The 72,089-nt window shown below is 38.0% G+C and overlaps 1 protein-coding gene and 3 pseudogenes across 1 annotated transcript; 1 reads left to right on the top strand and 3 right to left on the bottom strand.

Annotated features, from left to right (window-relative positions):
• Nucleotides 1-16,399: 16,399 nt before the first annotated feature.
• Nucleotides 16,400-20,890, bottom strand: LOC112174434 (annotated as a pseudogene).
• Nucleotides 20,891-29,164: 8,274 nt separating this feature from the next.
• LOC112171147 lies at nt 29,165-31,997 on the bottom strand (annotated as a pseudogene).
• A 1,383-nt stretch (nt 31,998-33,380) lies between these two features.
• LOC112174413 (glutamate receptor 2.8) lies at nt 33,381-37,622 on the top strand. Its single transcript, XM_040509444.1, has 5 exons — nt 33,381-33,734; nt 34,058-35,304; nt 35,889-36,201; nt 36,320-36,726; nt 36,835-37,622. The coding sequence occupies exons 1-5, from the start codon at nt 33,461-33,463 to the stop codon at nt 37,384-37,386; spliced, it is 2,793 nt and encodes a 930-aa protein (XP_040365378.1). The 5' UTR covers nt 33,381-33,460; the 3' UTR covers nt 37,387-37,622.
• Nucleotides 37,623-43,409: 5,787 nt separating this feature from the next.
• On the bottom strand, nt 43,410-48,430 carry LOC112173670 (annotated as a pseudogene).
• Between the last annotated feature and the right edge of the window lie 23,659 nt (nt 48,431-72,089).

The raw sequence follows: 72,089 nt of genomic DNA, 5'->3' as shown, positions 1-72,089 counted from the left end.
AGCCCAGTCGCGAAGCCCCACATCCGGCACACACAGCCTCCCGCCTTACTGTCCATCCTCGCGCCTCAACCCAGCGTCGCGCCCCCTCGCACACAACCCAGCCCGCCTAGCAAGTTGCCAGCCTCCGCGTGGCTTCTAGCACGCTGCCAGCCACTGCCCAACTCACCTGCGCGACCGCCCCCCCCCCCCTGCGCACTATACCCAAAAAGAAGACGCGAAGAAGAAGAGAGAAAAGAAAGAAAGAAAAAAATGTAAAACAAAAAGTGGGGACCCGGCCCAAAGCAAAAAAGAAAGCCCTACGGCCTAGACACAAAAAAACAAAAACCAAAAAGGAAAAAAAAAAAAAAAAAGGTGTGACCCGGCCCAAAAGAAAAAAAAAACAGGCCTTGTGACCCAAAAAGAAAAAAAGAACAAAGCCCACTGCTGAAAAGAAAGAGGAAGCGGCCCAACTTTTCTCAAGCCCAAAAATATCGCTACGCACGCCTGCATCACCACATATGTGCGCTAGGGTCGTTTTATTATCTTGAAACCAAGTATGTTTTTTTTTCTTTATATTTTTGGCTGTCTTATTTATGTTTCATTTTTCATATATCTTATTATATTCATGGAACCTAAAGCATGTGAATTTTATGTTTACTGTTTTTAATCATGCTTTATATTTTATTGTTTATGTTTTTATCATGAACTTTTGCGCATGCTTAGTTAGATAATATTGATCATTTTAAGCATGCCTTGTTATTTATGTTTTATATGATTATCTTTAAGCATGATTTATATTTTAATTTTTGAGCATGTCATATATATTTTGTTATTTATGAAATTTTGAGCATGTTTTATTTCATTTACGCTTATATAATTTTTCTATGCATGCCTTTAAATGCTATGTTTTATTTATTAATACACGTGCTATAGTTATTTTTAGAATGCAACATATACATTCTGTTTTGCCATCATAATGAAAATTCATGCGCATTATACATACACACTTATCGTGATAAAACATTTTCGCATAGCATCGAAAAACGTGACCATTACGAATCTTGGTCTTGAAATCTAATTCACATTTTTGGAAAATAATTTACGTGAATGTCTTTATAACTGCATAATTTATATATTCTCTCTTGTTTATGTAGATGGTTGATCCAACTCGACCTAAATTTGACATTTTAGACTCAGAAGGACTTGAGTACCATTATTGGGTTTCCGATGTAAAAACTGCCGTTGTGGCAAAAGACTACACTGCCACTATTACCGACCCTAAAGACAATGTACCATCTAATAAGGTGAAGCAAATGCCTTAATGTTTCTGAGACGACATATTGATCCTAGTCTACGCTGGGAGTACCTTCAGTTGAAGACACCCAAAGAACTATGGGATGTCCTTAAGGGACGTTTTGGGAATATTCATGACACTTTGCTCCCAGAACTGACCGATCAGTGGAATGAAATCAGCTTACTTGACTACAAAAAGGTCAATGACTTCAACAAGGACATGTTGCGCTTAAAGGCACGACTCAATTTCTGTGGAAGGGAAATCACAGAAAATGATATGATCAAAAAAACTCTTTCCACCTTTCCTACTTCAGAGCGTATACTAGTGAAACAATAAAGACTGGAGTATGACAACAAAAGAATCACAACCTTCAATAAGCTGATTAACCTACTACATGTGTTTGAGAGGAATAATGAGGTTCTCTTGAACAACAATACCAAGCCCGTTGGGACAAAGAAAATTCCTGAGGCAAATTATGGAAAAATGAAAGGTGGAAAGAACCCCTAATGCAAAGGGGGTTGGACGTGCTGATCTCTAGCCACGGTGCAACAATACACCAATTTGAAAGGGACATGGGGGTCGTGGAGGTCATCCCAATATATGGCGTAGAGATGGTGGTGCTGGCCCTGGTGGTCATGGAAACAAGGTGCACAGGGCACCTAAGAACCCTTCAATCAAATAGGAAAGAGCTGGCAATGAACCATGATATTGGTGTGGAGTCATTGGGCATTGGTACAAGAACTGCCAAGCAAACAACATAGTTGTAGCCACTTACAAGAGGTATAGGGAGTCCAAAGAACAAGAGGCTCACTATATGGAAGAAGGAGGCCATGACCCAGATGTCAATCTCATAATTGCATACTTCAATGGCAATAAGGAACTTGCTTAGTCAATAGATGAATTAGATTTTGACTGATCTGCTTTATTTATTTTATTTTTCAAAAACAGTTGTGAAGGCATGATGCCTCTTCTTTATTTAGACTATTACTTGGTCTTAAAGTTTATTTCAATAATAGTTTGATGAATTAGATTTCTGAACAAGACCTTGATTTGATTATCGTTGGCTTATTAAATAAATTTCAGATTTATTTACCACACATATTTACATGGTTCGAAATAGCACTATAAAAATGTAAAGCAATACATCTAGAAAAAAAAAATGGGGCAGTGACCACTTACCCAATTTTAGCCCAAAAATTGCCCACTTACTGCACCAAGAGTTTTGTTAACCCCATTTACCCAATCTAACAGTGTTTGACAGTATTGCTCTCATTTTAGTTAACAAATTACACTTATATCTCTCTCTCCTCCCCCACATCGATTTCTCTCTCTCTCTCACTCACTTTCTCTCTCTTTCTCTAATCTCGTCTCAGGCTCTCTCTCAAGCTCTCTCTCTCTCTCTCTCTCTCTCTCTCTCTCTCTCTCTCTCTCTCTCTCTCTCTCTCTCTCTCTCTCTCTCTCTCTCTCTCTCTCTCTCTCTCTCTCTCTCTCTCTCTCTCTCTCTCTCTCTCTAAGCCACCACGCCCACCACTCCACCGTCAATGTCGGCCTCCACTGCCGCCGCTCTGTCCCACCGTCGGACCACCAGAGGATGACGCCATCCAACTCCACAATCCCAACCCCTTTGGGCTTCACCGGTTTTGTTCGTCAGCTGTCCGGGAAGCTCTCCCTCCGGAATAGGGTCTGGGCTTCGCCGGTTTTGTTCGTCAGATGTCTGGGAAGCTCCGAAGCTCCACGCCTGAATTTGATCTGGGCTTCGCCGGTTTTGTTTGTTAGATGTCCGGGAAGCTCCGAAGCTCCACACCGAAATCTGGTCTGGGCTTCGCTTGCATGTCTAGGACGATGTCAAAACTGTGGTCTATTGTGGTTAATTAATCCCTGAAATTAGAGTTTTGATAAGTCTTGTGTTGTTTTGAGTTTATTAAACTACAATAATCTGTCAATGATAGAAACTGGTGATTTTTGGGGTGGTCTATTGGGAGGCAATAGACAGATTATTGCCCCGCAATAATGTCTTAACTGTTGTTCATTTATTACAGGTCATTTCAACAAAATGCTGCTAGATTCATTAACCAAAATAATTAGGTTTATTGGGGGGTCATAAAAAGTTTATTGCCCCCCAATAATTTTTTTATAGATGGTCAGAAGTAACTCAGTTTGGTTTTAAATTAGTTTACAAAAGTACAGGTATTCAAATTCAATACTTGGTGAACTTAAGTCCACAACGAATTGGCTTGTTTTTCACACTCTCCACTTCACTTGAACAGCTTCACCCTAGGCCTCCCGGGTGGCCTCTTAACAAGAATAAATGCACCTAACAACAAAAGGATCACCCATATTCCTGCAAAAAATAACAAAACAAATATATTATTACTCCACAATAAACAGATTATTGCCTCCCAATAATATATCAGAAATACCAAAACACATTAGAAGCAGTCTTTAAACACAAAGGAAAATATCACTGAACACAATTATAAAGACTTTATAACAATTAAGACACATTATTGCCCCCCAATAGGAAGATTATTGCTCCCCAATAATCTCAACTCCGGTTGACGATTTTGCCCACAATTCCAGTCATTTTACAACAATTCTGGTTGACCGTTTGCCTTCACACTGATTTGACTCCGATTGTAACGACTCCGGTTGCAGCCTAGGACCGGAGATACAATCAAGTTGCGATTTCCGTGATAATCAGTCGCTGGCGAGAGAGACAGAAGCAAATCGAAGATATACCCGATTCTACTGGCGGTCGTCGATTCCTTCAGAAGGTCCAACCCGGCCTCGCCGAGCTTCTCAGCGACGAGGACCGTCGGCTTGCCGTCGAGCCTGGCCGTGCAGAGCACGACAACGAGTTTCAGCGCGGCAATGGCGAGAGCCAGCGTCGTGGGTGGCCTGCTGGAGGGATGGAGGGAGAGAGAGAGAGAGAGACATCGGTGAGGGGGGAGGAGAGAGAGAGAGACTGAGAGGAGAGGAGAGAGATTGATGACTTCTCTCTCTAAGTGAGAAAGAAGGAGAGGGCAAAAAAGTCTCAAAAATAAATAAAATGAATTAATTGGGTAGTAGGGAAATAATCCCTTAGAGTGTTTTGGGTAAATGGGGTTAAAAAACTGTTAGCGGTGCAAGTGGGCAATTTATAAGCTGAAATTGGGTAAATGATCATTTTCCCAAAAAAAAATTATTAGAATGAAAAGATTATCATTCTACCTAAAATAGAAATACTTTAAAGAATATGAGATATATTTTCATATTAATTAACAATACCTCCCATTTATTTGTAGGAATGAATCGAGGAGAACTTGAGTGCTTAGTTGATAGTAGGACTATCCACACCATATTAAAGAATAGGCAATTATTCATTCAATTAATAGACTATAATTCCTCTGTGACTACGATGATTGGATCATCACAAGTAATAAAAGGGATAGGAACTGCCAAATTTTTGCTGCCTAGTGGCACAACATTTAAAGTCACAGTCGCTCTGTATGCACCAAGAGCTAATCGAACCTCTTGTTAAGTTTTAAAGATATTCGTGCCAACGGTTATCACGTAGAAACACACTGTGAGAATGGAACTGAATACCTTTATATTACCTCTAATGAATGTGGAAGGAAACACATTTTAGAGAAACTTATGAGTCAATCTAGTGGACTATACCTCACTACGATTTGAATCATTGAATCCTATGCTGTCACCAACAATGAAATGTGGGACACTGACTCATACAAGCTTTGGCATGATCGCCTAGGGCACCTCGGTCGTGACATGATGATCCGTATTTTAAAGAACTCACATAGACATCCCTTCTTTCGAGTGAAAAATAAAATGGGACAAAAATTTGTCACACTGCAAGGTGTCAGTCCTAGTACTGCTCAAATGCAGCCATTGCCTTCTGAAGTACCAAAAGAACTACCTCCCTCCCATTATGCCTCATTGACTATTTTAAAGACACATCACTCATTTTGCAAAGGCTGCTCTTTAGCAAAAATAGGATCGAGACCTTCCTATGCTAAAGATACAAAACAAAACATTCTATTCTTATAAAGGATACAAGGAGATATCTGTGGACCTATCCATCCAAAATGCGGACCATTCAAGTACTTTATGGTTCTAGTGGATGCTTCGACACTCTGGTCACATGTCGCTTTATTGTCCACAAAAAATGCTATTAAGTCTATAAGGCTTGATAACGCTGGAGAGTTTACATCAAAAGCATTTGATGATTATTGCATGTCTATTAGGATCAATGTAGAGCATCCTATACCCCATGTGCATACACAAAATGGTCTCGCAGAAGCCACCATCAAAAGGCTGTAGATGGTGGCTAGGGCACTGGTTATGCGCACCAACCTGCCTATATCTGCCTGGGGTTATGCAATATTGCACACAGCTTTACTTATTCGTTTTAGACCCACTGCTAGCCAACCATTTTCTGCGTACCAGTTGGTAACTGGATATGAGCTTGACATTTCACACTTACGCACATTTGGTTGCGCAGTATATGTGCCTATTATGCCCCCACAGCGCACCAAAATGTGTCCCCAGAGACTATTTATGTTGGATACGAATCTCCAACAATTATCCACTATTTGGAACCCTTGATAGGCGATCTCTTTACCGCTAGATTTGGGGATTGTCACATTGATGAGACAGTCTTCCCGTCGTTAGGGGGAGATAGGAAAAAGGATTTTCCAAGGAAATGATAGGAATTGTTGTGGTTTGTCCTCACTCTGTCTCATTTTGATCTCCGCACTTCACAAAGTGAAAGTGAAGTGAAAAGAATAATCCATCTTCAGAACATAGCAGATTCGATGACTGATGCGTTTACTGATATCGAAAAAGTGACGATATCACATATACTAGCTGCCAATGTGCCTGCAAGGTTAGAAGTCCCCAACAAGGGGCACTGTGCCGCAGATAGAGGCACTGCAACCACACTTAGTCGAGGTGTCGTTGAGGCCGTGGCTCCCCAAAGGAAGAGGGGGAGGCCACTTGGTTCGATTGACACTCACCCAAGGAAGAAGAGGGGGAGTAAGGCACAAACCGATCCATTAATCATCAATGTAGAGAACCCCACTCATGAAATTGTCTCTGATTATAGTTATGTCCATGAATCAATATTGGAGGATGCTCCGATGTTTGAAATGATTCCAGAGAACAAAGAAATCTCAATGGATTATGAGAGTACATAAGAGTTGATAGAAAGATCTTCCATACACATTGATGATGTATTTGCATACATTGTTGCTCAAGAAATCATAGAGCATGATGATATCGAACCACGCTCTGTTGCAGAATGTCAACAAAGAGTAGATTGGCCTAAATGGAAAGAAGCAATCTAGGCAGAATTAGATTCTCTGGCAAAGAGATAGGTATTTGGTCCCGTAGTGCTAACCCCACCAAGTGTAAAGCCTGTAGGACATAAATAGGTCTTTGTCAGAAAGTGTAATGAGAAGAATGAAGTCCTGAGGTACAAGGCTCGTCACAACACCCTAGAATTGACAACGAGAAGACATACTCTTTCGTAATGAAAGTTATAACGTTCCGCTACTTAGTTAGCTTGGTAGTTTCCCAATGACTAGAAATACAGCTCATGGATGTGGTTACTGCATATCTCTATGGGGATCTTGATTCAGAGATATATATGAAAGTGTCTGATGGCCTTAAATTACCCAAATCAAGTTACTCTAAATCACGGATTAGGTTGAAACGCTCACTTTACTGATTGAAACAATTGGGGCGGATGTGGTATACCCGTCTAAATGACTACTTGATTGGGAAGGGATATAAGAACGATGAATTATGCCCCTGCGTATTCATAAAGAAAACAAGTTTTGAATTTGTAATTGTAGCTATACATGTCGATGATATGAACATAATAGGTATTCTTGATGAAATAAGAGAAATCACAAGCTACTTGAAATCTGAATTTCAGATGAAGGATCTTAGGAAAACTCGATTCCGTCTAGGCCTTGAACTAGAACATCGAGTTTGTGGAATACTAATCCACCAGTCTGCGTATGCCCAAAAGATGCTCAGGCGATTTAACATGGACAAAGTGCATCCTGCTAGCACTCCCATGATCGGTTAAAGTTTGGAAGCAAAGAAAGATCCATTTCGTCGAAAGGAAGATGACGAAGAGGTGTTGGGAGCTGAAATTCCCTATCTAAGTGTAATAGCCGCATTATTGTACTTAGCCCAATGTACTCGACCATACATTGCATTCTCAGTGAACTTGTTAGCTAGATTTAGCTCAGCTCCAACGCAGCGTCACTGGAATAGTATCAAGAACATTTCCGATACCTAAAAGGAACCATTAACTTAGGACTGTTCTTTCCCTATAGAGAGACAAGAGGGACCGCAGATGGAACTGCAATCCCTAAAAGAAATGTTGATGGCGAAAGCGCCACTCACTACACTGAAACACCAAATGACGTTTTGGTTAGTTTTGCTGATGCTGGATACCTCTCTGACCCACATAAAGGTCGTTCCCAAATTGGTTATGTATTTACCATTAGGAACACGATGATGTCTTGGAGATCAACCAAGCAAACTCTTATGGCTACCTCCTCGAACCACTCAGAAATCATTGCTCTACATGAGGCGGTTCGTGAGTGTATATGGTTAAGGCCTATCATTGCACATATTCGAGGAACTAGTGGTTTGAGTTCTACCACTTAAGAGCCTACTTGCATTTATGAAGATAATGCAGCTTGCATCGAACAAATGAAGCTAGGACATCTCAAGGGTGATAATACAAAACACATATTGCCAAAGTTTTTTTACAATCAGCAACAACAGCCTCTCCTTAAGATTCAAGTGAATCAAGTAAGGTCTAAGGAGAATGTGGCAGATTTGTTCACCAAATCATTGCCTAAGACACATTTGAGAAACATGTGAAAAACATAGGAATGCAAAGACTTTCCAAACTCCCTTGATTAATGTAAGTATCAGGGGGAGGTGTAGACGTCAAGGGGAGTCTAACACACACATGTCATACTCAAATGTAAAAGGTGCGTTGTGCTCTTTTCCTTCGACCAAGGTGTATTTTTTGTCCCACAGGGTTTTTATTGTACTGGACAAGGTTTTTAGTGAGGCAACAACTCATGCACCATTTCATCTTTGACTTGGGACAAGGGGGAGTGTTAAACGAAAAGCACATTATGTGCCTTCGTCAAAGTGACGGACGAATAGGTAATCAAGGAATTAGTGATTACCATCAATCAGCAAGGATTACGGATCAATCAACATTTAATGTCATCATTGCAATTGATATTTCTGTTGTAGTTCTCTTCCTATAAAAAGGGACTCTGAAATGAAATGAGTAGACCAATTCCAATTCTCAATTTACTTTTACACATTTTTTTATTTTGACAAAGTGGTGTTAGTTCAGTAGTTAGAGCACTCACTGCCTAGAAACCAAGTCCTAGGTTCGAGTCACCATGGGGGTAGGAGTGAAATCTTTGATCCTCTTTTAGTAAAGAAAAAAAGATTCATTTTTGTATTTTAATATCTCTTTTTCAAATTTTTATATGTAATTTGACCAAAATGACCCTCTCCATACTAATTTTTAATGATACAATAGATGTCGTTAGACGAGAGTAAGTTATGTGAAAGACGGATATAAAAGTGAGTGAGTTAAGTGATATTTTTTATTTGAAATGAGTTAAATAAATTTTTTTTTTTTAAGAAGTTAAGTGATATTTTTAAAAAGTCAGTAAGTTAAGTGTCGAATAGTCACTTGGAAACATGTTCGCAAGAGACATAATCAATTCGCTCACGCTCTTGCGAGGCGTGCATTGAAGATGGTACAAACTATGTATTGTTTAGATGTTGGGCCTCCTTGGCTTCATAAACTTATTGCTGTAAGCCATTAGTGCTAGTACTGGGGGTTCTCTCTAGAGAACAGATGTTCCCCAATTGATGTCACTACTAAAAACAATTGCAATTGCTTCGCCTTTTTACTTCGGCAACAGTTGCCGTCGCAATTGACACCCTATTGCTACGGAAAATGTTCCGTCGCGATTAACCCTTATCATTTGCGACGGAAAATCTTTGCCGTAGTAATTTTGTGCTCAATTGCGACGGTTTTACCTCTTGCCGTCGCAAAACTTATATGTATATGTACTTTACCAAAACAAAAAAAATACTACGGAAAGAAGCCGTGGCAACACATAAATGTCACTGTATTACTCTTTTGTAATATTGGTATGGTGTGTGTGGACATAAAATAAAATTTTCAATTTTATATACAAAGACGTTGGTCTATACCAATTTGCCTCCTAAAGTTGTATGACTTATACATTGCATTTAAATTGTTGATGTTCATTCTAAAGCAACCATGAAGTAGAAAATGAATTTGGAGAAACCAACCGCTCGATGGAGAGATTGTAATGTTTTATGGTGGTTTTAAAAAATCCAGCCAATTTGGTTCACGTTTCGAACTCGATCAACTAGACTTAGTTATTTTTATAAACCTATATTTATATATCATACACTCCAAAGGGCAACTTCTATCAATTCAAAGAAAATGGGAAAACCGACCATTGGATGAGATTATTACAACAAATTATGAGTGTGGTAAAAAATTTAGCCAATTTTACCATATTTTCGAATCGGATCGAATTGGTCAACCGTCGTCACATGTATGTCTTTTTGGTTGACCGATGACGTGATGACCGCGAAACGTGCTTATTTTTTCACATCACGTTTGTAAATATTTCATCGATGGATGTGCATGGACATAAGATAAAAATTTCAATTTTAATTACAAATATGTTAGCTTATACCAATTTGTCTCCTAAAGTTGTATGACTTATACATTGCATTTAAATTGTTGATGTTCATTCTAAAGCAACCATGAAGTGGAAAATGAATTTGGAGAAACCAACCGCTCGATGGAGAGATTGTAATGTTTTATGGTGGTTTTAAAAAATCCAGCCAATTTGGTTCACGTTTCGAACTCGATCAACTAGGTCAAACTTAGTTATTTTTATAAACCTATATTTACATATCATACACTCCAAAGGGCAACTTCTATCAATTCAAAGAAAATGGGAAAACCGACCATTGGATGAGATTATTACAACAAAATATGAGTGTGGTAAAAAATTTAGCCAATTTTACCATATTTTCGAATCGGATCGAATTGGTCAACCGTCGTCACATGTATGTCTTTTTGGTTGACCGATAACGTGATGACCGCGAAACATGCTTATTTTTTCACATCACGTTTGTAAATATTTCATTGATGGATGTGCATGGACATAAGATAAAAATTTCAATTTTAATTACAAATATGTTAGCTTATACCAATTTGTCTCCTAAAGTTGTATGACTTATACATTGCATTTAAATTGTTGAGGTTCATTCTAAAGCAACCATGAAGTGAAAAATGAATTTGGAGAAACCAACCGCTCGATGGAGAAATTGTAATGTTTTATGGTGGTTGTAAAAAATCCAGCCAATTTGGTTCTCGTCTCGAATTCGATCAACTATGTCAAACTTAGTTACTTTTATAAATCTATATTTATATATCATACACTCCAAAGGGTAACCTCTATCAATTCAAAGAAAATGGGAAAACTGACCGTTGGATGAGATTATTACAATAAATTATGAGTGTGGTAAAAAATTTAGCCAATTTCACGATATTTTTGAATCCGATCGAATTGATAAACCATAATCTTCGCATTAGCCCAACAAAATTTCCCTCTTTTTGTTTTTGGTTTTCTTTTGTCCAAATTTCCTACAAACAAAACAACCCTAATTTTTTCCCTCTTTTTCCCAAAGTCCCAAACATCACCGCGCGCTCTCTCTCTGTCTCTCTCGCCCAGAACCTCACCGCTCTCTCTCTCTGTCTCTCTAGTCAAAACCTATCTCAGTCCCAGGCTCCCAGCTCCTTGCTTGTATTCTTTATCCAAATCCTCTCTCTCTTCAGCGAAATCGAAATCCTCTTTATCCAAAGTGCCCCTCCTAAAATACCAAACACCCAGATCTCAGCTCTCACTCTTGCCCCTCGGCGTCAGCAAATCCAATCTCCTCTCCAGAACCCTCAACGTCGACGTAGCTGGCCAATCGGTCATCAAGGCCCAGATTTAGGACACTTTTGGCCAAGAAAGGTACTACTGCTTCTTCTCTTCTCATCGATTATTTTATGTTTTGGTGGATTTCTGGTTTTGGAGTGGATTTTCGTGTGGAAATGAGTTTGATTTGTGGGATTTGGTGAGTTTTAGGGGCAGATTTGGTGGTTTGTGGTGTTGAATTGCAGGTCAGCTTTCTGAATATTAATGGTTTCGGTTTGAAGAGCAGTAAGAAACCCAAATCAAAGACTCCGGCAAAGAAGCCCAAAGACAGTGTTCTTGAGCAGAGTCAGTCTCTCTATTATTCTCTCTATAAAAAGACTGTGTCTTTATGTATTAATTGGGTCTATCTTTGATTTTTTTTTTGTATTGGGTTTCATATTGATTTGGTTTTTATCTTCAATTTTTGCTGCAGAATCTCCAGCTGAGTTCTTTGCTGAGAACAAGAACATTGCTGGATTTGGTAATGTATGCCTTTTTTCTTTGATTATTTATTTCCAGGATCAAATTTGAAGCTTTCTGTAAAATGTAGAGGGATTTGGAGTGTCTGACTTTGGATGTTTTAGCCAGGGAAATGTCTTTATACTACTGTGAGGGAACTTGTGGAGAACTCATTTGATTCGACGGAGTCCATATCGGAGCTTCCTCTGATAGAAATCACAATGTGAGTGCTAGTTATTGGATATGATAAATCACAATGTGGTTTGTGGTCTTTTTGATTTGGGTGCCCCTAATTTTTCAGTTTCGTTGCATATATCTTATCAAGAAGGGGTCCTCTATCTTGTTAGAAGAAAAGTATGCAGCATATGAATTTAACTAATCGAATTTATGTAATGGCAGACACAGCAAGCCGCACGTCTCTCTTCGATCTGTTATCTCTTCGTGTCTCTGACTCTCTGTGCTTTGCTTCTTGGCGGCGTCTCTCTCTGTGCGTTGCTTCTTCACGACGAGGATAGGTATGTTCTGATTGAAAGCAAAAAGGTTGAAGCGGTGTGGGTCTGTGGGAGCTTGAAGGTTGAAGCGGTGTGGGAACTGGGAACTTGAAGATTGAAGCGGTGTGGGAAGTTTAAGGTCGTTCTGTGCCTTGTGGGCTATTAATCTATTCGTAAAGGTATGTCCAGATTGAATGAATCATCTTATATCAATTATAGTGAGTGGGTTGGAATCAAATGCATGTCCAGATTGAGATTGAAAGAATAATTTATTCATCTTATATCAATTATAGTGAGTGGGGTTGGAATCAATTACGGCTTGCCAACAATTATAAATTGTTCTTATATGTCCAAATTGATACCTATGGCAGCAACCATCTATTTTAATTTTAAATTGTTATATAAATTGATTATTGTTTTTACTGTTATTCTATTTTGTTTAGGAAGATGAGTGATGCAAATGCAACAACAACAAATTCATCTACTAATAATGAGGGTGAATCCAATGAAGGTGTGGGAGAAAATATATATATATATATATCGCACCCTGCACCCGTGTCCGTGCATCATAGCTGATTGTTTGTTGTTATATTTGGTTGATTGAGTTCACCAAAAGTTTGAGAGTTTTGATCAACTAATCCCCTCCTTTGTTTTTGTCTTCCCTTATCAGCAAATGGAGAAGCATATCAAGACACTCATTGTCCTATCTCACTACTTGGAGATGCAGTCTTTTTCCTCTCCATTGTCTACCATACTAAGCAAGCTCAAGAGTCAAGACTCCACAACTCCCAAAAGGTATGAAACTCTTGACTTTGCTTTCAATTTTAGGCCTCATTTTGCACTACTTTGATTCTTGTTTTAATTTAGAAATTTGTTTAACTTCTTAAATCTGCACCTAACCTAGAAGATGTATAAGTTGATGCTTATTTTGCTTGATATATATTCACTGTCCTGAACTTGATTTAGGGAAATTATGACTTTGCTCCAAGCTAAAGACTAGGCCGATTTTGCATGATTTAGGACTCTAGTTACTATTACCTTTATATAAGCTAAGTTTTGATCATTGTTTTAATATAGGAAAATCTGTAATCTGCACCTCCTACCTACTTTTTCCTACCTAATATGCATGCATGGCATATCTCTATTACTATTGTAGAAAAGCTGCAAATGTATTTGACACAAACCTTAGTAACTGAATTGCATATGGTTTTAGTTTTGGCTGATAGGTTATAACACAAACCTTATAGCAGATACATTGTATCAATAATCTAAATTTCTGTCTATTGGCTTGTTTGTTTAGGTTCTTATTTTGGCAAGGACAAATCATTGGAGTTCATGCAGCTCTGCATCTATTTAAGGTTGATAGAACATACCTAATGACAAGTATGGTAGTTACGGTACATTTTTAATTTCATTTTGTAGTTGATTCTCCTTTGATCGGATATTAGTTTGTTTACATATTGTAATAGTGTACTTTGGTGACTAATATATTCCTTTCCGCGCTTTTAAGAATGCTTGCGATATATTTTTTTATAAATGAAATATTCTTTATGATATTTGCTGCAAATGGTATTAGCTTTGGTGTGCAATTCACACCATTTTTTTTTTATAAATGAAATATTCTTTTGCGACGGCAAAGTATCCGTCGCAACCAATTCACCCCATTTTTTTTTAAAATGAAATATCTTTTTGCGACGGCAAAGTATCCGTCGCAAATAGTTTAAGACACTGCGACGGCAACAGTTTTCCGTCGCAAATACTTTTTGCCACGGCATTTTACCGTCGCAAATGGATTTTGTGACGCCACCTATTGCAACGCCAACATTTCCGTCGCAAAAGGCTCAATTTTCCGTCGCGAAAAGTTTTTTCCGTCGCAAAAGCCCAATTGGCCGTCGCAAAATAGGCGTCGCAAAAGCAATTCTTTTTAGTAGTGTGTATTCTTATTTGAATTAATAAAGTTCAGTTTCAATCAAAAAAAAAAAGTGTTGAATAGATCATAAGTCAGTGATCATTTGTGATCTTTTCCTTTTTATATATATATTCTTTATAAATAAAATAATAAGGAGTTATCACACATCTCTTCGCTTCTCCAGTCTTTCCAACTTTTTTTTGTCTGTTATTTGTTTTTCTCTAAATACCTAGCAGACAATTGCACATTATCTAAAACTTCTTGCTTTCGCTAAGTGATATTGTGACCACTTACCAAACTTCTTATGTTTTCAGAATCAACTTATCTTCTTTTTTTATCTGTGTTTTTTTATTGCTTATTCCCTAAATAATCATTAATCAGCACGCAATAGCTCACCGGTTAAAACTTCTTCCTTTCGCTAAGTGACATTGTCACCACTCACCAATCTTCCTATGTCCCAAACTCTAAATACATGTACCCATTTGCTTGAGCCTTAGAAACAAAGATAATTAAATTAGTGGGTCGACCTCATAAAAAGTAAGTACTATGTTACTAGATCAATGATACGGAATTATTTATGTACTTTTAATTTTTGATTCTTTGTTATTGAAGGTGAAAGTTTGCTTGCTATATGAATATTATGCCTCTATCTTGTGGCGTGGCTTTATACTTTTTTTCTCTTTTATTTAACATAGCTCTTTGACCTGGCTATGGGATATCATAACTAACAAAAAAAAGAAGGGGAAACCAGGCTTTTATATAGGATTCAATTAGCCATATATATTTGGTTGAATATATACAGAGAATGGACCAACAAACTAAGCTTATATACAATACTATTTTTCTTTGATGTCAATTTATTTAAATGTAGGTAACATCATCTCACCCTCGTTGGCTACATCAATATTAAATCATGTTTAGACAACCCTATTAAAGCAACTTAAACTAACGTGACCATAAATAACCAGTATTCTGACAATACTAGGATTAAAACGAAACCCTAATTAATTCGTAACCAAAACCAAAATCTTGGGTCCCAAGTCATCTGAGCCCATCTCTGTGTAATGCTCCTGATCCCAAATACGAATCCAATAATGTCTTGGCCGATGGACGACAACCCACATAATCGCATCAAGAACATATGTACACTCCCACACACCCATGAGAAATTTCTCAGGGCCCCCAAGCCTCGGTCCCGGCCTCCAAATCGGCTACAGCCGGCACCAGCAATGCTACCTACCCTGAAATGAACAAGATGAGTGCTCCAATCCACAACGTGTAGTGGGGATCAGCCCGAAATCAGGATATGACCCATAACCTGACACCTAAAACTACAAGATCTCTGACCCAAAGCCCCGCTGGGGAACAACGCCACCAATTCTGATGCCGCATAACCAGGAAAACTCGCTCTGAAGCCGTCACCTGCGTCCAACCCCAAAGCCTAGCCTTCGCCTTGACACGCATCCAAGAACTAGTCAGAGCGCCGCTGAGATGGACCACCTGCACGCGCTGCCATGAGGAAAGAAGGTCGGATCTGGGATCCCAAATCGCAGTCTCCCAATCCAGCAAGCCACTGCCGGTCATCCGCACAGAGTACCTCACGAACTCGGTCCAATTTAATACCAAGAAGATGAGGAATGGTTGCAAGTTTGCAACCACAATTTTCGAGTGCTGAGGACTCGACTGCCAGGTGGGACAGACACCAGAAACGCGGACCAATGATATCGTCGTGACAAATCTTAGGGTTTGCGGCCCTAGGACAAAAGGGCGAGAGACATCTCTCACAAAACGTGATTTTATACGATACTATTCTTATCCCCAACAAGAGGGATGAATTAAGTGCTATTATGATTGTCTTACAAGTTACAATTCAACGTACATTGGGAAAATGAGAGACAAGCTAATGTACTGGTGGGTATGAGATACCCTCATTTACAACTATTTAAACAAAAATTTACAAGTATTTGAACCAAAATTACAACATTGAGAACAAAAGTTACCATATTCATTTACACTATTTAAATATAGTTAAACAAAAATTACAACATTGACAACGAATTTGTTCAAACGCTTGTAAAAATGTCGTAAGAGGTGTAATTACCATTATTAGAACTAAGATTACAACATTGACAACGAATTTGTTCAAAAACTTGTAAAATGTCGTAAGAGGTGTAATTACCATTATTAGAAATAAGGTTACACAAAGTAGGACTCAAATTACAACTTTAACAACAAAATTTGTTCTCACTTTTGTAAATGTGGGTATGAGATACCCACCACTACACTAGAATTTCCCGTGAAGATGATATATATTAATTGTTCTCTCGAATACTTTGAGGAGCTGTTGGCATTTCTGAGTTTGGAAGATCAAGCACACTAGCTGGAAATTCAACTTCACCAGCATGCAATATTGCTTATTCCCCCATCTCTGTAATATCTGTACGGTTTGAATGGCTAAAATTCGAGGGGCTCATTGAGTAGATGCTACAGCTTGGTGACGTCCGCTCAAACTGATCACCCAAATTCTTCCTCTTAAAAGTATGGGAGCTCAGGTCTTTACAGTCAAACACTTTGAGCATACCCCTAATTCCTTTGTGCTGATAACTCCATATAAATGAGGCTACAAATATGATGAGGGCTAATAACGAAGTGACGCCAGCAATCAGAAACAGACCCCAAAACCTATCAAGGCTAAGACTGTTAGAATCAGACACCATGGGGTTGCTACCTGAACAAGATGTTTCGTTCCCGAACCATTTGCGTTCAAGTTCCTTCATCGAGTCTCCCTCGGTGAATTGCAGAATCGACCTTGATACATCTGGTACAAGAGGCGAACCTTTAGGAAAAACCTGTATACGTGGAAAAGATATATTAGCAACGTGTTTAATAAAGTGCTTGCGAGAGTGTATTGTGGGAAGAGAGAAGTCTTACAAAGGCAAATCCATCAGTTTTAATTATGGGACCAATCATGGTATAATTGGAGCAATAATTTGCAAGAAAAAGCTTCATGTTTGGAGTTTCGTCAATGGCTCCCCGTTTTGACTCCCGTTTATCAAAAGTTGGTTACATTCTTGTGCAGATTTATACTTCCTAATATTGGAAGCATGGAAACGTTGTTGTAAAAGGTCGCAGACAAAAGAGCCATCCAGGCAGCCCACATACTCCTTAGTATTGCTTATCAGATGGCTTATATTTGTATAAGTTGGCTCAAGCTTTTGCACAGTTAGCAGTGAAGTCAGACTCGCTGTGTAACTTTGAGTCAGTATGAGCACCACAAATACCCATACTATCACCACAAACCTAGACAAGTTGCTAACGACTCTCTCCCCTGTAAAATAATCGATCAAGGAAAAAATTAATGAAGAAAATAGTACGATTAATTATGTGTTGCATCATGTATGTACGTATATAACTTACGCTGTGCAAAAACCATTGTTGAGAAAGAGAACCAGAGGCCAGTGCCAACTTGATGTGTGGGAGGCCCACGAAAATCTTCATTTACTCGGTGTTCAAGAAGCCAAACCACAAAACCAATGAAGACGAAGGAAAAGAAACTCGCAAGCCACAAGTCCCATGTCAAAGGCTTCAAGAAAATCCATGCATTTTTAATCCAGTTTTTATCTTTCATTGGCACTACCATTACTACACCAGATTCAGTATATGGCAATGTAAAGTCCACATACAGTGACCTGTTTGCTCTAATTGTTGAATCTGCTGCCACTGCATCATAATCCTGTAGATTACAAAGATATGCGCCATCACCAATCTATAAGGGAAAGAAAATAACAGAAAAAGAAGTTAATTTAATTTCTGTGTAGATACCCCAAGGAAAACCTGATAGACCAAATCATCATAAGTTCCCGCAGAACTGCCATTTGAAAATGCAAAGGGAATGAAGTCATAAGTAACGGCATATGGTAACCCTTCCATTGCAGCATTAAAGACGTCAATACAGAATCCAGTAATAACATCTGGTGTTGTATTAGTGCTGTTATCACGTACCACCTTAACAAACTCTGTAAAACCATCCTTCACTGGAACTCCAACTCTTAACTTTTTTCCATTTGTTGGGATCTCCCATCCCTTAGGAATGGAGCCATGCTCTCCGGGCCATATGACAAAGCCTAAATTTGGTGCAGACGTGTTTGTCGAATTAATGATCAGATTTCTCACCAGTCCATTTTCAGGTGTCCAAAACCCAATTGCTCTTGCTCCAGCACCAATCACATTCAATATTTCAAAGATGGAAGATTGTAACTGTCCATTATCAAAACTGAAATTTCCAGCAAGACCTCTAAATTTCGTCCTTGCCAAGGATCGGCTAAGCTGATAACCATTTTGCGATACCCCCAAAGTCTCTAGATCTGATGATGAGTTTGTGGAAGAAATGGTGGTTTGGAAGACAAAGCTTGTAGTCCCAAGTTCTTCAACGGCCATGGCTAATGCATAAGCAGCATCATATGCCCAAAGTGCAAACACATCTAGTTCAACATCAATGATGGTTGGATTTTGTTGGTGGAACTGCTTTTTTCATCGCTCTCTAAAAGTGACAAGTTCTTTTGTTTTCGGCACATAGGTCCTCACCCCCAGTGCGCCCTGCATTGAACTGATGACTGAAGCATTTGTTGAACTTAAAATATTGCTCAATCCATCTGTCATGATCCATACATAGCCTTCATTCATCATCCCTAGCTTTTGTGCTTTGGCAAAAAGCCGAGAGCCTAGAGGGCCGGGCATGTGCACAATGAAGACTCTAGTTTGCATTGTCATCAACTTGAAAAGCTCCTTTTCAATTTGATCATCCGTTGCTGACCCAGAAATGGCACTTCGATAAGGGACACGAGCTTCAACTATCTGCAAGGCGTCGATCAAGTATGGTAATACTCCGTTGCCGAACTCATTGTCAATATAGATTGGCACAGCTTCTCTCCATCCAAAAGCTTTGATAATTGCCCCTACGGCTTTGACTTGAGAGGAATCAATCTGTGCAGCTCGGAAAAAATATGTACTTGGAAGGGAAGTGAGGGAAGGACTTGTTGCTGAAAATGAGATTATAGGAACTCGTGCTTTTCCTCCAAGATCAATTACAAAGTTGGTTTGCATTGATGATTTCGGTCCCAAGATTGCTTGCACTTGAACATTCTTTATTAGGTCCAAAGCTGTATATTTGAATAATAGGTAAAAAATAAAGAAGCACCAAATATCAAAATTATTACTTTCAAAATTCAAACTTGTAGTATTGGATTATAACGTTAGACTTTTGACTCTGTCAATATCACATTCATTTATTTCCAACCTTTTTTTTCTTCTACCATTTTCCCTTTGACATAAGGTTTCTTCTATCAGTGTACGTTCCACATTTAACTTCGATGCATGATTAAATTCCCAACTACTTTCGAATTATACCCAACTACATCGCCGAACTTTACGAGAGATTTTTACGTAGGGCAAACGAACTACGTAGCTAGTAGGGCAGCCCAATCCGTTAACATGTAAGAGAATGTTTTGGGTATTTTATTTTAATAAGTAATGATAGGTTTGGAACACACTTAACCCAGGCCAACATCTGCCTAGAGATCAACTCATCCCAATCAGTAACTGCTGGTCAAGAAACCTTCGTCAGTCTAAATCCAATGGTAAAAAGCAAATCCATTCACAAATAAATTCTTTCTTTCCGCCCTTGGAGAATATAGTTCATTTTAACGGAGAAAACAGTTAATTAACCAAGGAGGGACAACCAAAGGTCCCAAAGGATATTTCTTTTAGGATCTTTAACTGCAATTTCATAATTTTAGTCCTATATATATATATATATATATATATATATATATATATATATATCCAAAAATCAGGATCATCATATAGTTTATAATTTTTTCATGTCAATTTTTGCAAAAATTCTATAGTGCTCTAGACTTCGGACTTCAGAGTATTGTGCCACATACAATGAGCTAATCTAACAGCTCCCGACTCCGAAATTTTAATACTACGAAGAACTATCGAAGACCCTAAATTTTTGCTCTAAGATTTTTAAAATGTAAACAGCATTAGTACTGTTAGCTCTCTAAAATTACAGAACCCAATCTAAATTCATATAAATGATCGTCACGACCATCGCAAATATTATAACCTTACTTACACAACCTATATAGAAAATCAAATAATCATAGATCCTACTAAACCTAGAAAAACGGTACCTGCTAAACCCACTAATTTGAAATTATTTCAAAGCTTTCAAGCTTTAGACAATCTGAATTATAGGTTAGCTTTACAGGAAAGAAGAGTTGTACGTTGTATAGTGTGGTTAATTATGAACAAATATATCTTGCATCCACACGGGCTACAATCCACAAAATCACAAAATTATTGCAAATGAATGTACGTAAATGAAAGGAAAGGGAACTAGAGAGATACCTGCAGCAGCGGCATCGACAACATCACCTCTGGAGTCCCTAATGCTCAGAACCAGCCTCGTTTGAGTGTTTCCACGAGAGCTATAAAAGTCTGAGATGGCCGATTCGATGCAGCTCAGCCTAACTTTTGAACTTACAGACTCAAGGTCATCAAGAATCACACCAACATTCACCGAGACACTCGTCTTCTTTCCCATCACCAACAAAATACTTGACGATAGAGAGAAGACGATTAAGGAAGAAAAGACGAGGGTTGATGTACTCATCTTCTTCTTCATCGTGTTTGTACCTTTGATTCCCAAGCTTTCAGAAGACTTTCATTTAACTTTATTATTGGTAATACCAGCTGGCTCAGATATATGATTGTACGTGAATTGTTATTAATTGAAAGAGTGATTTCTTCTAATTAGTTAGTGCTCCACACTAGTCATAATGTGTTGGAGTGTCTCAAACTCAAAGATATATTAATTCAAAAAAACTAATTGAAGGGTTAATCCGTTGAACTTGACCAAATCAAAGTACTATGTATTACGACTTAGAAATACTTTTAGGAAATAAGTACTCACCGATCACTATTTTTTTGAACTTCTTTATAGGGAAATATTCAACGGTGAAACCTCAATATGATTTTTATATATATATATATATATATATATATATATTATAGAACATGTCACTGTTTACAATCAAAACATTGCAAAGATGTTTAACAACAGTTCCTAGAAGAATACTCTCTTTCAGATGGATGCAAATTATTTCCAACCCTCAGAATGAATAAATTCCTACAAATGTCACATGATCAATAACAAAAACACGTTTCAACAGCTCATGGAATGAGACAAGCCTGCTGCTAAAGATAGTTACCCAGCCGTTAATTGGATGGTTATAGATGTACTCAATGGCCAGATTTGTACAATCAATCTTATCAGCTTCCTTGTCAGGAATCTCAAGCTTGTTTTGATTGTATGATTGAACGCTAGGTCCAGTCATTGACTTTTGTTTATCATATGATTATTCATTTGCTTCTTTCTACTTTTGTGAAGAATTTTTTTTTTGGACACTGATAGAAAACGGAGTATAGAATGTAAATTTTAACTTAATTTAAGACATAAGAATCTCATACATATCTAGATTTTTGTAGAGTTTCAATTTTAAACAAACGAATTCAAGAATGGAGCAAAATTTAATTTTAGAAAAATAACCTCTGATTAAGAACTTATCGTTTCACAACACTCAAGTCTGAATGAATTTGGACCAAGTCATCTAAATTTTATCAGTGCTATTAATGGCATTGTCTTTTGCCATATATATTGCAAAGCGAATAGTGTGACTCATAGGGTTTAGCGTTAATTTTTTGTCTTGTTAGTTCATCTTTTAAACTTTAATAAGGCTCATGTTATTATTTATGATGTGCTAATTTTCTTCCCACCAAAACATCAATAATATATGACGGTCTGGTGATCAATGACGCTAAAATTATGCCTCTTATGGTGACCATTTTTTTCTCTTACTCATATCGTGCCTAACTCGCGCACAATGATTTAGTGGCCAGCATACATCAACAATATTTAAGATGTCGGTTATGAAGAAAACCAGAGAGAATTGAAAAGAGATAGTGTTCATTCCATTCTTTTTAATCTGTTACAACTGATCGTGTGTGTGTGTGTGTATACACAAATATCTGTAACTTAATTCCTAAAGATTCGATTCGGAGAGAATCATTTACATAATTCTAGAAGGAATAACAGAATTGCTATGGTTTTCTAGAAGAAGCTATAACAGAGTGACTGGAGTTGTGGATCACGTTTTCTTTGCCTTCATGAGGTGTGATCTAGTGTGACTGCAGCTTATGATCAATATCCCCCCTCAAGCTGAAGGGAGTAGCACGTACTGGAAGCTTGCCACATAAGAGACAGAATCGATCCTTTGTGAGAGATTTGGTGAAGATGTCAGCTGGTTGATGAAATGTGGAGATGTAAGAAACCTGAATGAACTTGTTGAGGACCATTTCACGTACATAGTGATAATCCATATCAATGCATGTGTTTGGTTCGAGTGTGATGAACAGGATTTGAGGCTGGGCTAAGGCAAGTGCACTGACATTATCACACCAGATACAAGGAGGTTTAGAAAGAGCAAAATGATCATCTTGAAGGAGTTTGCAAATCCAGATGATTTCAGCAGCAGTTTGAGCCAAAGCACGATACTCTGACTCAGTGGAAGATCGAGAGATGGAGTGTTGCTTCTTAGAAGACCATGAGATGAGGTTGGAACCAAGAAAGATACAGTAGCCACTGATAGATCAACGATCAATGGGGCAACCACCCCAATCAGCATCAGAGTAGCCATGTAAGATTAAGTCTACCATTTTTCCCATGTGGGATGTATATATTCTCAACATGCACGTGTGGCGAATTTTCAAGCCATACATGTGGACAACTTGGGTGACGTGGAGCCTGTGTAGCCGTTACGCATGCACACGTGGGTAACCTCGCTCTGATACCATGAAGAAAACCATAGAGAATTGAAAAGAGATAGTTTTCATTCCATTCTTTTTAATCTGTTACAACTGATCGTGTGTGTGTGTATATATATATACACAAAATATCTGTTACTTAATTCCTAAAGATTCGGAGAGAATCATTTACATAATTCTAGAAGGAATAACATAATTGCTATGGATTTCTAGAAGAAGCTATAACAGAGTGACTGGAGCTATGGATCACGTTTTCTTTGCCTTCATGAGGTGTGATCTGGTGTGACTGCAGCTTATGATCAATAGGTTACTCTTTAGGTGTAGCCCTAGCTTACAACTACTTATTCACTTATTTTTCGGAGAATACATTCAACTGCTCTGCAAACTTTTTATTCTGCTTCTAGACTTTTTACTAACTAGATAGTCCTCCTGCGCGTTGCTGCAGGTTCTTTTTTTTTTTTTTTTCCTCAGATTTTTTTAGAGTAAAGGAAAACAATTCTTTTTTCATATCAATCAAAAGCAGAGAAGGTCAGGGAGATAAGAGGAACAAATCTTGACCCATCCGTATTTTTCTTAAGTAAGATAAAGAAAGATTAGCAAACACAAAGAATTATGTTCATATGCCTAGTTAATAAAAAAGAGGACGCGTATAATTCGGCAAAGAAACGTACGTGTATTATTTGGTTTACCTAGTCTAACGATACGGTCAAATATTCGGTAAAAAAAATGCGCTACGGCAAATTTATAAGTTTGAATTATACATGTATAATTAGGCAAGTAGTAGAAAAAACGGGTTCAAAAATACAGATATATAAAACACTATTTTTGTAAGAAAATAACTAATAATCTACTCTAAACTCTTGCTTTTATTTTATATGATTTATGATATGTGATAAAACATGAAAACAAGGATATGGCACCCAAGTAAAATATAATCAGGCACTTCAATTACAAAACGATATACAGCAGTTTTTCTTCAATTATACGCATACTGAAGTTTTATTCGTGTTTTAATTAACTAGCGCTTTAATTTTTTTCAAATAAGGGCTAGTTTGGGATGGCTGCGACTTTTAAAAAAAAAACTACTGCTGCTGTGTTGTGAGAATAATCAGCTGTGAATTAAATCAGTTTCGTGTTTGGTAAATAATATTTTTAAAAGTACTGTTAGTACATAAAACAACTGCAGAGTGTGTTTTGATCCACAGCAGCTTCTAAAAGCAACCTCTAGACTGCTTCTAAAATCTGCTGCTAGTGACCTATAACTTTCAATTAAAGCTGTTATTTATTTATTTACCAAACACAACAAAATCTAAAATTTTGAACAAAAGCTGATTTTTTTTAAAAGCGAAGCAATCCCAAACGGGGCCTTACTCCGTATAAAATGGATACGTGTATAAAACGTGTTTTAAAAGGTCGAACTCAATAATACGCGAAAAAAATCGAGTCTACAATTTCAATACGCCGTACTGAAGTTTTTTTTCAATTATACGCGTATTGAAGTTTTATACGCGTATTAACTAACTATGTTCATATGTACATCGATCTCCCTGCCAATAGCCTAAATATAAAATTGAGCTATCTACAAAAGACAGACAAATAAATAAAAAGTAAACTTCTACCCAAAACCTTAACTAAGCAATTTACTAATACAGTTTCCATTACCAACAACCTTAAGCAAAGAAAAAAAGAAGGAAAAAAAAAAAGGGTGCGTCTATTGCCACCCTACCATTTTCTTAGTTCACCCTACAAACATTTGAATTATTGAAAGACTATATTACCCAAGTGTAAAATGACTACTAAGTACATTAATTTTCTAAAATCCAAATTTGTAAGGAAAAATAAATAAAAAACCAATAAATTAAATAGAAAGATTACTTAATTTCTCATTGGATAATATTAATCTTCATCTTCTCCACCCAAATTTGCATTTATTAAAAAAAAATTTGTCTTTCTGTTACCTCTTCATCATGAATTCGTTATTTAATTCACAAAATTATTAATGTTAACTACATCAAAATCTTTGCAATATCATTTGTGAACAGTACTTAAAGTAAAAATTTAAAACACGCAAGAAAAATCTCAATATCTTCTTCATTGCTCATAGTTGTTAACTAACTATGATTTTGACATAGATTGAAATAGATGAACATTAAAGCAGACAGAAAAAATTAAAAAAAAAAGGAATTAAATTAGATTATTTTTTTAGGAAACTTTAATATATTATAGTTTTTTTATTGGTATATATTAAATGTGAGATTTTCATTAAAAAAAAATCTTTTTTTATTGGATATGTCATATAAGGATATTCTTGAAAATAGAAATGGGTTACATAAGTAAATTTAATAATTGAAATTAAATTGTAGGGTGTAATGAGCAAGTAGGGTGAACAAAAAAAATGGGAGGGTGGAAATAGCTTCACCCAAAAAAAAAAAAAAAAAACAAAGAGCAAAATCAACAGCAGAGCATTCAGCTACAGTTTGCAACGTTGGATGATCATAAGCCGATGTTAGCTGCCGCTAGTTACCAAGTTACGTCCTTTCTTCAAACCACCACTTCCTTCTAATTCAAATCTATCAATAAGCTCCCAATATTTGTTAGATAATTCATTAACCAATATTGGAGCATTATAATAAGTAGGGTGTTCTATATGCAATGCACATACATGATTTGAGTATGGATAGTATTTGGCACTCTAAATGTGGCTGTGTGAGGTTTATATAACCTGGAAAGTTGTTTCGGTTAATAATACGTAATTGTGTAAGTGTAAACAACTTAATACCATCCTAGGCAAACAAAAACCAACATTCATAGCAAGTTCAAAAGTCGCATGTGTATGGTGAACAACTTTTCGTGATTCAGGGAACAAAGTTGAACAACTTTCTATGTAAAACACTTTATCATAATTTAGGGTCTGGAATGGTTGTTGATATCAATGTTCCAGTCTAGAATAGCCAAGGTGTTTTGGCTGGAAGTTTGGCACACTTTTTCTGTACACATTCGTACACTGCTCTAATTTTTTCACTTGGTTGCAATTCAACAATTTTGTATGTACACCACCTTATCAGAATTTAGGGTCTAGAACAATTGCTGATATGGCTGTTCTAGTCTCCAAAGAAAAAACTCAAATTTTCTAATCAGTGATAAATTAAAAACAACAAAAGCTATAGACTTTCTGAGAAATACCCAAACCTTTTCTCCTCACATACCAGTTCAAAGAGCTCCAAGATTGAAAATTCACATGCGGTTCCTTATGAGTTGTTTATTTGAGGTCGTAGGTTTGACTCACAATAGACTAATATATTGTCCTCTATGAGTTGTTTATTTGATTTAAAAAATTAAAAACACTCATGTGTTATTATAACTTACTAACAGGTCACAGCTCACCGACTTTTACAATGTTAAGAAACTAGTTTGCTATAAGGCCATGTTTGGTTCACGGATTTGAGGAATCAGGAAAGGATAATCCTTCTTTTCCTTTGTTTGGTAGGCACAAACTTTGGAACTATTTTCCTGACAAAGGGGAAAGTAGGGTGGAAGATGGTTCCTTTTAAAACCCATGTGATTGATTTTCCCTTCTTCTTTCCCAATATTTATTACAAAAATTTAGGACTACAATATCCATGCTCAAATGTACGTGTTATTGTCAATTTCACCCATGATGATAAATTTTAAAATACAAGAGTATTGTTGAAACATTATATATTTTTTCTTTCCTTTCCTAAACCAACCAAACACTAGAAGGGAAATCAAATAGTCTTTCTTGGATGTTTTCCCATTAACAAACACCAAAAAGGAAACCTGACAAGAATTTTAATTTCCCATCCCCATGAGAAAGACAAAGGAATTGATTTCCCTTCCATGAACCAAATGAGCCCTAAGGTAAATCACCATTTCATTTAGAGTTGCACACTAAGTGGGCAACCTGGAAGTGGTGTATCAAAACCACCTCGGCCTTCTCCACGTTATTTATTTATTTATTAGTGGACGATCATTTAAGTCACCCCAGGGCAAGCCCAAAGGGCTGAAAATGGAACTACGTACATCTAGTCAGATAGACAAGCCTAATCAAACATAAATGCAAGGAAACTTAATTTTCAATTGTGCTTAAACAAGGAGCCAATACCAAAAAAAAACCTAAAAAGTCAACTTTTGGCTCTGCTAGGGTTGCTTTGCCCTAGCCATCCGGATTGATCGAGTTTGTGATGGCGGAGGAGACGGTGGCTCCTTCTGCACCTTTTGAAGAGGCTTTTGTGAGCCTTGTTGGCAGAGAAGATACGATGCATGATTCGTTTTTCTACCTTTGTGGCAGAGAAGATACGATGCATCATTCTCGGCGGCGATCTCAAATGTGTGGGGACTAAGGGAGAGAGTTTTGATCCAAGAAGAGGAGGACGACATCTTCGTCTTTCAATTCAAAGACAGAGCTGTCAATGATATGATTCTTTCAGGGGGTCCATGGTTCTATAACAATTCCATGTTGTTGCTGGCCGACTATGATGGCGTTTCTGATCTCAAGGCCGCTCCGTTGCATCTCCTTGAGGTATGGGTGGCGGTGAAGGGTTTACGCATCGCTATGCGCAATGAGAAAGCTTTAACTCTGATCGGACGGGCGTTGGGGAACTTTGTTCGGGTTGATCAGGGGGCGGTGCAGAGGAAGGACCCGGTTCAGAGGGTCCGTGTGTTGCATGATATTCGTCGGAGGATCTGGGCAAAACGGGTGTTTGGGTTTTCAACAGCCGTGTCGGTGTTGGTTGAGCTCCAGTACGAGAAGTGCCAAGGGCTCTGTGCTGCGTGTGGTTTCTTTGGACATGGCGGAGGTGTGTGTGATATAAGGTTGGAGATGGAGGCATTGCCGCTGGCAATGTCGGACTGTGAAGGTGCAGATCGTGGGTTGAGATCGATGCAGTGTTCGCGGACTTCTGTGGCTGCATTTGGTTATTTGGGGACGTCCCATGAGGCGTCGAAGGGGTTGGCGGTGCTGGAAGGGGCGGAAAAAGTGGTGGCGGGCTTGGGATCGGCGGCTGCTGCAAGTGCAACTCGGGTAATTCCTGAAATCTCGGCGGGAAACCCTAATTCAAAATTAGGGTTGACTGCTGGGGTGGATGGGTTGACTGGGCCAGAGCTGCAGATTGGTGGGTTGGGCCTCAATTATGCTGGTGCAGACCTGGGGCCTATTTCTGCTTAGAGACATTCAAAGGCGGCCTTGGCTGTGAAGAGAAAGCAGTTCAAGCCAAGTTTAGCTATTATACCCCGGGAGTTTCAGCTAGGTGAATTGGTGGAGGTTCGGGTTTCTTTGGGGCCAACTCCAAAGAAAAGGGGTCGTCCTCGCAAGTATACGTTGGTAAAAGAAATTGAAGGTCATAATGCAGGTTCGGATATAAGCTCCAACTTGATAGGGAAGGAGCTGTTTATTGTTTAGTTGTTCTAGATGGGGTTTCAGCCTGTGTGAGTGTGATTAAGTTTCTATGACGTTTCTAGTCTATTGCTTGTACCATAATTGCGTGATTGGCAAGTGATGGCTAGTTGAATGATGTCTTTCCGTAGGAGGCGAACCTTGGTCATTCTTGGATAGGCTTGCTTAAATGTGAGCTTCCCAATGATTTTAATTAGTTTGCTTTAGCTTGGATAGGTTTTTCCGGATTTTCTTGCTGAAATTCTTGTGTAAGCTTTGTAAGCTATGGCCTATTGGCTGTTGGTTATTGAATAACAATCAACTTCTATTCAAAAAAAAAAAAAAGTGCCAATACAAGCTCGCAATTCAATTCGCACCCGCCTGCTGCAAAAAGCCGATATGCTTCTGGTGATGTGTTGGCAGCCTTCTCCACATTTAATGAAACTTAACTCACAATAATTTCTTAGCTAGGTGGCCATCAGCCTGTTTCTTATTTCACTGTCTATGCTTTGCTGGTATTTTCAGTTGTTTATTTTTTATTTTAACTTTTCTTGTCTTTTGACCCCATTGTATCAAGTTGAACATAGCATCATATTTGTGTTTCACAAGTATTTAAAGATTAATGTTGATAACTCAATGGGTTTGGTCTAGTGGAAACCTGGTTAGGTCTACAAGTTGGGTTTATTACAGCTGAATACTTAAAGAGGTCCAGCCTTCGATCATCAGCTTGTGAAAAACACCTATTGGAGAGAGATTTATCCAAATCAGGTCCCACTTTAGAGTTGTAGCATACTTTGCCACTATTTTAAAACTAAAAAATATAAATGGTTATAAAAAGGCTTAAGAACTAGAAAACCCATTGAACCAAAAATATTTAAAGGAAAAATTTTGCAAATAGTGTACCAACTTAAAGGCCATTAGTAATTTCTATACATAAAGTTCTAAACTGCACATTTTGGTATACAAAATCTGAAGTCCGACCCACTACATAGACAGGACGTCATTGATGTCGTCTACTCTTATGTCATTACACATTTTTCAGAGGGTAATTTAGTACTTTGACCTCCCTCTGACTTTGACTCTCTCTCTTTCTCTCCCTCCATGGCCGCGACAGGAATTCACACTTCCTTACGTTTCTTATTTTCTCTCTCTCACTCTCTCTGATTTGCATACTAACATTTGTAATTCAAGAAGAAGATGAATTGAAGCTCTAGGTGACGTCATTGGGAACAAGAGCAACAGTCGGGACTCTGATTCCCTCGGCAATTGATGCGGCTGAAATAGCCTCACAATTTAACCCTGCAAAATGTAGTTGTTAGTATAGGATAAGCAGGGATCGTTCAGTCCGGGGATTGTAGGGTACACCTACACAAAAAGGTCAATTAACAAATAAAAGAATAAAATGGGGGGTTTTGAAATTTGGTTCCTAATCTACTTAAAATAAAAACAAAACAAATAAAACTATATACAATGATCGACTTCCCTAACCTAGACCAATACCACTCGGAAATTACTAAGTGTAAAAACAGAAAATTCATTTCAACATGCTACAAAAATGTGCCCATCTTTAATGCCTAGATAAGAGCTCAAATGAAAAGCCTCAGCGGATCAATCCATTTATCTGATTCATTCTAATGTAGGCATGGATCGGAAATGTCCTTACCAAGCCTAATACTACTAATTTTCGAAAACACTCAGCGTAATTCTCTTAACTAGTAGTATTATCTAACCCTCGAATCAACTCACACGTGCAAATTAACCATTACACATAGAATTTAACACGTAATTTCTAGAATCGTTTAATCATTCAAGCATGATTTTTACCACCCGTTAGAACTAATTACTACTTGTTTAACTCAGCGTCTTAACAAATAACAATTATTCTTGGCAAATTAAGCAAACACACAAGAACACTCAGCGTGATTCTAGCATGCAAACCTATGAACCTAACTCTGAAAATTACCTAAACACGTAAAAGGGCACAAGATTGTAACATGCATCATAAAAGAATTCTCGAAATTAACTCAATAATAAACTGAAAATCTCAAAAATATTAATAAAAATATTCTGAAAAATCCTTGTCTCCAATTACACAACTCGCAAATTGAAACACACAAAACCGAAATAAAAATTGTAAGTAGAGTCATAGTTACACTTTGAAGCTTTCCTCAGCGGCTTAGCAATACGGTGATGAACTCGTCTCTGCGATGGTGGTGGAGCGTCCTTGACTCAGCGCCTAAGAGCTTTGTAGATTGATTGATGGATGGTGGTCACGGTCTTGTAGGTGACGGAAGTTTAAGGAGTGAATTGGGCAGTCTTGGAATGGTTTTTTTTTTGCCAGAAAGTGATAGGCAATGAATTATCTTGGCTGGGAAGTGATCTTGGCTGGGAAGAGATGCCAATTATGTTCTGGACGTTGTCTATTTATAGGGGAGCATTGGTTGGCTTTTCCAACTGAAACGTCTCCTTTATGGCCTTAACTCCTCTCATAATGGGGCAATTCTTTTAATTTCCAAGCTGAAACGTCTTTCTCTTTTATTTTCTAGCTGAAACATCTTTCTCTTTTATTCCTCAACTGAAAACGTCTTTCTCTTATTTATCTTCCAGCTGAACGTCTTTTCTCCTTTATTTATTTTTCAGTTGAAACATCATTTTCTTTTATTCCTCAACTGAAAACGTCTTTCTCCTTTATTCCCCAACTGAAAACGTCTTTCTCCTTTATTTCCCTTCTTCATTGCTTGGTCAACCTGATTTAATAAAGGGCACAAAATTAAATTCTTTTAGAGAAAATAAAAGAAACTAAAACAATTTAATTTCAGAAAAATACACCCATAAATTCTCTCTTAAGGCCCACAGATTAGCATGACGGTGAGGAATCCTGATCCCGCTAGGATTCTTCATGAATTTTGCGTTTTCTGCCTATTTCACGCCAAACACTCCACAAGACTCTTAAAATGACTCGATGACTCAAAACACGAAACTTAAGGGAGAAACAAGGCTAAAATGGAGCACATACTCATTAATATCGTCGCACATTGTGCTCCTATCAGACGGGTGCAAGTAGAACTCTTTTTCTTTGATCTCTTTCTCTTCGGTCAAAAGGATCGGGTATGAGCGGCATGATGGGGCTGAGCACCAGCGTCAGGAAATTAAGAATGCTCAGCTAAAAAATCTCAGGGTTTCACTGCGAGAACCCAGAGTTGGTCTTGTTGCTGTTGTTGTTGTTGTTGTTCCTGGAATTGAACACCGGGATTGGGATTAGAGGGTTTAGTCGGAGATTCTTTAGGGCGTTGTTGCGGCGCTCATATAGCTTGAAACTGGAGTTCTATTGTTGTTGCTGCTTCTTCGGGGTTGACTTGATCGGCGGGATGTTGCGTCTGACATTGTGTTTCAAAAACACCAGCTTATTAGTTGTTTCCGAGGATCCGGTTAGCATTTGGAAGACTTGTTTGAAAGATGAGGTGTCGGCCTGGACGAAGGTGGTTGAGTAAGGGTTAGCGGAGTCGGATCTGGTCATGGGTTTCGGGGGCTAGGCGGTTAGGGTTGTTGGGGAGCTTGGAGTCCATTGTTGTTGTTGTTGGTGCTGCTTGTGCTGTTGTTGTAGGTGTGGCTGTTTGGAGATGGGAGAGAGTTTGGGTTGGTCTATCTTCTGGGAGAGGTTTCCATTGATGAGGGTCTGAAATTACAGAGAGAAATGAGTGAGGAGAAAATAAGAGGAAGAAGCAGGAGGAGGAGGAGGAGGAGGAGGAGGAGGAGGAGGAGGAGGAGGAGAGAGAGAGAGAGAGAGAGAGAGAGAGAGAGAGAGATTGATGAGATGAGAGACCCTGTTGTTAGCTTGTGCTACTTTGGTTTGGTACAAAATGTTATTGAACACCGGGATTGGGATTAGATGGCTTTGGGGGAGAAACTTGAGAATTGAAGGGTGTGGATTGATGGTAATGGTTGGAATTGCAGAGCTGATCGGGATTGGGAGGGGGGAAGAGAGATGTGTGGCCATAGTGAGAGAGAGAGAGAGAGAGACGGTTGGGTGCCCAGGTAAGAGAGAGAAAGCCAGCTGCTCAGAGTAAAAACTTGAGAGACCAAATTACCCCTCAAATTAGGTCAGATAACACTGAAACTAACGGCATTATTGACGTCGTGTCTAGATAGTAGGTCGGTCTTCAAATTTCGTATGCCAAAATGCTCGGCTTAGAACTTTATTTATAGAAATTATTAGTGACATTTAGTTAGTGTATTGTTTGAAAAATTTTCTCATATTTAAAATCATGCGCTTTATTTAGCTGAAGTGGTGAGAGGGTGAAAATTATGCTACTGTACTAAACCAGAAATTCATTACCCTTTCAGTCAGCCTTCATCAATCCGCAAGACTCAACTTTATAGCATTCATCAATTGTCACGTGCATATATAAATGATGGGACATTTTGGTAAGACTTGAAGTCAAGATTGCCTCCGGTCAATATTCGTTTTTGCCGCCTTAAGACTTGAATTCTCGTTGACCTGATCAGCACCTTAATTAGTTTTATTTATTTTCTGAATCAATTTAATTCCTACTCTTTTTAAAAGGTTTGTTTTTTGGTATATCCTTGTGATGATTACTGAAGCTTAATTAGAACCCTCGTTATTGGTCCAATAAAAAAATGAAAATTAGAACCCTAGTTTGTCTTGTACGATAGAGTATGAATTTGCATCCTTACGACCTGTTTTTTGCTTGCAATAGATTCCAGATCTCTGCAAAGTCAATTTCTTTTGATTGTGATTGTTTAGGTCTTTTATAATTATCACAACATTGATCATTCCACTATAAAATATTATATATTCTGATAGTACCGTATGTGATAGATTGTTTACCATGTCAGAATTTTCAGACTATTCCACCACCACCAAGCCGGCCAATATATATTAATTACTAACTAATATGAATCATCAGTGTAGGTGATTCAAAAAGTTTAACCATCTAGCTTTCCAATTAGGATTCAAATATGCTCAAGAAACCCCGCAATCTTGTTCTTTCTGTCTTTTTTCTGTTTCTTTCTTCATGGATTTGCTTGGCCATGGCACAAAACAAAACCACTACTACAATACCAGTGAATGTGGGTGTTGTTCTTGATATAAATCAGGACTATGGGAAGATTTGGTTGAGTTGCATCAAACTGGCGCTCTCAGACTTCTATGGATCGCATGCTCACTACAAAACAAGGCTGGTCTTGAACATTAGGGACTCCGAGAACAACGTTGTACGGGCAGCTGATGCAGGTTCATTCTACTTAGCTCTATCTTCTAAGTGACCTGAATTTCATATTTCAGCTACTGATTGTATTAATATCTCTTGGTGTGAAGAACTTAATTTAAGTTAGGATCCCATATTGAGAAAATTCTAACGGTACACTAAGCCAAGTAGATTGATTCCTTGTATTAGTAGTAGACTAGTCTCGAACCACTGTATCTCTGTATCGAACTAAACTACTAGATGTATGGATATATTAATATACTATAGACGAACATGTCAATCTCTTTTTAATTTCCATAGATTATAATGTCTTTGCTATAATGATTTCCTCTCTTACATTGTGATGCAGCTCTAGATTTGATAATGAATACACAAGTGGAAGCCATTTTAGGACCCGTGACATCGATGGATGCGAGCTTTGTTATTAATCTGGGCGACCAAGCTCAAGTGCCAATTATTTCATTTTCTGCATCAAGCCCATCTCTTACTTCACTCCGCAGCTCCTACTTTTTCCAAATTACACAGATTGACTCATCCCAGGTGAATGCCATAAGTGCTATCGTTCACAATTTTGGATGGAGACAAGTTGTAGCCATATATGTAGACACAGAATACGGAGAAGGAGTCATACCTTTTCTAACTGATGCATTGCAAGAGGTTGATGTTGGTGTCACCTATCGAAGTGCAATTTCCCCATTAGCCACCGATGATCAAATTCTTCAAGAACTATACAAGTTAATGACCATGCAAACTAGAGTCTTTATTGTGCATATGAATCCGAATCTCGGTTCTAGGCTCTTTGCCAAGGCAAAAGAGATTGGAATGATGAGTCAAGGATATGTCTGGATCATGACTAATGGGTTAGCCAATCGGTTAACATCGATGAATTCTACAGTCATAAATTCCATGCAAGGTGCACTAGGTGTGCAAACATACTTTGCTCAGACAATGGAGCTTGAAGAATTCAACTTCCGGTGGAAGCAACAATTCCTGAAAGACCATCCAACTCTCATTGATGCTGAATTGGATATCTTAGCACTATGGGCATATGATGCAGCTTTCGCACTAGCCATGGCAGTCGAAGAAGTGGGGATCACAAGTACTGTCGACTTATTCCGAACGAAAAAATCCTCCTTCAATTTGACAGATCTTGAGAACATTGAGATTTCCAAGTATGGTACGGACCTCTGCCGAGCCCTTTCGATGACTAGATTTGAAGGCATAGCTGGAAATTTCTACATTGTTGATGGTCAACTTCAGTCATCAACCTTTCGCATAGTGAATATAAACGAGGATGGAGCAAGAGATATTGGATTTTGGACACCACAAAATGGACTCGTGAACAAATTGAATTCGGCAAACACAAGCATACTTTCAACTAATTCGAAGTCCAACCTTAAAGCTAGTGTTATATGGCCTGGAGATTCTCTCTCTTTTCCCAAGGGATGGGAGATCCCAACAAATGGCAGAAAGTTGAGAATAGGAGTTCCTGTTAATGTCGGTGTTCCTGAGTTTGTTAAGGTCACAAAAGATCCAAGCACACATACAACTGAAGTCACAGGGTTTTCTATTGACGTCTTTAAGGCTGCAATAGAGGTATTGCCATATTCTCTTCCGTATGAGTTCATTCCCTTTGAAAATCCTACTGGCTCCATTGCCGCAACTTACAACGATTTGTGCTATCAAGTATATCTTGGGTAAATTTCTTCTCTCTATAATCGGCTATAGTGATCATATATTTATAAATGAACATTTGTCTAAAGGTACTACCAAATGGTGTGGACATATATGTATATATGATAAATTATTAGGTGGTCCCGGACCATAGTACACGTGATGGTCCGGATTAATGTTATTGGCTCATACGATTTGTGTTTGTTTCTTATTGGTCTTTCAATTTAATTGTTTTACCCCTACATGGTCTCCACCAAATTGAAGTGATGTTATTGGCTTGGACCACCACATGATAATGCCACGTGTAATTCCCCTATTTATTAGTAATGAATCAAGTTTGAAATAAACTATTAATTTGAATAAATGAAGAAATAAAATTTGCCAACAAATTAATTTTGTGAAGTATGCAATACTCGTTTCTAAATTAATTGTCTAGTAAAAAAGTACAAAAAAAACTCCTAATAATTTTATGTACAATTATATATGCATACATGTTCATTACACAGAACTATGATGCCGTGGTGGGAGATGTAACAATCAGAGCAAACAGATCATTATACGTGGACTTTACAATGCCATACACAGAATCAGGCATAGTAATGGTTGTGCCAATCTTCGACACCCGGACCAACAATGCATGGGTATTCTTGAAGCCTTTGACATGGGATCTTTGGCTAACAACATCATGTTTCTTTGTTTTAATCGGTTTCGTGGTTTGGGTTCTTGAACATCGAATCAATGAAGATTTTCGTGGCCCTCCCTCACATCAAATTGGCACTAGCGTCTGGTTCTCCTTCTCAACCATGGTGTTTTCACAAAGTAATTCTTCATCATTCTCTCTAATTTTAAATTACATACTAAAAGTTTGCGAGTCTATATGTTACTCATTTGTATTTTGTAATACTTGTAATTGACAATTTACTTGTTCAATGTACAGGAGAGAGAGTGGTCAGCAACTTGGGAAGATTTGTGATGATTATATGGGTATTTGTTTTGTTAATACTGACACAAAGTTACACGGCTAGTCTAGCTTCACTATTAACAGTCCAACAACTTCAACCAACTGTTACCGATATAAAAGATCTTTTAAGGAAGGGAGAAAACGTGGGATATAGGAGCACTGCTTATACTTATGATCTATTGAAACAAGTAGGTTTTGACGATTCCAAGCTCAGAGGGTTTACAACTGTTGAAGAAATTCAGGAAGCTCTTTCAAAAGGGAGCCCAAATGGTGGTATTTCTGCTTTTGTTGACGAAACCCCATACACGAAGCTTCTTGTAGCCAAATATTGTTTGAAATTTACCATGGTTGGACCTATCTTCAAAACTGTTGGGTTTGGCTTTGTAAGATCTCTCATTTTCTCGAGCTCCTTATATCTAAGGAATTAAAAAACAAAAAACTTCTTTTTTATCTTGTTTTTTTAATATATTTGTTGGCGCGTTTTTGTATAGGTGTTCCCAAAACGTTCCCCTCTTGTACCTGACGTATCACAAGCAGTGCTAAACGTGACCGAAGGAGAGAAGATATTGAACATTGAAAACAAATGGTTCAATAAACAAGAAAGCAATTGTCAAGACTCTAGTAACCAACCAGTTTCCAGCAACAGTCTTGGGCTTGCCAGTTTTTGGGGTTTATTCTTGATTGCGGGGCTGGCTTCCATACTCGCACTCATCATCTTTATAGTTTGCTTTCTTTACGAGTATAGAAATATGATTCCCTCTGACTCGGGTGCCTCTAGATGGAGAAGGTTGCAGATCATGTTCGAAATCTTCAATCGAAAGGACCTTGACTCTCATACTTTTAAAACAAGTCGACTACGAGATTCAGTTCAAGCCCCAGTAAGTAACACCTTCGAAGTAGTCGACTACAATTCAAAGCAGACACAGATACATTCCGTATCTTTTGAAGATCAAGAAATACCATCAACTGATCAAGACTCGATGGTGGCAGCCACTGAGGTTGCTATTACAATTCAAGAAATCCAAGCAACTACTCTTGTATAAACTATCTAAGGCAGACAATCATTTGTAATAGTATGCAAAACGTGCATGATTTTTCAAGGGAATTGAAGTAAACTGATTTGACTAACCAAGGTTTTTGGGTCCAAAGGAGCAAATGAACAAAACAGAGAATTATAAGACCTGTTTGTACCCAATATTAGTATATATATCGACCTATCACATGGTGGCGGTTTGATGAATTGAAGAAATTGAGATAATTATTGGTAGTTTATTGATTACACGCATTTTTATGCATGTAATTGTAAAACACTAGAAGTAAGTGGATTCCCAAGTCAATTATAATATAATTAATCAATTTTTTATCTATTTTGTAGAAAATATGTAGAGTTGTCGATTTCGGAAAAAAAAATGACGCAAAATGAGAGCAATTCGTAATTTTCGACAAAATGACGAAATTAGAATGACTTAATTAACCGATAAGCATGGATTGATTAATCAATTGAGCATTTTGATCGAAAGCCACCTATCCAATCACGTGTCCCATTATCCAATGGGACAATCCCACTATCCCATTCACCTTTTCCTCCTCCACACGAAATAGTCACCCATTCTATCTCTCTCTCTCACAGTCACAGAATACATATGGGGACGGATCGGTAGCATCTTAAATTATAGTTAAGATTATACTTCAATTTTAGTCCATTAGATTCTTATGTAATTAAGGGCTGAGATTAAACACTTTATTTCTTTGTTTTCATGTTTAATTTAATTAAATTAATTGACTGATTTTTAATTAAATAAAAAAAGTAAATTGAAAACAAAGCCATAGCTGCCCTGAGGATTCAAAAAGGATTAAGGTAGATCATAGATGAAGATGCCTCCTATTACGTCTTCTTCATCCCTTGATGGAAAATCAAAAGGGATTGAAGAAAGCCCAGGCCATTATCATACATATCTAAACTAAATAATTATCACCAAACCATCTAATTAAAACCCCAAAACTAGAGCATATTTGATGCTTTGCTTATATGCAACACAAACGCATACAAAACCGGCCTGCAACCATCAACAAAACCTACCATATGCTAGATGTTTGGCAAATTCAATCCTAGAATATAACGTAAACTTTTGCATCATAAGTATGAAGGCGAACAAGGGGCGCGCTGATTAAAGTCGAAGTGAAGACGGAGACGTAGTCGTTAAGGTGGTGAGGACGCCAATGATGGCGGAGGTGGCGAAGAGAACAGCTTGGTGGGTGGGACTGTTGGGTGAAGGATTGGCGATTACTCTCTCTCTGGCAACCGGGAAACAGTTTTTTTTTCATTTTTCATTTAAGTTTCTAGAATTTAAAATTAATTAATTAACTGTAATTAAAGATGCAAGAGAAAAATATAAGATTTAATCTCAGCCCGTAATTTCGTACTAATTCAATGAACTAAAATTGAAGTATAATCTTAACTATAATTTAGTATGCCATTGATCTGCCCCCATATATATATATATATATATATATATATATTAACTGTAATTAAAGATGCAAGAGAAAAATATAAGATTTAATCTCAGCCCTTAATTTCGTACTAATTCAATGAACTAAAATTGAAGTATAATCTTAACTATAATTTAGTATGCCATTAATCCGCCCCCATATATATATATATATATATATATATATATATATATATACAGATCCTATCCAGAGCGAGGCATCGCTTTGAAATTTCAGAGCGAGGTTAGGATTTAAGGTCACTTTTCGGTCGCATATCCACATCTCAACCGTTCAGTTTCTAGGTACTAATGTATAGATCATCGCTGCAAAATTTCAGCCAAATTGATGGTCGTTAAGGCATTGATAACTCCCTTAAATTTAGTACGGTTCAGGTTGGACAGATTCAGTTCGTCCATTGGTTTAAGCGAGTTAGATACCTTAAAGACCATCAATTTCGTTGAAATTTTGCAGAGATGATCTATACATTAGTACCTACAAACTGAACGGTTGAGATGTGGATATGCGACCGAAAAGTGACCCTAAACCCTAACCTCGCTCTGAAATTTCAAAGCGATGCCTCGCTCTGGATAAGATCTGTATATATATATATTCTCCTTTTACCTCACCCTAAAACAGCCCCGCACTTCCCAATTTTCATAGGGGGAGGGTTGCTGCCCTCTCCTCCTCCTCCTTCATTTTTTCATATTTTCTTTAGTTTTATTTTAAAAATTTGAAGGATTCACTCACCCAAAGCTTTAAGGATTAATCAAATGTTTCAATCTCTACAAGATTCAACACTTGGGTAATTGTGGGAGTTGTAATTCAAGACAGTTTTAGTTATTTGTGAATATTCTTATTTTCTCCTACACTTCTCTTCTCTTTTGTACTTGAATTTTGTAATTTTAATGTCTATGATTATGGGTTGTGAGTAATTTCCTTGTTGGGAGTTAGGGTTGTGGGTAATTAAGATAATTACTTTTGATGATAATTATCTTAATTTGGAGGATAAGTGCTTCATGAAGAGATTTTATCTCTTTGATGTTGCTTGGATAGTATTTGCAACGATTAAGGAGTGCGCTTATGCATTGATTTGTTAAATTGGATAAGAAAATGGGTTAAATGAGCTGCTAGGTTGTTAATTGTTATATTGATAAATGAGTCAAAAGACTTATACATGAAGTGGGACTTTGAACAAGGAATGTAAGTGAAGCCACGGACATGCAGCTTATATAATTAGCTAGCTTTCTTATTCATCTGGTGCTAAGTCTATTTCCTGTAGGAGAGAGCTATATTGGGGTGAGGGTTATAATTTTGCCCCCAGAAATACTATTCTTTATTTTATTCATGAACAAGTGAACCATCTCCAGTAAGGTATGGCTAAATTTTAGCCCTTTGAAGTATTTTATGATTTTACATTATGTTTTTCAATTTTTATGATTTCATTTTATTTTAATAATATTTTCATTTAGACTAAAATTAATTTGTGAGAAAAAGAAATACATTTTAAGGGGTATACTTGGATAAGGTATTTATGTCATCGAGATTTATAACGTTCATCCGATCTTGTATTTCGAGGATTGACATTGAAGCCATCAATTAATTTTTGCTCCACTTATTTCCAAATGCCGTTTTCCTTTTTGCCTAATCCCTTCGTAGAATTTTCAGAGACTTTCATATATGCAACACAAAGAGCTTCATATTTTTTTCTTGTACAATTCACACCCTTGAGAAAAAGAGTAGACATGCTTCAAATAAGTAGAAGTGTTAAAAGAGATGGTAGAAAGTGTGAGAAATTAGGAAGATAGAATATGTATATATAGGTAAAATGGGGAAAAATGATCGTCTTTTTTCTTGGTAATACAAATCTTAACGTTAGGAATTTATATAAAAAGATTAAAAAAAAACTGAACAACGATTAGTCAGCCGCATGCATGTTTAAATTTTTTGTGTTAATTACATATAAGTGCATCATAGAATGTTTTTTTAGCCATAAGGCCACCAACTAGTTTTTTCCTTCATAAGGCTACTAGATTAAAAAATGTGTTATATTTTGGATATTAAAAATCAATATATTTACATAAATGCCACTATAGTACAAAATCAACATTAATTCTCTCTCTCCTCTCCGGCCAACTTCCGGCGAGTCTCCGGCCGACCTCCGACCAACTTCCGGCGGGTCTCCGATCAACTCCAGTGACCACAAAGCTACTGTCACTGACACCAAAAGCTACTGTAGTTAGCAACAAAAGCTACTCTGATGAAATTTCCGGCAATCTCCGGCAAGGTCACAAAAGCTACTATCACTAGCAATAAAAGCTACTGTCAGTAGCAACAAAAGCTACTTTAGTAAGATTTCCGGCAACCTCCGTTGAGATAACAAAAGCTACTATCACAAACAATAAAAGCTACAGCTTGCCAAATAACCTATGCTCCCCAAAACAAAAAGCTACTATCCCCACCAACAAAAACTACTGTCACCAATACCAAAAACTACTCTCACCAGCAATAAATGCTACTCTCACCAACAGCAAAAGTTGCTTTCACCAACATCAAAAGCTACTCTCACCAAAAACTACTTAACCAGCACCAAAAACTATTACCATAGCCTAACAAAACTACTATCATCGACTAAGAAAGCTATTATCAACTAACACAAAAGCCACAATGAAAAATCAAAACAACTATAAATATACAATGTTGAAGCCATGCACTGCTCAATTTTGAATGTATTGCACATATCATAATCCATCAACGTAATTTGTATTCATGAGCATCATTCACTAGAGTAAGCCATAAAATCCATAGGAATTACCAAAAGCTACACTAGAGCATCATTCTCTCTGCATCATCTAACCCATCTGCCATGATTCAAATCATACTCTTGAAAGCAAGTGCACTCAATTCGAAAGCCCAATCCAGACCTTCACCTCATAGATGAAATTGAATGCCAGATCGGACCTCGACGACTACGAATCATCCCAAAACACCGGTGCGAAGCAATCTGGAAGCAAGCCGAGCAAATGAACTACCTTTGCCTCGCTTCGAGCCTCCACGCCACCGGTGAGGTCTAGATTTCAGTCCGGCGTCGGTGACCATCGCGCTCTACTAGACGATGAGCCCTGAGCGGCTTAGGAGGCAGTTCCAGCAGCTCAAGTCAATACCAAACTGAGCCCTAAACGATGTCGTCGATGCCTGGGCTGCCTCGCCTCGCCTGTCCTCGCCATGCACCTTCATCATCGTCGCGATTCTCCTATCACCTCTCCGATCACGATTATCAACCAGAAATCAGACTGCCGCCGACGACTTCCCGATCTGCCTGTTCCTCTCTTGTTTTCGTTCGATCTATAATAGGTGACGACGGCGGTGCAAGGTCTGGTAGCACCATGCTGGTGGTCGCGGGGATCGGAGGTCAAGACCAAGACGTGAAGGCAGTGGTGCTCGAATTGGAGCAACAGAGAAATAGAAGGAGAGCTTTCTCGTTGAAATTGGAGTGGGCTTCGTTGAAATTAGGGAGGAGGGAGAGAGAGAGATCTGTGATCGATGTAAGGGGTCGATACAATTGGGTTTCCGGTGATTGCAGAGGGAAGAGAAGAAGAAGAGAGATCGGGGAAAAAAGAGAGAGAGAGTGAGAGTTTCTTTTTGTTTTGGCCGGAGGAAAAAGATTCCACAAAGGGTAAAATTGTCAGAGTGTAAATAATTTAAACATACAAGTGGCCTTATGTGTACAATAAAACTTTGGTGGCCTTATAGTTAATTTAAGTTTCAAAATGACACTTGTATGTAATTTTCTAAAATTTTTAATTAAGCTCTTGATTATATACCGTTGGATTACGACCGTTATTTATTATGGGCTTTTGGATTTGTTTTCAAATGTTTGCAATCAAACATGCATTGCATCAGAAGCCAAGCATAATTGACATAATTGATGTTGGTTTTCTGTGGGTCTCACAAAAGTCAAAGGCCACTGATATGGATATTTTTAGACCTCTCCACCTTCCTTTAGACAACCCTTCGGCCTTTTTGTTATTGGAGCCCATAGTTTAGCAAAAAGGCTAGAGATCTCAATATGCCCCTCTTATTAGAGACGGCCTAATTAAGTTAGTTAAAGAAGTCGTAGCCTACTTGGATAAATACAGAGAGTTTTTTTAGTTCAAGAGAAAGACTTCATCTCAGTTTGCTCGTCCAGCAATTTAACCTCCATATAAAGAAGCAACGACAAAAAAATAAGAGGGGACGCACACAACCGCAATCAAAACTCCATTATAAATTTCCTTTTATTTTTCTTAGCTCTAGATTAGTTTCAATGTTGTTCCTTAGTTGTTTGCTCTACTAATTTCAAGCCAATTTACTTTGTTTCCTTTATAACCTAGTACGATTTCAATTATTTTCATTGCTACTTTTGGTGATAGTTTTATATTCCAGTTGTTTACTTTAATGCCATTTATTTTATGCTCTTTACGTTATCGCTCAGTTACTTTATTGCTCTTTACTTTCCCAACCTTAGTCTAAAGCTCACTGTCTTACCTTTTAGCTCTACATTTTATGCCTTTGCACAAGGAGTAGTTTGACATAATTGTTCAGTTACCAATCACCATTCGTGACTCATCCATTGAATAAACCCAAAAGTCATTGTCCCCAAGGCATCGAACCCTTAGCCAGGATTTGTTCCTTCCTCGGCTTTCAATCACTCGCGCTCGCGCACTACATCTACAATTGCACACTTGGTCTCTTGACCGTGTGCTGGCACCCCGCGCAAGACTCATCAAAAATGATGTTTGTTCCTAGTCCCTTGGCTATCTCGGCCAAAACGTTTTTTACAAGCAATAAGACCCGAACCTAAGAGAATCAAGCACAGTGATCAAGTGATTTGTCATGGTTCTTAGCATATATATCAGCCCAAACCTTGTTGAAATCTGCTCTCCACCTTGTCCATTCCTCTTGTTTCTGTTTCAGGCGGGTTAATATGACAGGCAGAGCGAGCGTTGGACTTTTCCGCAGTATGTCCACCACATTAAGACCATGGTCACCATATAAACGTTCAATGCACCTCAAGTTTTGAGCTACAATAGAGTATAAAATAAAATAAAAACCAGCGCCGATGAATACCAAAATTATATGCGCTCAACATTTAAGGAATTATAGAACAGCTTAGAGACACAAACCAGTAAAGTGGTCTTCAATATGAATTTGAGTTTCCATACTGAGTTTATTTTCATTCATGCTGTTCGACAGTTCCTCTGCTCGCTTAGAAGTTGAGCTCATTGACTCCAACAGCATATCTAGCTCAAACCTAAAATTTCCAAACATCAAATCCAAGATGAATTTCCATACGAGAGAGAACATGCCACCATTATCAAGTTGGCGATACATAAAATGAGCTATAAAAAATATATATTACAAAATCAAAACAGATTTACATCGATGTGTAATAGAAATTGTATGCAAGCTCATCATCGTGAAAATATATACTAAAAGGTTGAGCATGAAAAGTTACAAATTCACTTGTACTTTATCACCGTATATTGTGAAATCCAAAAATTTTAACAAAAACAGACATATACCAAAATTACCTATCATCTTCACAACGGAAAAGACTTTCTTCATACTGATTTCTGCGCTTATGTTTAAAAGAGTTATCTTCACTTCTTGAAGTCACAGATACCCAATGGTCATTCAAGACCTGAGCAGCAACTTCTGATCTCTGGCTTGCTGAAGGTATTGGATACTGCAAAGTGACAAGCACCAATGAGTTGCCCACCAAAGATCTAATATATAATCCTATATGAAATACAACCAAGTCATACATCTTCTGGAAGACCTGATTTCACAGATACCCAATGGTCATTCAAAACCTGAGCGGCAAGTTCTGATCTCAGGCTTGCCGAGGGGATTGGATACTGCAAAATGACAAGCACCAATGAGTTGCCCACCAAAGATTTGATATATAATCCTATATGAAAATACAACTAAGTCATACATCTTCCGGAAGAAGGCGATAGCTTGGAGTACTGCATTCACAGTTAGAGAGGTCAAGCTCTTGAATAGATTTTGCCCAATACTTCCCCTTGTATCTTTCCTTTTCTTTCACTCCCTCCATTTTACGCTTTGGCTCTTTGTCCTTCACTGATCGCAATACATGACCATCACTACTCAGAGATTCTGCAATGAACATTTTAGCCATTAAGGTTCTCAGATTAGCAAAGAAACAGAACTTCCTAATAAATCACATGGCAACTCATATATGCCATTTAGAAAATGAATTATACTAACAAAAACAGATAAACAGATATGAGTAATATTACAGTAAAAGAACAATTAAAGTACATACTTCTCATTACACCAGCAAGGAACCCATCTGCAACAATATATCCAATAAGATACAACGTAACCCATAAAGAACCACAAGAAAACCACTTCTATGTAATGGTATTTTGAAAGTTACCAATATTCTCACAGCACTCCAAGGAATCATTAAATTCCTCCATAAGATCTGGATATTTTCCCAATAAATCAGTCACCTGAGATGAGCAGGGGTTTACCCCACCAAAAAAAAAAATGCCAGCAACAACAACAACAACTTAAAATCGAAGCAATATCATCACGGATAATATTTTCTTTGGCTAAAAGACAGTGCTGTATCAAAATAGATCAGGGATAGTGTGATCAAAGTGTAAGCAGATGATGTGTGACTTTAGAAGCATCAAGCTATTGGGTATAGCATAGTAGCACATACCAAATTTTGTAAATCATTCCTTGTAATAATCCCATTGCTATAACTGCGGAGGCACTTCAAAAATTCCTGGTAGTCATCTTGGCTGCACAAACTCTCATTAACTTTCTCACAGAAACCGAATGCCTGGCTGTACTTGCCTGACATAAAATAAGAGACCACCATAAGCACAGTTGCTTTATGAAAAGATGCTAAAATTGTTAGAAATTTTAAAAACCGCCACCTGATGGTGCACTGAGATTTAATAAAAGTAAGCAAACAAGGAACATCAACTTGCCATTTGGAAAATTTCTAATCTTACCAACACAAAACGGGAAAACAAAAGCTTGTCCTGGTTTATGAACAAATATTCAAACAAGCAGATAATCCTAGTGAAGAACTTTCAGACCAGCGGAATTTTTCTTGCACCCAAAAAACACAAATAATGTGCATTTTGTTTTTTAACTTTTGTAGACATTCATCACACAATAATCATCAAGAACACAGCTCGTCTAACCTATAATATGTCAACAACTAACAAACAAAAAATGCAACAAATTTTAGAAAATGTTTGTCAATTACTGAATGCAAACATTTGTGTAGCATGACCTACTCACTCACTCTTCAAGGTGTCTTTGTCATCATTAGGATTAAAGTTAGCATTTGCTCCAAAACCTTCAACATTCCTGAAAGATTTTTTTTCTCTGGAAAACGCTGCAAGTTGTAGTCTCTGTTGTTATCAGTCTCCAGTTCTCTATCTTCATGGTCATGATTTCTCCTATCCCTATTCTCCATCTCAGAAAAACGCTTCCTCTGCTCCTTCAGTACTTTCATCATTCCGTTGTCATCATCTAGCTCAGGACGATCAACACTAATATCATGATCACCATGAGAAGTAATCTTATCCACCCTATGTTGCTGTAAAAAGAAGCCAGCAAACCATTAAAAATGACTAAGTAAAACAGAAACAGAAAATAAGATAAAGTACAATGTAATTACCGTGCCAATAGGCATTGGTTGCAAAGTGGGTATAGCAGAGCTCTGCTTATTAAAACAGGGATATGCACTGCAACCATATTGCCCCTGATTAGTTGAAGTCGTTGCTGACATATCTGGTGGTAAAAATCCAGTGAACTCATCCAGCAAATCTGGTTGGTCATCAAATAGAGAAGCAACCTGAAAGTTCACATAAACTACTAAGAACATGGAGGAGGAATATTTCCAAGCGTCAAAAAGAATAGGGCAATGACTCAGCACCATTAAACAATCAAATTTTACCTCCTGGTAAACCTCATTTACGTCCTTGTGCTCCTTTACATACATATTCACTATGTTGACGAATGACTTGTATACCCGCTCATCGTTTTGGAAACGTTTCTGCAGGACAGATATCCCTCAATCAATCAGTAAGTAATAAATCTTAGTAGGTGATTTAGGGAAAGAGAGAAACACCATACTATATATTCACCTTCATCTTGTTTAAAAAACTGATAGCTTGTCCGGGCTTAACTGTCCTTATTGGTTCCACTTTCCGAACAATTATCTCAAAACCCTTTGGCAAGAAGGTATTAAACCCCAAAAGTAACTTGGTATGCCCTTTAAACAATTCCATTACTCTTGCAATGACACCTACCATGTCATTTCTGAAAGAGACGGTAATATTAGCAAAACTCCATCAGCAGCTAAATCACCAAGCTATCTATTGCAACGGAACAAATTACGGGTATAGTGTTACCTTTCAGGCTTCAAAAGGAAATCCTTCAAGACCTCAAGAAACATATTATACTTTTCTCTTTGGTCTTGAAACGTGTCCTCCACTTCTTTGATGTATGTACGAGCATCATTCATCGACAATTTCTGTGAAGCTGTCTTTATTGGTTCCACTTCCTCAAGAGTTATCTCAAAACCCTTTGGCAAGAAGGTATTAAACCCCAAAAGTAACTTGGTATGCCCTTTAAACAATTCCATTACTCTTGCAATGACACCTACCATGTCATTTCTGAAAGAGACGGTAATATTAGCAAAAATCCATCAGCAGCTAAATCACCAAACTATATATTACAACGGAACAAATTACGGGTATAGTGTTACCTTTGAGGCTTGAAGGGGAAATCCTTCAAGACCTCAAGAAACATAATATACTTTTCTCTTTGGTCTTGAAAGGTGTCCTCCACTTCTTTGATGTATGTAAGAGGATCATTTGTCGGCAATTTCTGTGAGGCACCTACTCCAACGCTAGCAACAACATATTTGCCGAAATACATGGCACATCAAAAATGTCAGTACATAGAACTTCTTCCTATAGTTCATATGCTACCAACATGCTCTTGATAATTATTCGCTCAAGGCTAATCGCCTATAACAACACAAACATAATGAACTCTGAGATGGAAGATTAACTCTTTTTTTGTTCGGTACAGGAACATTAACACTCTCTCTGACCAAAATAAGCTAATGATCAACCTCATCAAACCACAAAACCAAGCATGAACCTAAACAATTCAACACTTCAAAAATCATGCAACAGAGCACAAAAAGAGAGAGAGATTAAGACTCACGAGTCACCGCGCGAAGAAACAAGCGGCAATGATTGAAAAGAAGCGAACGCTTCGTCTGTTATTCTCTTCATTCTCTTCATCCCTACCAAACCACCAAAACACAGACTCAAATCACAACTATTAAACCAAAACAACTACGAAGCCATCTTTCTGCAAATGAATTGTTCAAAATAGTTACTTTCTTCCATTTTACTGCTCACAGATCTCTCCCCGGTAACAAAATTAACTCCAATCGCTCACACGGAGAAGAAGAAGAAGAACAGAATTTTTTTGGAGGCCGAGAGGAGGAGAGCTCAAGTTAACTATTTAACTATTTGTACCCATCAAATATCTAAACAGACCAGCAAAATAAATTTTGACTATAACTTTCTGATATTATCTTGATTTTAATAAATTGTGACGATGGTTTTATGTAGAGGTGGGTTTGCAAAACTGAAAAAAAAAAAAGAAACAAACTACAAAGACCCTCCTAGTAGAAGTCCAAAACACAAAAAACTCCTCAATTTTTGGTTTTATACATCTAAGGACAAAAGTTTACACTTAAAGACATTTTGTCTTTAGCAAGTTTCACTTTCTCTTTAAGTTTTAATCTTTCCCTTCAGTAAAAAGAAAATTGACGGAGCGTAGTGGGTCCATGCTTTTGAATTTGTTTGTTTAACCATATTGCAGGTATAAATCCATCCTCTATACTCGAAGGTAAACGGTTATTTTTACCATTCATAATTTGGATTGTTGATAGACTTGAGTTGATTGCTATCTGCAAAATTACTACTAAGGAACTGCAAAAAGAGAGAGAGAAATTGAGAAAATTAAAAACCTATAGAGATAATCTTAGTAGAGATTCTCCCAATTACTGGGATATTATCTATAGACTACAGATTAGAATCTATAGAATAGAAGAGGAGATAGATAATCTCTTAGATGTTCTGGAAGAGGAACAAAAACCTCTTGATTATTTGAGCATTGGTTAGATCCGCACATCACTGGTATCAGAGCTTGTAATATAGCTCAAAGGAGAACCCCTCCTTAATGGGGACAATGTCAGAATTGTTATTAGAGAAAATAAATTCTCTACTAAAAACTTCTGATGAGAAATATCAAAAGCTGTTACTAGAAATATCTAAATGTCAAACTCATCTAGAAAAATTACCAGCTATAATCCACCAATTGGAAAGATTGGAAAACAAACTGGATTATATCAAGGAACTTCCAAAAGCGGAAGAAGAAAAGCTGACAGTTGTCAGTAGAAAAATCAATGAACAGCAAAAAACGCTAGATTCTATGAAAAATATACTGAAGGACAAGAGAGTGCCTACAGTAAAAAAGAAAACTAATGGATTCAAACCATTAGAAAAACCAGACACAAATCGTGTTCCAAACATGATTTTTCTGGAACCATCTACTAGTCAGACTAGTATCCGGTATGAAAACCCGGAAAAAAGAGAAATGAAGATGTTAAGCATCTTTGAAAAAAAGAAAGGAGTACAGCTCCTTAATGCTGAAGAGTTCGAATTCAACGAAATTGAACAAGAGGTAAAAAACTCCTCAATCCCAAAATTAGATTTTAAACAAATCTACAGAAAAGGAAAATTTGATCTGATGGATAGCCATCATTTTAAACTACTGGAGATTACAACCCCAGCAACAGCAGGTGGAGAGACTGATCCTCTACTGATCACTCCAGCAGAAGTAGCCAGAGCTCAAGGAAAAAAGTATCAATTTATGCATATTGGAGCAGTCCAAGTAGGCATAAATCTGCTTGCTCGTGAAGGAATAAATTGTTCAGTCCTATGTGTTCTACAGGACAATAGGTTAACAGACTTCCAAGCTAGCTTGTTTAGGACACTTGAAGCATCCTTGTGCGACCAGATAGCATATTTCAACTGCTTCCCCAACTTTACCACCAGCCTGAAAGATGCAGCTCACTGTCTCCGACTGAGAGTCAAGACAGATGACACATCAATGAAAGAAGAAATGCAAGAACTTGCAATAGTATATAGAATATACTATAAATTGATGAGTACTACAGTAGCCCCTAAGACAAGGATAACAAATATCCCAGGTCTTACTACTGGATTCCTCACCAATCAGAAGAACCATTCACAGCAAATCCATAAAGTTACTTGGAATGAAGTAACTTTTCCTCTTGAATGGAAATTATCCGGTCCAAAAAGGCAACCGGAAAGAGCAAAAGCAAAGATCTACAAGAGTAGAAAGACTGGAGAAATTAGTCTTAATTTTGACAATCACAGAAAAAGTGATGTATGTCATGAGAATCTCAGGATAAATAAGAATAATCTTCTGAGAAGAAGCTACAGCACTAGAGAAGCTAGTGTCAGTAGTACAAAACCCACTATTGAAGAACCAATTTCTGAAGAAGAATTGGAAGCTGATCTGAACAGACCAGTCCATATGTTCAGAACTAAGAAGCTCTATGATCTTTATGAAGAAGCTGAGAATTGCGAAAATCCTGAACGATTAGAAAAACTACTCGAAGAGATGAAAGAATACAAATCCAGAGAGACAAGAAAAGTCTTTCCTTATCAAGATATTGAAATGGAAGAAGGAGAAACCTCCAGAACTTTCATTAGCAGAGAAAAAAAAGAAATAAAACTCCCATTTCAGAAAGCCCCCACGGGTAAAAAAGGAGAAAGAAATTCCCAAAGATTTGTCCCAGAGGACAATCTGCCTAGAGTTCCTATCACGAACTATGGAATATGGTTAAATCTAGACAAGAGTCTAGACAAAAGAAAAACCATTGACCAATGGGTAGACAGCCTGATGATGGCTTCTGCACTCACCCTTGGCAAATTTGAAGCACCAGATCTGCAGGTGTACTATGAAACTACTCTCACTGGAGTAGCAAAAAAGTATTACCTATCCTTCAAAGAAACTGCCAGAGGAAGAGACTGGCTTGAAGAAATCAAAAATTCAAAATCTCCGTATGATTTTGCAGTACCACTGTACGATCAGTTCTGTGGAGATCTTTCAAATCTGAGTGAAAAAGCCAAAGAAACGGCAAAATCGAATATCTACACTCTCAAAATCTGTGACATGAGATATTTCGAAGAATACTTGAATGAGTTTCAAGAATATTACTGTACAATTGGTGAACTAGAGAATACTGATCTAGTTAATCTGTTGCACAGAAAACTCCCTGAACCATGGAAAACAGCTGTGAGAGAAAGCATAGCTGAAAAACCAATTGAAAGATTTTCAGTTGGAGGAATTGCCGACAGAATCCGGCAATTACTAAAAGAGCAATGCAAAGCCAATCTTAGAGCTTAGATGGCCAAGAAACAACTCAAAGGAGTTGAAAATTTCTGTTATGGAATATTAGATATGCCCACAAACTGGGGATGTCATGAATCCAAATTCCACAAAAAAAAGAAAGAAAAATATTACTCTAAAAGGTTCAAAAAGAGTAATCAAAAAAGGGATTGGAAATTTAAGAAGAGTTCCAATTACAAGAAACAAAAGGATGAAGATCCTAAAAAGAAATTCTTCAAGAAAAAGAAGAATACTCATCAGCATAAACAACCAAGCAAGAAAGCTTGCAGATGTTGGTTATGTAAAGCTGAAGGGCACTATGCCAATGAATGCCCTGAAAAGGGTAAAAGATCTACTAAAGCTCTCTTCGAAGAATATGAGCATATAGTAGAAATAACTAACATGAAAGGCTACGAAATAGCCTATTCTGATAATGAAGATGACGACAGGTCAGTTTATTCTGCCTGGTCTGAGGAAGAAGAGTCATCTGAGTCTGAGACAGATTCTGAAGTAGAGTACTTCAGACCAATGAATGTCTTGAGAATCAAAAATTGGGAAGAAAGCAAAACGGAAGCTTTAATGTCTTCTTATCAGGTGAACCCTGGTACATTCGTTTGTGATTACTGCTTTTGTCACAAAAAGAATGGTCTCCCCATGTTTTGTGAAGAGTCAAAAAAGACTTATCACAAAGAATGCTTCATAGTTGAAGCAAGAAGAAAAACCAAGAATGGCTTTGTCAGCCAGTTGGTTGAACAAGAATATGAAGAATATTTCGCTGAGCAAAAGGCGAAAGAGGTAGAAACTCTATTCCAAGAAGTCATGAAACCATCTTCCGCAAAACCAAAAGAAAAAATCATCGATGAAGAAATCGATGCAGAAATTGAACTGGTTGAAACACCAGAAATTATTCCAAAAGAAGAATGTAAACTATTCATTCCAAAGGAACAAACAGCTCAAGAAAATGAGCTTCAACAATCGAAGGTCGTCTCTACAAGTAGATACAGCAACTACATAGAGATTGGATTGAAATTCCCTGATCATAAAAAATATCATCTACATGCCTTTGTGGATAATGGATCAGGCTTTACTATGGCAAAAAGATTTGCAATTCCAGATGAACTCTGGAGAGAAGATAAGAAAAAATATGCTACTGGTGTTACATTTGATGGAAGCCATCTCACCATGAAAAAAGTAGCAAAAAATGTTCATATCACCATTGGTGGAGGAACATTTATCATCCAGAATGTTTGGCAATCTGAAGGCCAAGGATCTGATTTCTTGTTGGGAAATGATTTTATTCTCCAACAGCGATTCATTTAGGATGAAGAAGCGATAGGCTTCAGAAAAGGGGAACGGGTGTTCTGGGCAGACCGCCTCACACAAGCCAAAACTGTGGTAGGTCCCGGTTTCACTACTCAATATCAGAGATTGCACCAGAATAGTGGTGATCCTACCCCCTACAAACCCAAATTTGAAACCATACTTCAAATCAAGCAACAAGAAGAAGTACTTGTTGAAGAAACTACTGAAGAAGAAGAAGAAGAAGAAACAACTAGTGAAGAAGAAGAAGCTAGTTTCATCTATGAGCATAACCTCAAGCACCTTCAGAATAAGCTTGAGTCTCAAAGAATTCCCACTCTTGAAGGAATCAAGAATCTACTCAAACAGAATATCGACGTAGATCCTCAGAAGTTTTGGGAAAAAGACCCAGTGGTCTGTGAATTGAAATTGCATGACATGAATGCTATTTGCCATGTCAAAGCCATTCCTCATTACAAAGAAGAAGATCAAAAAGAATTCAGAAAAGATATTGAAGATCTCCTGAACAAGAGATTAATTCAACCTTCCACTAGCCCTCATCATGCTCCAGCATTTTACGTGAGAAATCATGCAGAAAACCTACGAGGAAAAGCTAGAATGGTTATTGACTACAGAGATGTCAATAAAAAGACTGTCAAAGACGGTTATCAAATTGCTCAAGTAAGAGTATTGATTAACCAGCTCAGAGGAGCCAAAGTCTTTTCGAAATTCGATGCAAAGTCGGGTTTTTGGCAAGTCAAGATGCATCCTGAGAGCATACCTCTCACTGCATTTGGAACACCACAAGGCCATTACGAATGGTTAGTAATGCCTTTTGGTCTAAAGCAAGCTCCTTCAATCTTCCAAAGAAAGATGGACAACATCTTCAAGCATGTGGCGGAGTTCTGTGTCGTCTACATAGATGACATTCTGGTCTTCTCCAAAAACAAAGAAGAACACATGAAACACCTCCATGAGGTAGTAAAGCTGATAGTTCAGCATGGAATTATCCTAGGAGAAAAGAAAATCTTCTTTATCCTCGATGAAGTTGATTTCCTAGGAATAAACATCAAAAATGGAGTCATAAAACTCCAACCTCATATCCTTGAGAAGATCTGGAAATTCCCAGATAGAATTCCTGATGCTAAGAGTCTAGAGAGATTCCTTGGTGTCATAAATTATGGAAGAGACTCCATCCCTAAAATCTCGGGGTTAACAACGATGTTATCTCCTAAGACAAGTTCCAAAAGAAAATGGAACTTCACAGAAGATGATGAAAAAATCGTGAAGCAGATAAAAAATCTCTGCAAAAACCTCCCTCCTCTTCAACAACCAGAAGAGAATGATGAAATTATCCTCCAGACAGATGCGAGCGATAATTATTGGTCCGGTGTGGTTCTGGCAAAGACTCCTGGAACTAACATTGAAAAGATCTGTAAATTTTGTAGTGGCAAGTTCAGCCCTGCAGAACTGAATTATCCCACAGGGGAAAAGGAAATTTTGGCTGTCAAGAAAATGATTTTAAATTCTCCAGCTTTTCTTGGAAAACCCTTTACTGTCCGCACCGATTGTGCCAGAGTAAAGAATTTCAAAAATTTCAAACTTGATAAAGCTGCTGATAGAGGAAGATTAGCAAACTGGCAATTATTTCTTAACCAATATGATATGATGTTGAATTAATTGCAGGAAACAAGAATTATCTTCCAGACGCATTGACCAGGGAAATGGCAATGTTCAGCCAAAGAGAAGACGACGAAGGTCGTAATCCCAGAAGCAGAAGGACTGGGAAAGAACATGAGCTTCAAGAAGATCCTATGGAAACCAAAGAAAAGGTTCTTAAAAGGTTTCTGCTAAGTCCTAAAGGACTAGCCTCAACTGATCAATCTCAGGGTAAAGGATTGGTTAGCCCGTCTCAAACGGCAGACGGTAAAGGCTCATCAAGACCGTTGACGGCTGCTGCTTTGCCAAAAAGCAAACCAACTCCAACTGGAGTCATAAATGTTTTTAATTATGAATTAAAAACTTTTGACACTCCTGTGTTCAGAACTGGCAGGAGACTAGCTTATCACCAGAAAGCAATCCTGGATAATCTCTTATTTGCTTTTCAAGAAAGAAGCAGTGGTCTAATGTTCCCGGCACTCTTTGCACTAGCTGAAGAACTATATGAGAACGCCAGACCACAATTTGAAGAAAGTCATATACAGCAGAGTGCTGTAAGAAAAGAAAAAATTCTCTTCCTTGAAAGTCCAGAAAGTGCTAGAATTCCTGTCATGGCACTTAATGAATCAGACTGGCATGAATTCCATAGTCTGATAGGAAGACATAATCCATAAAACCTAGTTCCTCCAACTCTCTTTATTGTTTCAGGTCCTTATGTTGGAAGATACCTGGTTAATGTTCAGAGTGAACATCCTCAAGAACACAAGCTCTGGCTTGTTGAAAATGGTTTTGTCCATAATCTGTGGACTAAAACAAATGATGATCTAAAAGGTTTGCCACCTATCATTATCAATACAGTCAAAAATGTAAGAAAAAATGATTGTATGCTTCGACTGAAGTTCAGATCCACTCCTCCAGAATGGATCCAGAAGGCAAATGGTGAAGTTGAATATATTCCTCCTTATCATTATGTAAGAATTATTCAAAGGAAATATCTTCAACCAGCCTGTGTAGGGTACAATGGCCAACCAAACTCAAGCATCCCGTGGATGAAGGCCATGACTCTAGAATATATCAAAAAGATCATCTCTGAGGATACCTACAATACCTTCCTGGCAGCAGGAGAGAAAATTATCATCACTGCTTACGATCATCCTGACGTAGTCAGCAGTGACTTATTCCTATCTCTTACTAGAAAGGAGATAGATTCGACACTGGCATGCTTACGATGGGTGGAGAAGCTTGAAACTGACAACCACTACAAGATGTATGTTGATATAGATGTCGAAGACAATGCAACAACAGTAAGGATGGCCCAGGCAGATAACGACTCGTTTGTCCTTGGTCACAATTCAGAAACTGACGAAAACATGTGAAGTAGCAGGTGTAGAAAACACCTAAAGTTCTTTTGTATTTTTCCCAAAAGTGACTTTTGCTTTTCAAAAAGCAGGTGAAAAACATTTCACCTAAAGGAATCTGCTTTTTCCTCGGCCGACCTCCACCAGCAGGAGCACTAAGGAAAGCAGGAAATCACGGAGTCATTCTGTACATTTTGTTGTTTTGAATTGTAATTTGAGTTCTGCTCCCTATATAAGGAGCTTTAGCTTCTCTTAGAAGGCATTCGAAGTAGAAAACATCAGTCTGATATTCGAAAATTGAGCAGAATCAGATTCTCTCAAAAAATAAGAAAGCCATAGTAGCAGCACTAGCAGGTTTTCTATCAGTCTCTTAATGCAAGTGTGCATCTGACTCCAAGTAAGTATTTGTAATCAAGTTATGAGTAGCTAAGCAGCTTCTAGCTGTTTGCCCAAGAGTGAGGCTCTGGGTTCTGTATCTGTATTTATGTTTGAATAAATAAATTCAGTTTGTACCCAGTACCCTGTCACAAAAATATTTTGTTGTTTCTGCATTTATGTTTTGGTAACAGTAGCAGTTAGTAAGCAGTAGCAGTCTTTCTGTTTTGCTATAAAAGACTGACCCTTATCATACTAAGACAGCAGTGATTCCGCCCTGGTAGTAGCCGCTTAGACAGGAAGTCGTTAGGTGAAGTTGTGGCATGTTGAAGGCTAGTCCTTAGGCTGATACTGTGTTTAGTCTGGAAAAGTAAAATATAAGCTGATACTGTGTAAAGAACAAAAAGAGGTAAAAGGAGAATAGTGTGTGTCCTTAATTGTATAAGGGAAAAGGTTGTGGACTTTGTTGTCAAAAAACTTGTTGTCTGGTAGTGCTTTGTAGTTAACCAAGCTAAAAATTGAATCGAAGCCAAAAACTTTTTATGTTTTTTGTACTGTTGTACGGTTAGCAATTTTATTGTTTTCATTGTTTAAGGACATTTAATTTGTGTGTATAGTCCAAATTCTAATTACTTGCTAGAGTTGTAATAGAGTTAGTTTTACGAATATCTATTGAGATATTTCCATCATTGTACGATTCAGTTTCCTTGTAAGATGCGGATTCTTTGTTTGTAATTCTCTATATAAAAAGACTCCTATTGTCAATGAAAGTATAAATCATTCTCCCTCATATTTCTATTCCCTAAAACACGTTTATCAGTACGAGCCTTAATCTTGAAACCTAAAAGCTAAAACCCTAAATTTGAAACTTTGAAGCCCTAATTTGTAAAATCGTTGTATTGTAGGGATCCTTATGTAATTAGAATATCATGTATTTATTGTAGGAAACCTTATTTAATTAGAATATCATGTAATATTGTAATTATAGGAATATTGTTTGTTATTAGAATATCACTTGTGCTTATATATATAGAGTGCTTCTATTCATACATCTTCGTTTATTCTTTAGACTTTTTTCCATTTTTGAAAAAACTGAATCACCATTGCACTGGTCTTCATCTCTCTCTTCCCTCAAATGGATCATGAAGAAAAAAATATCAGATTGCAATGGATCAAGAAGGAAAAAAACTACTCTCTCTCTCTCTCTCTCACACACACACACACACACAAAAGGCATAGTAACAAAAAAATCCATATTCTAATTTTTCCCAGTCTTCACGATATCAGATCCAATACAAAATAATCAACGCATCAAGACTTATGTATCTTCCTTTGCTATAGGAAATGCAATTCGTATGGTGCCACTCGTTTGAGTGATATGCTAGAAGTAGCACCCAATTTAACCCTGTAAAATGTCATCGTTAGTATATGGTAAATAGGGATCGTTCAAACTGGGGATTAAGGGTACACCTGTAATTGTAAAATAAATAAAGAATTATTAAGAGTAAAAAGTATAATTTACAAAAATAAAACAAAGAATATATACAAGTTAACGCAACAAGGGGGGTTTTAGGATTAGGAAATCGAAAATGAAAAAGAAATAAAACAAAAGTATAAAATACATATATAAGATAAGGTGGACGTTAGGTACAAAAGATAAACCCAAACTCATATGATTGATTTCAATTAGAACTCCTATAGTTGATTATCTAAGCCATGAGAGAGGAGTTGACCATGTGAAACGTTAAAAGCAAACGATTTCCCATATTTTAGTTTCCTTCTTTAATTAATCTAAGTGAAAGAATGTCTAAAAAGTTAGCCAATCAAGACATGTTCAACGCAATAAGCACAAAGAAATGATGTCAACTTGAGTGCACAACCTAGTATGAATAAGTTCATCTACTTGCAATCCTCCTCAATTGATTTCGACTTTTGCCCAAAGCCTTTACTACTTTCAATTTAGGGTTACAAAACTATTAGGTGAATTGTTTACCTAAATCTGGCTCCAATTACATGCAAATCCTAAGAGCTTTGAACCAAATAAGATTAGCACATAAAGGATTTCAATCAAGCAAAATCAATTGAGCAAACTCACAAAAGCAACTTAGAATCACAACTATAAGAATCGAAATTTATTTCAAAACATAAGATTAAACTTTGCCCTTAACGTATATGTTAACTAGAATTCAAGTTCATACAAAATCAAAACAAAGAAAACCTAAAATAGGTTACAAGGAATAAGATGGAATTACACCGTGAATGGAATGAATGGTGGAAGGCTTGAGACGTTGATCTTGAATCTTGAAAGCAAGGCTTCAAAGCTCACGGCACAAGGTGGATGGTGGCGGCTAGGAGGCTTCACGGCTTCTTCTTCTCTTCTTCTCTTTGCTTGAAAACGCAAAGCCTTGAAAACTAGAGAGTGGAGAGAATTTTGGCGTTAGAATTTTCTGAGGGGGAGAGGTGTGTGAGACATCCCAAGGGTGGTGGTATATATAGGGGACGGAAACTTAGTCTCCAAGGCTTCATGAATGTTCTTTTAATTTTCTAGGAATTATCTGGTTGCTCCACATAGCTTCAACAAATGAATTAATGCCATGTCAGCTCTGCTATCTCATCCAACCAATCAGAAGCCTCCAAAATTAAGTGAATAAAGACCATAATTTTTCAAAAATATATTCTTGCCAAATTTATAAGGATTTAATCTGATTTTTCTCTCCAAATTTCAGCCAAAGAATCTTGAGTAAAAGTAGGAATGAATCTGGACTTGTTTTCACATTTTTCTTGTTGGACACACTTTGCAATCCCTTAAAACTCTCCATGGCGTCTTTATCCTCTAGATCCTTCCATGTTTAACGTCATCTTCATGATCCTTCCATCCATTTTTCACGGCAAAAAGATTTTTAATTCCCAAAAATACTCTTTTCACGTCCAAAGAACCCTAAATCAATTAGGTCTCTTTCTTTTGTAGAAAATCACAATTATTCTAGAAGGATCTTGAGCTTTCTTGAGTCTTCTTCAAGCCATGTTGATAGGAGCATAAAATGCGACGTTTATAATGATTAAACCTTATATTTTGCTAAGTTATTTCCTTTATCTTGATCAATTTAACTTAGTGTTTTTCAGGTAAAATGGAGTCTCAAAGTCCAAAAATGGCTAAGGAAGGCACAAAGGGCGCAGAAATGGAAAGAAATGAAGGAATGGAAGTTCTCCCAGTTTGACTAGGAAAAGGAATCCCAGTTGGAGTAGGAATCAGAAGCTGACTTGGATTCAAACTCTTAAGTCGCGGAAATTAGAAGTTCTACTTGAACAAGGAAACCCAATTCTACTCAGATAAGGAATTCTAGTATGATAAGGAGTCCCTGTCGGATAAGGATTACTCAAGAAGGTTCCGAAAGAGTGTGGAAGAATCGCAGAAAATAAGTTTGTATTCAACTAGGAAACCTACTAGCATATGGAGTTCTACTCATACTAGGAGAACTGTGAAAGCTAGGAGAAGTCTATGGAACGTCCATGAAACATCTAGAAGATTCAAGAAGATCATATGCCGTGCACATGAGGAGGAAGTCTCAAAGAATTCGAATTGCAAAGCAATGTGGAGCTTGGATTTCTAGTTGAGTTTGGATTGGAATTGCCGTGAGATTCTCGAAGGTTTTAGGAGGTTCTTGACGTTTCTACTTCAGAATAAGCGTGGAATGCATGTGAGAGGCATGTGATGCAAAGGAAAACCAAATTGGACTCAAGTGATGCATTAAAAGTCAAATCCTTTACAGATTCGGAAAACTGCTTGTGCAGATCAGTCAACTTCAAAGGCATGTCATAAATCGTTCAGAGCTCAGAAAATTATGATCTTTATATGGTTAGAAAGCTACAGATATCTAGTTTCTAGAAAGTTTTACAGCTCGTTGATATCTATTTTTGAAAAGAATTTATGGCCATTTTAGTGCACTAAGGTCAAGTCTGCCGAAAATCTGGTTTGTGACAAAGAAGTCCTAGATCAATACAACTTTGGAGAAACCAAGTAGAAACGAATTGGGAGTGCTTTGGACGTCCTTCTATATATACCTAGTGTACTAGACATCCAGGGGTTACACATTATTCTCCACAATTTCGTTTTCACCGGTTTGCTCTTGAGTTTCAGGTTTTCGCATCTTGCAAGTTCCTAGCCGTGCCATCCTCCATCTTTGCCGTGATCTTCACCTTGTGCCACCACCTTGGAGCTGCTTTGGTCCCTTGGGATGTGACTAAGGGTTGTTCATACCAACTTCATCATGTTTTCTTCTCAGTTTTGTAACTTGTTAGATAGAATTGCTGTTTTTGTTTTTCTTTGTGTAAAACCGAAACCATGAGTTGACAATCTGATTTTTGAATGCGATTTTGATGTTCTTTTCAATGTTTGATTTGTTTATGTGTGTTTGATATTTTTTGGTTGCCGAAATATGGAATGATAATCTGGTTTTATTTTATAGAAAACTTTTATGTGTTCTTGTTCTTTGGGTGCGCAACTTAGGATGATTGCATGTAATTCGAGCTAGTAATTAGGTGAATGCTTGTTGATCCTAATTCAATATGGTAGTAAAGGCTTTGTACAAAGGTCTAGATCAGATTATGCATGTAATGAAAAGACTTGCTTTGAGTACTTGAATTTGCATGTTTATTGACTAAACTTTCACGTGCTCTTAATGATTTGAATGCATGAGATTATGAGTCGCTTCGATTGTGTGAATTTGAAATATATTGTTTAGGCACTTGTTCTACTCAATTGTGTAAAGGGAAGTCATATAAGGGACATTGGACGCTTGTAACTTTGTTTCTTGGTTGATATCGTTCCATGGTAACTAAAAGATTAAAGATTGCATGAATGAATTGTTCTTGATTAGTTCTTGAAAGATTGTTCTTCGAAAATTCTTCTTTTCCCACCTATGTAAATAAAATGATTTTTAATTTTTAATTGTTTTCTGAAAATTTACGTACGTTTTCAATCTTTAAAAACCCCCTTTGTTATATTCTTGATGTTTTTGTATATTTGTAAATAAATAAAATTAATTTTAGGATTTTTAGGATGCATGTTCATGTAAATAATAAGGTAAATAATATGAAAATATATTTTAAAATTCGTGAATAGTGACTCCGTGAATAGTAATATGTGTTAGTATGTTTTAAGAATTAATTTTGGTGTTTGTTATGAGTTTGTTAGGGTTTCCTTGTTTTAAGGGATGTCCTCCTTAATTTTAGGGATTGGTTCCTTATTTTTAGGAAAAGTAGTTAGAGTTAGTTTTGACTTAGGATTTCTTGTTTGACTTGGTCTTTAATTTGTTTTCTTAATAATTAAGTAATCCTAAGTAGTACATAACTAGTAATACTTGTTGTATGTGGATTTCTAATATAACTATGACTTGTAAAATGTGTATAAATATGAGTAGGATTTCCAAAACCTTTTCTACCTTAAATTCTACCTTTCTTACGAATCTATATATATATATATATATATATATATATGGATCCTATCCAGAGCGGAGCTCCACTTTGAAACTAACGAGTGAAGTTCGAGTTTTTGGTTACTTTTACGTCACATATCCACATCTCAACCGTCCGTTTTTAGGTATTATTGTATAGATCATCTCTGCAAATTTTCAGCCAAATTGATGATCGTTAAGGTATCTAACTCGCTTAAACCAATGGACGAACTAAATTTGTCAACCTGAACCGTACTAGCTTTAAGGCAATTATCAATGCCTTAATGATCATCATTTTTGCTGAAAATTTGCAGGGATGATCTATACATTAGTACTTAAAAACAGAACAGTCGAGATTTGGATATGCGACCGAAAAGTGACGCAAAACTCGAACTTCACACGTTAATTTTCAAAGCGGAGCTCCGCTCTGGATAGGATCTGTATATATATATATATATATATATATATATATATATATATATATATATATATATATATGCACTTGTATATTTTGTAGTTTCTTCATTCTTTATCTTCTAATTTCATATGAACATGTATGTGTTGCTCTCTAACTTTGTTATTTTCGTGTGCTTTGTATGTTTGTTAATAAATTGTGTAAATTTGTATATTCTTTCCTTAAAATTCATTTCACAAGTAGCACCCCTCAATCCCCGGTTTTGAACGATACCCTATTTGCTCTATACTAATGATGATATTTTTCAGGGTTTAAATTGGCGATTGCTTTTGCACGTATCACGTGTGGTCTCCTACTGCCTTCAGGACTCCTCACTTTTCGCCATTTTTCTTCATTTTTCCGACCATGCTTCCTAGTTGACTCAGGAGTCTTGCTTTGACTAAGTTTCCTAGTTGAACTAGGATTTCCTAGCTGGACCAGGATTTCCGTGTAGGATCAGGATTTCCTGGCTGGACCAGGAAAACTTCATTTCTTCATTTCAGCTCATTTTTGCTCCATTTGTTCCAGGGTACCTAAAAATAGAAACTTTATTAAAAATTGATTTATTTAAGGAAATAACTAAGTAAATATGAGGAAATAACATTTAAAACGTCGCATTAAAATGCTCATATCATTGAGCTTTCTGCATTGTGATCAAAGTTGCATACAAAGGGTAGAGAGATGACTATATTGGAATAATTTTTTTTTTCTTCCTTTTCACACAGGGGTAAAATGGAGATTAAAATTTTACATAAATCAGAGGAGGTCTAAAAACTAAATGAGGAGGTATGAATAGAAGCACTCATATATATAACTCTAATTGTGAGAAGAATAATATATCAAAAACATTCCTGAATATTGAATTCTCTTATTCTACTTTGGTATCAAAGCAGGTTCAATCTTTAAAGTTGCTTTGTGTATTGTAAGCTTCTTCTAAAATATTGGTTATATAAGCAGATGTGTTGGTGGTTGAAGCTAGCTGTTGCATAAAGGGAAGGGTTCTACCAAACTACTGAGCATACCAAGCAGTTTCAAATGGTTACATGGGGTTCGAGTAGTGTCATTGGCAAAATCCAAGGGCCTTGGAGATTTAAATTCTTGGTGAAGGAATTATATCCTTCATGTTTAAGGAAGAAAGAATTCAAGAGAGATTGATGAGAGAATTGTGTTTCATTATTGAGAATAGGAGCCCTATATATAGGGATTACAAAGTACATGTTCTAATGTTACAAGGAAAACTAATATGAGTAGGACTCGGAATTCTAGAACCTTCTCTCCTATTACAACCATGAAACTAATCCTAGTTTGAATAGACACACAAAACTGATTTTCCTTCAACACTCCCCCTTGTGTCGCTCAAACTTGGTGGTGACGCTTCGTCTGTTGCCTCGTTAAAAACCTTGCTCGAGTGAAAAACCATGTGGGATAAAAACAAGCTCGAGGAGGAGAAAAGAGTACAACACGTCCTTCACTTCTTCGAGATCGAACATGTAGACATCATAACTCCCCCTGATGTCGATATCTCCCCCTGATTGCTATAATCATGGGAGTTCGGATAATTTTCTCAATCCGATGCTTTTCACATGTTTCTCGAAGGTGGATTTAATTAGGTAACGACTTAGTGAATAAGTCCGCTACATTATCCTCTGATCGGATTTGATTCACTTCAATCTTTAGAAGTGATTGTTGTTGCTGATTGTAAAAGAACTTAGGCGATATATGCTTGGTGTTGTCACCCTTGATGAAACCTAACTTCATTTGCTCAATACAAGCTGCATTATCCTCATAAATGCATGTAGGTTCATCCGTGGTAGACTTCAAACCACAACTTCCTTGAATATGTCTAATTACAGACCTTAGCCATATACATTCACGCACAACTTCATGTAGAGCAATAATCTCTGAATGATTTGAGGAAGTAGCAATAAGGGTCTGTTTTGTAGACCTCCAAGATATCGCAGTAATTCCCATGGTAAAGACATAACCCGTTTGGGAGCGGCGTTTGTGAGGGTTAGAGAGGTACCCTGCATCAGCAAAGCCCATCAAAACATCATTGGCATTTTGATGGAGTGGAGGAGGGTGAGGCTGGCCACCCTTGGTGGTGGCAGCGGCAATGTTGCCGACCATGGCATTTTGGATGATGGCTCTTGAGCCAATTTGGTCCGATTCATCCTTCAGTCATTCCTTTTCTCTTTGTAGGGATAGAATAGGCCCATATCAATCGTACCTCTTAGGTATCGAAATATTGTATTTACACCAATCCAATGGCGACGTGTTGGCGCAGAGCTATGTCGAGCTAACAAGTTCACTGTGAAGGAGATGTCTGGTCTTGTGCATTGAGCTAAGAACAATAATGCGCCTATTGCACTTAAATAGGGCACTTCGACCTCTAATGATTCTTCTTCCTCATCCTTTGGTCGAAACAGATCTTTTCCGGGGTCAAGACTACTGCCGATCATGGGAGTACTCATAGGCTTTTCTTTATCTTCATTAAAGCGCCTTAGAATTTTATGAGTATATGCAGACTGAGGGATCAAAATCCCATCACTACGATGCTCGAGTTCTAAACCGAGACAAAACCGTGTTTTCCCAAGATCTTTCATCTCAAATTTGGATTTCAAATATTTAGCAGTTTCCTTTAACTCATCTAGAATTCCAATTAGGTTCATGTCATCGACATAAACTGTTACGATTGCAAATCCAGACATGGGCATATTCCATTATTAATATATCTCTTCCCAATCAAGTAGTCACTTAGACGGTTATACCACATCCGTCCGGATTGTTTAAATCCATATAGTGAGAGTTTTAATCTTATTGAAAACGCGATCCGTGGTTTAGAGCCACTTGCCTTGGGTAATTGAAGTCCATCTGGGACCTTCATATATATCTCTGAATCTAGATCCCCATAGAGATATGCTGTAATCACATCCATAAGCTGCATGTCAAGTTTTTCAGAAACTACCAAACTGGCAAGGTAGCGGAACATTATAACGTCCATTATAGAAGAATATGTCTCCTCGTAGTCGATTCCAGGGAATTGCAAGAAACCTTGAGCCACGAGGTTGGCTTTATATCTAACCATCTCATTTTTCTCATTACGCTTTCTAACAAAGACCCATTTATGGCCAACAGGTTTTACATCTGGGGGTGTCTGCGTTATAGTCTCAAATACCTGTCTCTTTGCTAGTGAATCCAATTCAGCCTGGATCGCATCTTTCCATTTAGGCCAATCAGCTCTTCGTTGACATTCTTCAATAGAGCGAGGTTCAACATCATCATATTCTATAATTCCTTTTGCAACATGATATGCAAATGCATCATCAATTGCCATAGAATTTTTGTCCATCATCTCATGTACACTAGTGTAATTCATGGAGATCTCACTATTCTCTGGAATTGGTTCTGACATTGGAGCGTCCCCCAATGATGTCTCTTAGACATAACCATAATCCGGGATATTCTCATGAGATGGATTATTCACATCGATGATTAATGGATTATTTTATGCCAAACTCGCTTTCTTTTTTGAGCGAGAATCCATCGAATCTATGGGCCTCCCGCGCTTCCTAGCAGGAGCCGTGGGCCTAGCCACAACATCACCATCACTATGACAGGGGACGTTGGCGCTATGCTCAGTTTCCCTTGAGATGGCGTCATGTCCTCTAATTTTAGGGACATTAATCCTTGCAGGCACGTTTGCAGCAGGTATGTGTGATCTCGTCACTTTAACGATATCAGAAAAAGTATCAGGCATCTATTCTGCTACGTTCTGAAGATCGAGAATTCTCCGCACTTGAATTTCAGACTGTGCGGTTCGGGGATCAAGATGAGACAGAGTGGGGACAGACCACGATAATTCCTGTCGTTCCTATTGAACATTTATGTTCCTATCTCCCCGTAACGATAGGAAGACTATCTCATCGATGTGACAATCCGCAAATCTAGCGGTAAAGAGATCGCCTGTCAAGGGTTCTATGTAGCGGACAATGGTTGGAGAATCATATCCGACGTAAACGCCTGATCGTCGTTAAGGACCCATTTTGGTCGTTGTGGTGGCGCAATAGGCACATATACTGCACACCCAAATATGCGTAAGTGTGAGACATTAGGCTCATACCCAGTCACCATCTGGGACGCAGAAAAGGGTTGAGTGGCAGTGGGTCTCAGACAAATAAGCACAGCTACATGCAATATTGCATAGTCCCAAGCAGAAATAGGGAGATTGGTGCGCATTACCAATGCCCTAGCGATCATTTATAGTCGTTTAATGGCGCCTTCTGCGAGACCATTTTGGGTGTGAACATGAGGAACTGGATGTTCAACTTCAATCCCAATGGACATGCAATAATCATCAAAAGTTTTTGATGTAAACTCCCCAGCATTGTCTAATCTTATAGACTTAATAGGATGATCAGAGTGGTGAGCCCTTAACTTAATAATTTGTGCTAGGCGTTTAGCAAATGCAGCATTCCTTGTGGACAATAGCATGACATGTGACCAGTGTGTCGATGCATCAACTAACACCATAAAATATCTAAATGGTCCGCATGGTGGTTGAATAGGTTCACAAATATCACCTTGGATTTTGTGCAAGAATGGTATATTTTCTTTAGTGTCTTTTGCATAGGATGGTCTCAATCCTAATTTTGCTAAAGAGCAGGCTTTGTAAAATGAATGATGGGCTTTAGAAACAACCAATGAGGATTTTGGTTGAGCCACGCAATCACAATTGACTTTAGAAGCAAAATTTGGAGTAGAAAGAGCATTGGTGGCGTCAATGCCACCCTGAGGCCGCAGGAGGACGGCGGCGCCAGCCAAGGATGACCAGTTTTGGGGGTGAACGGCGCCATGAGGCCAGGGGCTCTTTCGATGTCCAAAAACCGATTTTGACTTCTTTTCGTTCTAAAAAATGGATGTCTGTGTGAAGTCTTTCATATACAGATCATCATATCACGACCTGGGTGTCCCAAACGGTCATGCCAAAGCCTATATGTGTCAGAATCCCATAAATCATCTCTCATGACATGGTTGGATTCAATGACTCGAATAGTGGTTGCATACAACCCACTAGAGTGACACATAAGTTTCTCTAATACTCTTTTATGTTCGTAGTCATTAGAGGTGATGCAAAGGAACTCTTGTCCATTCAAACAATGTGTTTCCACATGAAAACCATTTGCTCTTATACCTTTGAAGCTCAAAAAGGTTCTTTCAGCCCTAGGAGCGTAGAGAGCTTCAGTGACATTAATGATTGTGCCATGTGGCAACAAGAATTGAGCTGGTCCTCGACCATGAATCAATTTAGATGACCCTGCCACCGTAGTTACTGAAGATCGAGTAGGCGTCATCTCAAGAAATAACTACCTATTTCGAAGTATGGTGTGCGTAGTAGCACTATCCATGAGGCATTCTAGCTCTACGGGAAACATACTTGAATGAATAAAGTTCGAATCAAAATCGACACTTTATTTCAACGAAAGCCAATGATTACGTCAAAGTTTCTAAATTTAATCCAAAAAGGATAATCAAGCTTAGACAAGTAGTAGTTACTCAATCCGTTTGCAATTCCAATTTGGTTGTGACCAGGTAAGGTAAGGCGAGATTTTGGTGGAGCGTTGCTCACTTTTAAAACCATTCTCTCAGTTCAAACCTTTCCTAGACATCACAATTACTCTTGAGTACGCCTAGTGAGAAAGAGTTGTAACCACTGTCTTTGTTGATAGTGTCCAAATTTTTTGGATTTGGATTGAAACTAATGACGTTTATATGGTCAGATTTTTATGCGTATGAACGCTCTTAGTCCGTAGCCTACGAACGCTCTTAGTTAGTAAAAATCGATGCTCACGGACGCTCTTTGTCTGAAGATCACGAATGTTCTTAGTTCGTATATAGCGTGAATCTCCACGATTCTGCTTTTAGCAAATCAAACCCACGTTACAGAAAGGTGGGATGTAGAGGAAGGGATTTTGTAAGTCCCCCAAGAACAGTAAATTTAAATTTCAAAAGCAGGAACAACTTACTTGTGAAAACTTACTCATGAATTTCGGAACTTGAAATTCTCAATACGCTTGCGTGTTGATGTAGGCGTGCTATCGATCCTGGGTCGGGGATTGCAAATTATCTTTCAAGCCCTTCTGTGTGGCCAATACAGGTCTGGCAGAGGTAAGCCAAGGAGCTGGCCGACGGATGCGTGCGCAGGGGCGCGTAGGCGTTGCAGGGGCAGGCACGCAGATGAGGCTAGAGTGGGCTAGGAGCTGCTTCAGTGATGCTTGAAGGTGGCAGCAGCGGTTTTCAAGGATTTTTTTTTTGTTGAAATTTAGAGCAGATTTGCCTCTTGAACATCTTTCACTTCGATTGGTGTACAGGTCTCAAAATAACTCCGATAAGCCTGAAATTTGGAAATCAGATAGAAGAGACAGAGACGAACAACTTTTATGAAGGAAGGATTTTGATCTGAGGTCTCTATCAAGATGTTTCGAGGCTTGCAAGCAGGCTGATCTACACAGGAACGAGCGTCCTGTTGTGCTACAGGGGCAGTAGGAGTGCGGCAATGTTGCAGGGGCAATAGGAGGCACACGGGTGAGTAACGACTTGCAGGGGCAGTGTGCAGCGCAGGGGCATGCAGGTGGGCAGCAACGGCTAGTCTAGCACGGGCTAGGTGCAACGGTGAAAAGGTGATGTTGAAGAATTTTCTGATTTTGGATTTTTGATCTCAAGGTTAGGGCTCGTGCTGATAACGTGTTTAAGGAAGAAAGAATTCAAGAGAGATTGATGAGAGAATTGTGTTTCATTATTGAGACAAAGTACATGTTCTAATGTTACAAGGAAAACTAATCCGAGTAGGACTAGGAATTCTAGAACCTTCTCTCCTATTACAACCATGAAACTAATCCTAGTTTGAATAGGCAAACAAAACTGATTTTCCTTCAACACTTCTTAAGGAAGTTGAAGTTGTTCATTTCAAGCTTGTTTTAAGGGAGGCTAATTTTGTAGATGTCGCAATTGCAGCAAGAGATCATCAGTAGATTTTGCAACCTGGAACAATTTTCTTCCTTTGTCAGCTGCAACTGCTTTCCTTTTAAACAAATTAGGTGTTGGTTGTTTAAGGGATTTCTCCCTCTCCATTGGATCTTGTTTGCTTTTGATCACACACACACACATAGATAAGTAAGAGAGAGAGATAATCTCCTTCTAGAGAGGACGTCATCCTATATGTATTCTCGAATTTACGAGAACAACATCAACCACAAATTATATGTTGTTTAAGGATATGTGTATTGAGAGAGATTGATGAGAGAATTGTGTGTCATATTATTGAGAATAGGAGCCCTATATATAGGGATTACAAAGTACTAGTTCTAATGTTACAAGGAATACCAATCCGTGTAGGATTGGGAAATCTAGAACCTTCTCTCCTATTGCTACTCCTAGTTTGATAAGGCACACTAAATCGATATTCCTTCAACACTCCCCCTTGTGCCGCTCAAACTTGGTGGTGACGCTTCATCCGTTGCCTCGTTAAAAACCTTGCCAGGTAACAAAAACCCTGTGGGATAAAAATAACCCTGGTCGAAGGACAAAAAGAGCACAACACGTCATTCACTCTTCGAGATCGAACATGTAGACATCATAACTCCCCCTGATGTTGATATCTCCCCCTGATTGCTACAATCGTGGGAGTTTGGATAACTTTCTCAATCCGATGCTCTTCACATGTTTCTCGAAGGTGGATTTAGGTAGCGACTTAGTGAATAAGTCCGCTACATTATCCTCTGATCGGATTTGATTCACTTCAATCTTTAGAAGTGATTGTTGTTGCTGATTATAGAAGAACTTAGGCGATATATGCTTGGTGTTGTCGCCCTTGATGAAACCTAACTTCATTTGTTCAATATAAGCTGCATTATCCTCATAAATGCATGTAGGTTCATCTGTGGTAGACTTCAAACCACAACTTCCTCAGATATGTCTAATTATAGACCTTAGCCATATACATTCACGTACGGCTTCATGTAGAGCAATAATCTCTGCATGATTTGAGGAAGTAGCAACAAGGGTCTGTTTCGTAGACCTCCAAGATATCGCAGTGCTTCCCATGGTAAAGACATAACCCGTTTGGGAGCGACCTTTGTGAGGGTCAAAGAGGTACCCTGCATCAGCAAAACCCATCAAGACATCATTGTCGTTTGATGAAGGGGGATAGGGTGAGGCCGGCCACCCCTGGTGGTGATGACGGCGTTGGCGGAAACATGGCCGGCCACCTTGTCATGGTGGACGGTGGCTCCATGCCTAATGGGGTCCGATCCCATTCTTCCTTCATTCCCCTTCTCTCTGTAGGGATAAAATAGGCCCATATCAATCGTACCTCTTAGGTATCGAAAGATTGTCTTTACACCAATCCAATGGCGACGTGTAGGCGCAGAGCTATGTCTAGCTAACAAGTTCACTGCGAATGAGATGTCTGGTCTTGTGCATTGAGCTAAGTACAATAATGCGCCTATTGCACTTAAATAGGGCACTTCTGCCTCTAATAGCTCTTCGTCCTCATCCTTTGGACGAAACAGATCTTTTCCTAGCTCAAGACTACGACCGATCATGGGAGTACTCACAGGCTTTGCTTTATCTTCATTAAAGCGCCTTAAGATTTTCTGAGTATATGCAGACTGATGGATCAAAATGCCATCACTACGGTGCTCGAGTTCTAAACCGAGACAAAACCGTGTTTTCCCAAGATCTTTCATCTCAAATTCGGATTTCAAATATTGAGCAGTTTCCTTTAACTCATCTAGAGTTCCAATTAGGTTCATGTCATCAACATAAACTGCTACGATTGCAAATCCGGAACTTGTTCTTTTAATGAACACGCATGGGCATATTTCATTATTAATATATCCCTTCCCAATCAAGTAGTCACTTAGACGGTTATACCACATCCGTTCGGATTGTTTTAATCCATATAGTAAGCGTTTTAATCTTATTGAAAACGCGCTCCGTGGTTTAGAGCCACTTGATTTGGGTAATTGAAGTCCATCTGGAACCTTCATATATATCTCTGAATCTAGATCCCCATAGAGATATGCTGTAACCATATCCATAAGCTGCATGTCAAGTTTTTCGGAAACTACCAAACTGACAAGGTAGCGGAACGTTATAACGTCCATTACGGGAGAATATGTCTCCTCGTAGTCGATTCCAGGGCGTTATGAGAAACCTTGCGCCACGAGGCGGGCTTTATATCTAACCACCTCATTTTTCTCATTACGCTTTCTAACAAAGACCCATTTATGGCCAACAGGTTTTACATCTGGGGGTGTCTGCGTTATAGGCCCAAATACCTGTCTCTTTGCTAGTGAATCCAATTCAGCCTGGATCGCATCTTTCCATTTAGGCCAATCCGCTCTTCGTTGACATTCTTTGATAGAGTGAGGTTCGATATCATCATATTCTATGATTCCTTTTGCAATATGATATGCAAATGCATCATCAATCGCCATAGAATTTCTATCCATCATCTCATGTACACTAGTGTAATTTATGGAGATCTCTCTATTCTCTGGAGTTGGTTTTGACATTGGAGCGTCCCCCAATGATGTCTCTTGGACATAACCATAATCCGGAATGTTCTCATGAGATGGATTATTTACATCGATGATCAATGGATTATTTTGTGCCAAACTCGCTTTCTTTCTTGGGCGAGAATCCATCGAACCTATTGGCCTCCCGCTCTTCCTGGCAGGAGCCGTGGGCCTAGCCACAACGTCACTACCACTATGGACGTTGGCGCCATGCTCAAGTGCCTTTGAGGTGGCGTCATGTCCTCTAATTTTAGGGACATCAATCCTTGCAGGCACATTTGCAGCAGGTATGTGTGATCTCGTCACTTTAGCGATATCAGAAAACGCATCAGGCATCGATTCTGCTACGTTATGAAGATCGTGAATTCTCCGCACTTCAATTTCGGACTGTGCGGTTCGGGGATCAAGATGAGACAGAGTGGGGACAGACCACGACAATTCCTGTCGTTCCTGTTGAACATTTATGTTCTTATCTCCCCCTAACGACGGGAAGATTGTCTCATCGAAGTGACAATCCGCAAATCTTGCAGTAAAGAGATCGCC

The sequence above is a fragment of the Rosa chinensis genome, chromosome 6 (assembly GCF_002994745.2).
Source record: "Rosa chinensis cultivar Old Blush chromosome 6, RchiOBHm-V2, whole genome shotgun sequence".
Classification (NCBI taxonomy): Eukaryota; Viridiplantae; Streptophyta; class Magnoliopsida; order Rosales; family Rosaceae; genus Rosa; species Rosa chinensis.
Note: the sequence above shows the minus strand (reverse complement) of the source record. Positions and strands in the feature narration are given on the sequence as shown.

Excerpts from the sequence above, each read along its gene's own strand:
- LOC112174413 (XM_040509444.1), top strand. The coding sequence starts at position 33,461 with ATGCTCAAGAAACCCCGCAATCTTGTTCTTTCTGTCTTTTTTCTGTTT. Across the intron at positions 35,305-35,888 it reads TCTTTAAGGCTGCAATAGAG|AACTATGATGCCGTGGTGGG; the intron begins GTATTGCCATAT and ends TTCATTACACAG. Across the intron at positions 36,202-36,319 it reads AACCATGGTGTTTTCACAAA|GAGAGAGAGTGGTCAGCAAC; the intron begins GTAATTCTTCAT and ends TTCAATGTACAG.